At 41.7% G+C, this 72,089-nt stretch overlaps 1 protein-coding gene across 2 annotated transcripts; it reads left to right on the top strand.

Moving 5' to 3' along the window:
• The first annotated feature begins 23,530 nt into the window (after positions 1-23,530).
• Positions 23,531-67,517, top strand: LOC124047548 (ras-related protein Ral-B-like). 2 transcript variants are annotated; one of them, XM_046367869.1, is made up of 7 exons: positions 23,531-23,678; positions 51,665-51,771; positions 51,978-52,133; positions 65,049-65,223; positions 65,570-65,778; positions 66,120-66,297; positions 66,482-67,517. In XM_046367869.1, exons 4-7 carry the CDS (start codon positions 65,110-65,112, stop codon positions 66,605-66,607), a joined length of 627 nt encoding a protein of 208 aa, XP_046223825.1. In that variant the 5' UTR covers positions 23,531-23,678; positions 51,665-51,771; positions 51,978-52,133; positions 65,049-65,109; the 3' UTR covers positions 66,608-67,517. The 2 variants fall into 2 exon arrangements, with proteins under 2 accessions (XP_046223825.1, XP_046223818.1); XM_046367862.1 differs by lacking the exons at positions 51,665-51,771; positions 51,978-52,133.
• Positions 67,518-72,089: the final 4,572 nt, after the last annotated feature.

Below are 72,089 nucleotides of genomic sequence, written 5' to 3'. Positions count from 1 at the left end.
TAAGACTACCGTGTACCGCAATGCTAAGCAGTCATAGATACATTGACATTGAATGTACCTCCGAGAGCAACTTCAGCTCCTCACCAAAAACCATCCAGATGACATGGATAAAACCCTACCTGATAGGCCACCATTAAGTGTTCCTGAAGCTCCTCAGGCGTTACCTCACAGCTACAGTCCAACTCTGTCCAGTCATTGTGCACTACAGACACACACACAGCGGTTAGGGCCATACTTACAGTCCTAATGCGTAATAACATCACTGTATAACATTCTTATAATAACATGATTGAATCACAGTCTGCATGGCTGACATAAACAGATTGTAGCAGACCATTTCAAGACTAACAGAGTTATGCTCCCTCCAGATCTGAGATAACTATAGTTTTAACTATGCTTATGGAAAGGAACTATTTGTTCTGGGGAAACTATTTGAATTACAGTCCTCAGAAAGCAACTTTTATATCTGAACATTCTGTAAATGTCCATTCTCCTGAATGTCCATTGCCCTAGATGTACATAATCAAGTCAAACTAAGTAAACCAATCATATCTTCTACAGATAAGTATAAATACATGTATTTCCTCAAAGTCCTATGTAACAACTATGTTGCTATTGTAACAATCAAAGTTACTACTTATGTGTCGGAAGTTGATGTCAAGTGTTACTGCATTACCTTGTGTCTTACTTATTACAAAAATATATGGCTTCATTTTGAAGCTGCGAAAGTGGTCTACTCCAATGTTGAGATGAGTCCATGTCCCTTGTATTTAATTCTAGCTATAGGCTATATTAAGATAAATATCTCAGAGCCCTCCAAACCATGTGCTTATGATCATATATTGAGAATTGAACTAAAATGTTTCTATTTTCAAATAACTTGCATATATATTGAAATATCTTAAAATATTATTTGGTTTTCTGAAAGATATTCAAAATACTTTTAAAAAATTACATTTTGTCTGAGACTGGTATTTGAATGTCAATGAAAATTGTTGCATTTTATTTAAAACTCTATAGAAACTATATTCGACTACCTTGAGTATTTGAAAAGTTGCTATTTTCAAATAAACAGCAAAATACAAGTATTTTCTGCCCAGGTCTGGCTCCCTCTGCTCAGAGACCAACGATGCTCCCTCCACTCCAATCAACTCTTCAATCAACTCTTAATTTCCACATAAATGTACATATTTTACATTTTATTTTTGTCTTTATAGTGTATAATATGTATAATGTCATTCAGCTTTCAGCTGTCGATGTGTACAAGCTCAAATTAACCTTACACAATATATACATACATACACATACGATGCCACCTTTTCAACAAGTCAGTTTCTCAAATTTCTGCCATGCTAGAGCTTCTACGATAAACTGTAAGTGCTGTTATTGTGAAGTGGAGACATATAGGAGCAACAAAGGCTCAGCCGCAAAGTGGTAGGCCACACAAGCTCACAGAATGAGACCGCTGAGTGCTAACGAGCGCAGCGCATAAAAATGATCTGTTCTCCATTGCAACACTCACTAGCAACGTCAGCACAATAACTCTTTGTCGGGAACTTCATGAAATGGGTTTGTGTGTGGCCACACACAAGCCTAAGATCACCATGCGCAATGCCATGCATCGGCTGGAGTGGTGTAAAACTCGCCGCCATTGGACTCTGGAGCAGTGGAAATGCGTTCTCTGGAGTGAGGAATCACGCTTCACCATCTTGCAGTCTGACGGAATAAAATCTGGGTTTGGTGGATGTCAGGAGAACGCTACCTGCCCCAATGCATAGTGCCAACTGTAAAGTTTGGTGGATGAGAAATAATGGTCTGGGGCTGTTTTTCATGGTTCGGGCTAGACCCCTTAGTTCCAGTGAAGGGAAATCTTGACGCTGCAACATACAATGACATACTAGACAATTCTGTGCTTCCAACGTTGAGAACGAAATTTGAGAGAAATCAGCATTTTGTGCGTATGGAACATTTCTGGGATCTTTTATTTAAGCTCATAAAAAATGGAACCAACACTTTACATTGCGTTTATACTTTTATTCAGTATATACACTACCGTTAAAACGTTTGGGTTCACTTAGACATAACCTTGTTTTTGAAAGATAAGCACATTTTTTGTCCATTAAAATAACATCAAATTGATCAGAAATACAGTGTAGACATTGTTAGTGTTGTAAATGACTGCACTGGAGCCTCCCACTCCTCTTTCTATTATGGTTTGCGCTGTTCTGTGAAGGGAGAAGTACACAGCACGGGATCTTCCGTTTCTTAGCAATTTCTCGGAACAAGAATATATTGTCTCGTTTCAGAAGAAAGTTCTGTTTCTAAAAATATTTGAGCCTGTAATCGAACCCACTAGTCTAAAGGCCAGTTTTATTGCATCTTTAATCAAAACAGTTTTCAGCTGTGCTAAGATAATAGCAAAAGGGTTATCTAATGATCAATTAGCCTCTTAAAATGATAAACTTGGATTAGCTAACACAACGTGCCTGTTACGGATACAGTTATCCTGTGTGTGTGTATCCTGTGTGTGTTTCTTTTCTCTCCTTCTTCCCTCACAGGTGAAAACCATCACTCCCCAATCAGTCAACCATCAATCATCAATCAGAAGACACACCTCCTCCTATTTCCTGACCTATCACAGTTCCTTCCCCATGGTTTAAAAACCCCATCGTTTGTTCTACAGCTCAGCTCTGCTCAGCTCAATCTCTCTCTCAATCTCTCTCTCTCAATCTCTCTCTCTCAATCTCTCTCTCTCAATCTCTCTCTCTCTCAATCTCTCTCTCTCTCTCTCTCTCTCTCTCTCTCTCAATCTCTCTCTCTCAATCTCTCTCTCTCAATCTCTCTCTCTCAATCTCTCTCTCTCTCAATCTCTCTCTCTCAATCTCTCTCTCCCAATCTCTCTCTCCCAATCTCTCTCTCCCAATCTCTCTCTCCCAATCTCTCTCTCCCAATCTCTCTCTCCCAATCTCTCTGTAAATGCCATGTCTGTAGGTCTCTGTGTTTCTCTCGCTTTGTATCTTAACCTCTTTTTGTTTAAGCACCTCCATAGCACTTTGTCATCACCTGTGAGTATTGTTTTTGTTTATGGTGTTTGTGTTTGATTGCTGGTGGGAAAAGGGGGAAACCAAGACCAGTTGCCCATGGGCATACACTACCCGTAGGTGAACTTTGTTAAATACACTAGGTAGAACTGGGCGGACCACCCACTGTATTTTTGGTTAGTTAGTTAGCTGTTAAAGTAGGCTAGTCTAGCTTAGGGGTGTGTTTTTGTATATTTATTGTTTCTTTCCTTGGGTCCAGCTCAGCCCCTTTTCCTGCTCCCCCCATTACCGTGTGTTTATAAATAAACCTAGAGTTTGACGGTAGATTTCTGTTGTCGTGGTTATTTCGTTCACACTTTTACTTTGTCACAATAATAATTTGCATGAGTTATGTTATGGGTCTCATTACCATCCCCCCTAGACTGTCGGGCCAAAAGGGATTCGTAACATAAGTGGGGGCTCGTCCGGGATCTGTCATAACTGACACCCATGCCGCTCATGTAGATTGTTGTAGTGGTATAGTTCAGTGTTGAGCGTCATAGCTGAAGTAGCATTAGTGTTTGTTATTTTTTTGGCACTTGTGAAGTAGTATAAAATGAATACTTTTGATTTGAGATCCTTTTTGGATAACCCTTCGTGGGAGGTTTTTGACAAATGTCGTAGAGTTGATTTAATGACCTTGGCTGACCATTATTCAGTATCGATTCCGCAGAGTTTAGTTAAGGCGGAGGTGAAACGGCTAGTATTAAATGTATTGTTGGAAGAGCAGGTGCTTGTGTTACCGCTGCCTGAGCCTACTACCACTGTAGGGGATGTTGCTGCTCCTGTAAGACCATTGGTGTCTGATAATGAGGGCGAGGCTAAAACACCAGCCACATTGTCCCGTTTTGATCCACTCTCCCCACTGTCAAATGGTGATGCCAGGAGGGATGTCCGTTTAGCACAGTTCCAACTGGAGGTGGAAGAGAGCCCAAATTAGGCAAGAGACTCTCCATTTGGAGATGTGTAAAATAGAGGCAGAAAAAGAACGAGAACAACGGCATTTGGCGATGTGTAAAATTGAGGCAGACAGAGAACAAAGGCAGTTGGAGTTCAAAATGCGCCAGATGGAACTGGAGGCAGAGACAGCGAGGTTAGCCTCCGGTCCTACTGTGCCTGTTTGTGAGCCGTCCTCACCTGCTGTGTCCTCAAACACGTTTGACATTAGTAGGCAGATTGCCTTAGTACCTTTGTTCAGAGTCAGAGGTTGACTCCTATTTTTGTGTATTTGAGCGTATAGCCGTAGCATTGAAATGGCCTGAAGAGGTATGGTGCCTATTACTTCAGTGTAAATTAACTGGTAAAGCGGAAAGAGGTTTTGTCAGCGTTACCTCTGGAGGACAGTTTGAATTACGAAGTGGTCAAAGCTACTGTTCTTCGTGCCTATGAGCTTGTGCCTGAGGCATACCGACAGAGATTTAGGTCTCATAGAAAGTCTTCTAGTAAGACTTATGTGGAATTTGCTAGAGACAAGGGAAATCTGTTTGATAAATGGCATGCTGCTAGTAAGGTAACTGATTTAAACTCTCTCCGGGAGTTAATCTTGTTGGAAGAGTTTAAAAATTGCTTACCCAAACGCATTGTAGTTTACCTAAACGAACAGAAAGTATCCTGTCTGGCAGAAGCGTCTGTGTTGGCAGACGAGTTTGTCTTGACGCACAAGAGTGTGTTTTCGGCTCAAACCGAGAGTAGAGCCACTGAGTTTCCTACCTTTAGCCCTAGTCGGCCAGCAGTAGTATATCAAGCACGCCAGAAGAATGAGCGTCCCTGTTTCTATTGTCATAAAGTAGAACATATGATTAATGATTGCTTCCTGCTTAAACGCAAACAAGGGATGCCTCTTCGTGCCAAGCCACCAACAGGTGTTGCTCTAATTCATACGGTTAAGAGGTCGGCAACAAAACAGGTGCCTCAGGGTAACTGTAGTTTGAAAGTCTCAGTCCCCGACCGCCGTTATGAACCATTCATTTCCGAGGGGTTTGTGTCCCTAACGAATGACGAAGCGTCTCAGCGACCGGTTAAAATCCTTAGAGATACTGGTGCGGCGCAGTCGTTTATATTGTCTGATGTGTTGCCCTTATCTGACGATACATACTGTGGTTCCAGTGTGTTAGTGCAGGGTATTGAAATGGGTTTTGTCCCAGTGCCATTGCACTTTGTGAAAGTACACTCTGAGTTAATCAGTGGAATATTCAGAGTGGGGGTACGTCCTATGTTGCCAGTGAAAGGTGTGACCTTTATAATGGGTAACGATATTGCCGGAGGAAAGGTAGTACCCGTATTGGAAGTATTGGATAAAAGTGACCACTCTCTCTAATGAGCTGGCACAGAGTTATCCACATGTGTTCCCCGCTTGTGCTGTCACTCGTGCTCAGGCACGACAAGAGGGTGACTAGATAGATTTGTCGAACACTGTTCTGTTCAAAGAGGTTGATCAAGAGGATGGATTGTGTGATACCTCTGAGAAGCTGATCACCTCTGACAAACAGCCCAGGAAAGAAGCAAAGAACGTTGAACTTATTGCTGATGCAATACAGTTACCAGTCACTCGTGAGCAGCTGATTGCTAACCAAAAGGTTGACAACAAGCTTGCTAAATGTTTTTCTAGTGTTGTCTCATTGGAAGATGTGAAGAAGAAGAACGTGGCTTACTTCATTGATGGTAATCTCCTCATGCGTAAATGGAAATCCCATGTTGACGCGGATGGAGATTGGAATGCTGTTTACCAAATAGTGATTCCTACAGCCTTTCGACAAAATGTGTTATCCCTTGCTCATGATCACCAGTGGTCTGGTCATTTAGGAATCACAAAAACTTATGATCGGATCCTTTGACATTTCTTTTGGCCGGGTTTAAAACAAGATGTGGCTCAGTTCTGTCGGACATGCCACACATGTCAGATAACAGGAAAACCAAATCAGGTTATTCCTCCCGCTCCTCTTTGTCCCATACCTGTCATAGGTGAACCATTCGAGCATGTGGTGGTTGATTGTGTCGGACCGTTACCGAAGACAAAATCGGGTAACCAGTTTTTGTTGAGATAATGTGTTGGCAGATGCTTTGTCTCGTGTGTGAAAATGATTGTTGTATGTTTTGCAAGGTTGTTGCTTTGTGAGTATTCACTGAAATACTGTAGTCGCAACCCATAGGGTTGCTCTTTTAAGGGTGGGAGTGTTACGGATACAGTTATCCTGTGTGTGTATCCTGTGTTTCTTTTCTCTCCTTCTTCCCTCACAGGTGAAAACCATCACTCCCCAATCAGTCAACAATCAATCATCAATCAGAAGACACACCTCCTCCTATTTCCTGACCTATCACAGTTCCTTCCCCATGGTTTAAAAACCCCATCGTTTGTTCTACAGCTCAGCTCTGCAATCTCTAGCTCAATCTCTAGCTCAATCTCTAGCTCAATCTCTCGCTCAATCTCTCTGTAAATGCCATGTCTGTAGGTCTCTGTGTTTCTCTCGCTTTGTATCTTAACCTCTCTTTTGTTTAAGCACCTCCATAGCACTTTGTCATCACCTGTGAGTATTGTTTTTGTTTATGGTGTTTGTGTTTGATTGCTGGTGGGAAAAGGGGGAAACCAAGACCAGTCGCCCATGGGCATACACTACCCGTAGGTGAACTTTGTTAAATACACTAGGTAGAACTGGGCGGACCACCCACTGTATTTTTGGTTAGTTAGTTAGCTGTTAAAGTAGGCTAGTCTAGCTTAGGGGTGTGTTTTTGTATATTTATTGTTTCTTTCCTTGGGTCCAGCTCAGCCCCTTTTCCTGCTCCCCCCATTACCGTGTGTTTATAAATAAACCTGGAGTTTGACGGTAGATTTCTGTTGTCGTGGTTATTTCGTTCACACTTTTACTTTGTCACAATAATAATTTGCATGAGTTATGTTACGGGTCTCATTACCATCCCCCCTAGACTGTCGGGCCAAAAGGGATTCGTAACAGTGCCATTGGAACACAGGATGGTTGCTGAAAATGGGCCTCCTATGTAGAAATTCCATAAATAACTAATTAGCATAACGCAACGGACATAAGAAAAATTGTCCTATTCATGAAAATCACAAGTGAAATATATTGGAACAGTTTAGCCTTTTGTTAATCACCCTGTCATCTCAGATTTCCAAAATATGCTTTACAGCCAAAGCTAGACAAGCATTTGTGTAAGTTTATCATAGCCTAGCATAGCATTATGCCCTACTAGCAGCAGGCAACATTTTCACGAAAATAAGAAAAGCAATCAAATTAAATAATTTACCTTTGAAGAACTTTGGATGGTTTCACTCACGAGACTCCCAGTTAGATAGCAAATGTTCCTTTTTTCCCCAAAAGAAGTTTGGCTGAGAAATCGACCGGAAAATGCGGTCACTACAATGCCAAACTTTTTTCCAAATTAGCTCCATAATATCGACAAACATGGCAAACGTTGTTTAGAATCAATCCTCAAGGTGTTTTTCACAAATATATTCGATAATATATCCACCGGGACAATTGGTTTCTCATTAGAAGCGATTGGAATAATGGCTGCCTCTGTACTTTACGCAAGATTTTCTGCGGGAGCCATCATGTGACCACTTGCTCAATGTAGTCCCTTACGGCTATTCTTCAACATAAATGTGTAAAAATATGACACAATGCTGTAGACATCTTGGGGAATACGTAGAAAGCGTAAGCTCATTCACATTCACAGCCATATAAGGAGTCATTGGCATGCAGTGCTTTCAAAATATGGGGCATTTCCTGATTGGATTTTTATCTGGTTTTCGCCTGTAACATCAGTTCTGTAATACTCAGACAATATATTTGCAGTTTTGGAAACTTTAGAGTTTTTTCTATTCAAAGCTGTCAATTATATGCATAGTCTAGCATCTTGTCGTGACAAAATATTCCGTTTTAAAACGGGAACGTTTTTTATCCAAAAATGAAATTACCACCCCCAGAGTTTCAAGAGGTTAACAGTTGTTGGAAAAATTACTTGTGTCATGCACAAAGTAGATGTCCTAACCGACTTGTCAAAACTATAGTTCGTTAACAAGAAATCTGTGCTGGTTGAAAAATGATTTTTAACAGACAGATTATTTCACTTATAATTCATTGTGTCATCATTCAAATGGGTCAAGTTTACAAAACCTAAGTTTACTTTGCCTTTAAACAGCTTAGAAAATTATGTCATGGCTTATTAAGCTTCTGATAGGCTAATTGACATCATTTGAGTCAATTAGAAGTGTACCGGTGGATGTATTTCAAGGCCTACCTTCAAACTCTGTGCTTGACATTATGGGGAAATCAAAATAAATCAGCCAAGGCCTCAGAAAATAATTGTAGACCACAAGTCCACAATTTACAAATGCCTGAAGTTACCGTGTTCATCTGGACAAACAATAGTACGCAAGTATAAACACCATGGGACAATGCTGCTGACATACCGCTCAGAATGGAGAAGCGTTCTGTCTCCTAAAGATAAAAGTACTTTGGTGCGAAAAGTGCAAATCAATCCCAGAACAGCAAAGGACCTTGTGAAGCTGCTGGAGGAAACAGGTACAAAAGTATCTATATACACAGTAAAACAAGTCCTATATCAACATAACCTGAAAGGCAGCTCAGCAGCTACTGCTCCAAAACTGCCATAAAAAAAGACTATGGTTTGCAACTGCACATGGGGACAAAGAACATACTTTTTGGAGAAATGTCGTCTGGTCTGATGAAACAAGAATAGAACTGTTTGGCCACAATGACCATTGTTATGTTGAGGGAAAAGGGGGAGGCTTGCAAGCCGAAAAACACCATCCCAACTGTGAAGCACAAGGGTGGCAGCATCATGTTGTGGGGGTGATTTGCTGCAGGAGGGTCTGGTGCACTTCACAGAATAGATGGCATCTTGAGAAAGGAAAATGATGTGGATATATTGAAGCAACATCTCAAGACATCTGTCAGGAAGTTGAAGCTTGGTCGCAAATGAGTCTTCCAAATGGACAATGACCCCAAGCATACTTCCAAAGTTGTGGCAAAATGGCTTAAGGACAACAAAGTTAAGGTATTGGAGTGACCATCACAAAGCCCTGATCTCCATCCTATAGAAAATTTGTGAGCAGAACTGAAAAAGCGTGAGCGAGCAAGGAGGCCTACAAAACTGACTCAGTTACACCATCTCTGTCAGGAGGAATGGGCCAAAATTCACCCAACTTATTGTGGGAAGCTTGTGGAAGGCTACCCGAAACCATTTGACCAAGTTAAACAATTTAAAGGCGATGCTACCAAATACTAATTGAGTGTATGGTAACTTCTGACCCACTGGGAATGTGATGAAAGAAGTAAAAGCTGAAATAAATCATTCTCTCTAGTGTTATTCTAGTGGTGATCCTAAATGACCTAAGACAGGGAATGGATTAAATGTCAGAAATTGTAAAAACTGAGTTTAAATGTATTTGGCTAAGGTGTATGTAAACTTCTGACTTCAACTGTATGCTGAGCACTTGTTGGCTGCTTTTCCTTCACTCTGCAATCCAACTCATTCCAACCATCTCAATTGTGTTGAGGTCGGGTGATTGTGGAGGCCTGGTCATCTGATGCAGCACTCCATCACTCTCCTTGGTCAAATAAATAGCCCTTACACCACCTTGAGGTGTGTTTTGGGTCATTGTCCTGTTGAAAAACAAATGATAGTTCCATTACGCGCAAACCAGATGGGATGGCATATTGCTGTAGAATGCTGTGGTAGCCATGCTGGTTAAGTGTGCCTTGAATTCTAGATACATAACAGACAGTGTGACCAGCAAAGCACACCCACACCAATAGATTCCCTCCTTTATGCTTCATGGTGGGAATCACACATGCAGAGATCATCCGTTCACCTAGTCTGAGTCTCAGAAAGTTAAGGGGGTTGAAACCAAAAATCTCATATTTGGACTCATCCGACAAAAGGACAGATTTCCACTGGTCTAATTTGCTCTTGTTGCTTGGCCCAAGCAAGTCTCTTCTTATTATTGGTGTCCTTTAGTAGTGTTTTCTTTGCAGCAATCGACCATGAAGGCTTGATTCACACAGTTTCCTCTTGACAGCTGATGTTGAGATCCGTCTGTTACTTGAACTCTGTGAAGCATTTATTTGGTCTGCAGATAATTGCCGATTTCTGAGGCTGGTAACTCTAATTAACTTATCCTCTGCAGCAGATTTAACTCTGGGTCTTCTTGACCTGTGGCGGTCCTCATGAGAGCCAGTTTCTTCATAGCACTTGATGGTTTTTGCGACTGCACTTCAAGAAAGTTCTTGACTGAGGTGGCAGATGGTCTCCTGAGGGATCTCCTCCCAGACCTGAACTAAAGCATCTGCCAACTCCTGGACAGTCTGTGGTGCAACGTGGCATTGGTGGATGGAGCGAGAGATGATGTCCCAGATGTGCTCAATTGGATTCGGGTCTGGGGAACGGGCGGGCCAGTCCATAGCATCAATGCCTTCCTCTTGCAGGAACTGCTGACACACTCCAGCCACATGAGGTCTAGCATTGTCTGCGCATTATGCCCTGAATATATTCTACCATGCCCAGAAACCTGCTCCTCTTATTCTCTGACCCCAACGCTCTAGGCGACCAGTTTTGATAGCCTTTAACCGCACCCTCATACTACTCCTTCTCTGTTCCGCGGGTGATGTGGAGGTAAACCCAGGCCCTGCATGTCCCCAGGCACCCTCATTTGTTGACTTCTGTGATCGAAAAAACCTTGGTTTCATGCATGTCAACATCAGAAGCCTCCTCCCTAAGTTTGTTTTACTCACTGCTTTAGCACACTCTGCTAACCCTGATGTCCTTGCCATGTCTGAATCCTGGCTCAGGAAGGCCATCATAAATTCAGAGATTTTCATACCCAACTATAACATCTTCCGTCAAGATAGAACTGCCAAAGGGGGAGGAGTTGCAGTCTACTGCAGAGATAGCCTGCCTGCACCCGCATGCCCGACTAGCATCACCACACTGGATGGTTCTGACCTTGAATATGTGGACACCTATAAGTACCTAGGTGTCTGGCTAGACTGCAAACTCTCCTTCCAGACCCATATCAAACATCTCCAATCGAAAATCAAATCAAGAGTCGGCTTTCTATTCCGCAACAAAGCCTCCTTCACTCACGCTGCCAAGCTTACCCTAGTAAAACTGACTATCCTACCGATCCTCGACTTCGGCGATGTCATCTACAAAATTGCTTCCAACACTCTACTCAGCAAACTGGATGCAGTTTATCACAGTGCCATCCGTTGTCACTAAAGCACCTTGTACTACCCACCACTGCGACTTGTATGCTCTAGTCGGCTGGTCCTCGCTACATATTCATCGCCAGACCCACTGGCTCCAGGTCATCTACAAGTCCATGCTAGGTAAAGCTCCACCTTATCTCAGTTCACTGGTCACGATGGCAACACCCATCCGTAGCACGCGCTCCAGCAGGTGTATCTCACTGATCATCCATAAAGCCAACACCTCATTCGGCCGCCTTTCGTTCCAGTACTCTGCTGCCTGTGACTGGAACGAATTGCAAAAATCGCTGAAGTTGGAGACTTTTATCTCCCTCACCAACTTCAAACATCAGCTATCTGAGCAGCTAACCGATCGCTGCAGCTGTACATAATATTTTGGTAAATAGCCCACCCATTTTCAACTACCTCATCCCCACAGTTTTTATTTATTTACTTTTTTTATTTTTTTATTTACTTTTCTGCTCTTTTGCACACCAATATCTCTACCTGTACATGATCATCTGATCATTTATCACTCCAGTGTTAATCTGCAATATTGTAATTATTCGCCTACCTCCTCATGCCTTTTGCACACATTGTGTATAGACTCCCCTTTTTTCTACTGTGTTATTGTCTTGTTAATTGTTTACTCCATGTGTAACTCTGTGTTGTCTGTTCACACTGCTATGCTTTATCTTGGCCAGGTCGCAGTTGCAAATGAGAACTTGTTCTCAACTAGCCTACCTGGTTAAATAAAGGTGAAATAAAAAATAAATAAAAAATTGTCTTGCATTAGGAGGAACCCAGGGCCAACCGCACCAGCATATGGTCTCAGGATCTCATCTCGGTACATAATGGCAGTCAGGCTACCTCCGGCGAGCACATGGAAGGCTGTGCGGCCCCCCAAAGAAATGCCACCCCACACCATGACTGACCCACCGCCAAACCGGTCATGCTGGAGGATGTTGCAGGCAGCAGAACGTTCTCCACGGCGTCTCCAGACTCTGTCACGTCTGTCACATGTGCTCAGTGTGAACCTGCTTTCATCTGTGAAGAGCACATGGCGCCAGTGGCGAATTTGCCAATCTTGGTGTTCTCTGGCAAATGCCAAACGTCCTGCACAGTGTTGGGCTGTAAGCACAACCTCCACTTGTGGACGTCGGGCCCTCATACCACCCTCATGGAGTCTTTTTCTGACCGTTTGAGCAGACATATGCACATTTGTGGCCTGCTGGAGGTCATTTTGCAGGGCTCTGGCAGTGCTCCTCCTGCTCCTCCTTGCACAAAGGCGGAGGTAGCGGTCCTGCTGTTGGGTTGTTGCCCTCCTACGGCTTCCTCCACGTCTCCTGGTGTACTGGCCTGTCTCCTAGTAGCGCCTCCATGCTCTGGACACTACGCTGACAGACACAGCAAACCTTCTTGCCACAGCTCGCATTGATGTGCCATCCTGGATGAGCTGCACTACCTGAGCCACTTGTGTGGGTTGTAGACTCCGTCTCATGCTACCACTAGAGTGAAAGCACCGCCAGCATTCAAAAGTGACGAAAACATCAGCCAGGAAGCATAGGAACTGAGAAGTGGTCTGTGGTCACCACCTGCAGAACCACTCCTTTATAGGGGGTGTCTTGCTAATTGCCTATAATTTCCACCTGTTGTCTATTCCATTTGCACAACAGCATGTGGAATTTATTGTCAATCAGTGTTGCTTCCTAAGTGGACAGTTTGATTTCATTTTTTAAAATTAAAAAAGTCGACGATAAACTTTCACAAAACACTTCGAAATACTTTTGTAATGCAACTTTAGGTATTAGCAAACGTTAATAAGCGATCAAATTAATCACGAGACGAAGTGTTTTCTATAGGGGTCCGTCTGGAAATAATGTCTGTGTATTTCTCAACCAAAATATCCGGTCGGAGACCTGAAGAAAAAGCCTGTCTCTTGTTCATTTGACCAAGAAACAAAGAATTGGCAAATGACAAGACTGTTGACATCGTGTGGAAGCTGTAGGTACTGAACCTCAGCCCTATTTAATGTCGTTCGCCCATAACAATGGTTTGAAGCAGCGGATGGATATATTTTTCCACTTTCAGTGATCAGATTTTCCTGCACTTTTCGATGAAACACACGTTCTGTTATAGTCACAGCCGTGATTTAACCAGTTTTATAAACGTCTGAGTGTTTTCTATCCACACATACTAATCATATGCATATACTATATTCCTGGCCTGAGTAACAGGGCGCTGAAATGTTGCGCGATTTTTAACAGAATGTTCGAAAAAGTAGGGGGTAGGAGTAACAGGTTAAGTACTGCAGTGCATCTCCTCCTCATGGACTGCATCAGATTTTCCAGTTCTTTCTGTGAGATTTTACCCCACTTTTCAACCAAGGCACCTGCAAGTTCCCGGACATTTCTGGGGGGAATAGCCCTCACCCGCCGATCCAACAGGTCCCAGACATGCTCAATGGGATTGAAATCTGACACTGACATTCCTGTGTTGCAGGAAATCACGCTGAGAACGAGCAGTATGGCTGGTGGCATTGTCATGCTGGAGGGTCATGTCATGATGAGTCTGCAGGAAGGGTACAACATGAGGGAGGAGGATGTCTTCCCTGTAACGCACAGCGTTGAGATTGCCTGCAATGACAACAAGCCCAGTCCAATGACGCTGTGACACACCAGCACCAGACCATGACAGACCCTCCACCTCCAAATCGATCCCACTCCAGAGTACAGGCCTTGGTGTAACGTTCATTCCTTCGACGATAAATGAGAATCTGAGCATCACCCCTGTTGAGACAAAACTGCAACTCATCATTGAAGAGCACTTTTTGCCAGTCCTGTCTGGTCAAGCGACGGTGGGTTTGTGCCCATAGGCAACATTGTTGCCGGTGATGTCTGGTGAGGACCTGCCTTACAACAGGCCTACAAGCCCTCAGTCCAGCCTCTCTCAGCCTATTGCGGACAGTTTTAGCACTGATGGAGGGATTGTGCGTTCCTGGTGTAACTCGGGCAGTTATTGTTGCCATCCTGTACCTGTCACGCAGGTGTGATGTACCGATCCTGTGCAGGTGTTGTTACACATGGTCTGCCACTGCGAGGATGATCAGCTGTCCGTCCTGTCTCCCTGTCTTAGGCGTCTCACAGCATAGACATTGCTATTTATTGCCCTGGCCACATCTGCAGTCCTCATGCCTTCTTGCAGCATGGCTAAGGCACTTTCACAGAGATGAGCAGGGACCCTGGGCATCTTTCTTTTGGTGTTTTTTTTAGAGTCAGTAGGAAGCATACAGTAGGAATACATATATACAGTGAGCAGAACAAGTATTTGAAACACTGCCGATTTCGCAGGTTTTCCTACATACAAAGCATGGAGAGGTCTGTAATTTTTAATCATAGGTACACTTCAACTGTGACAGACGGAATCTAAAACAAAAATCCAGAAAATCACATCGTATGATTTTTTAAGTAATTAATTTGCATTTTATTGCATGACATAAGTATTTGATCACCTACCAACCAGTAAGAATTCCGACTCTCACAGACCTGTTAGTTTTTCTTTAAGAAGCCCTCCTGTTCTCCACTCATTAGCTGTATTAACTGCACCTGTTTGAACTTGTTACCTTTATAAAAGAAACCTGTCCACACACTCAATAAAACAGACTCCAACCTCTCCACAATGGCCAAGACCAGAGAGCTGTGTAAGGACATCAGGGTTAAATTGTAGACCTGCAAAAGGCTGGGATGGGCTACAGGACAATAGACAAGCAGCTTGGTGAGAAGGAAACAACTGTTGGCGCAATTATTAGAAAATGGAAGAAAGTCAAGATGACGGTCAATCACCCTCGGTCTGGGGCTCCATGCAAGATCTCACCTCGTGGGGCATCAATGATCATGAGGAAGGTGAGGGATCAGCCCAGAACTACACGGCAGGACCTGGTCAATGACCTGAAGAGAGCTGGGACCACAGTCTCAAAGAAAACCATTAGTAACACACTACGCCGTCATGGATTAGACTCCTGCAGCGCACGGAAGGTCCCCCTGCTCAAGCCAGCGCATGTCCAGGCCCGCCTAAAGTTTGCCAATGACCATCTGGATGATCCAGAGGAGGAATGGGAGAAGGTCATGTGGTCTGATGAGACAAAAATTGAGCTTTTTGGTCTAAACTCCACTCGCCGTGTTTGGAGGAAAAAGAAGGATGAGTACAACCCCAAGAACACCATCCCAACCGTGAAGCATAGAGGTGGAAACATCATTCTTTGGGGATGCTTTTCTGCAAAGGGGACAGGATGACTGCACCGTATTGAGGGGAGGATGGATGGGGCCATGTATCGCGAAATCTTGGCCATCAACCTCCTTCCCTCAGTAAGTGCATTGAAGATGGGTTGTGGCTGGGTCTTCCAGCATGACAACGACCCACAACACACAGCCAGGGCAACTAAGGAGTGGCTCCGTAAGAAGCATCTCAAGGTCCTGGAGTGGCCTAGCCAGTCTCCAGACCTGAACCCAATAGGAAATCTTTGGAGGGAGCTGAAAGTCCGCATTGCCCAGCGACAGCCCCAAAACCTGAAGGATCTGGAGAAGGTCTGTATGGAGGAGTGGGCCAAAATCCTTGCTGGTTTCTTTACCAAATATTAAGTTCTGCTTTTCTGATGTATCGAATACTTATGTTATGCAATAAAATGCAAATGAATTACTTAAAAATCATACAATGTGATTTTCTGGATTTTTGTTTTACGGTAGACGGTAATTGCCGGCAGAGTTCAAATATTAATTTAATAATTTTCATTTTGCTGTAGCATTGTTTTCTTCCCGATGTTGATTTCCACGGTTTGTTTACTAAAATCACCATAGCAATGCATACCGTCTAAATGCAGCACTACAGATTAAACATTATTAAAGGAGGCCTAGGTAATTTATTTTTTCTCAATTATGCTTTAAGATACAAATGTCAAAATGTCAACAATCCTTCCTCCAATGGACCCTTCTATGGATAACATTTCGCGACAATCTACAAATCATGGTCCTCTTTGGTTCTAGTTTAGTGAGGAATCACCCTTCAGAACTCTAAGGGAAAAAGCAAAGCTTTTTTAGTATGACTTCTTTCTATCTTCTCACCTTCAGAGCACCTTTGGTTTCTTTATTATGAGACTGGTAATATGAGTAAATACTTCTGTAACACCATTTAGGCAACAGGTTTTGTCCTGCCTTGATAAACTGATGTGTTCTAAGAAAGAAAGTAAACAGAGAAATGTCATCTTGAATGGACAATTTTGATAACTGCAACTAGAATAATTGCACATATACAGAATATACTGTGTGTGTATATATATATATATATATACAGTACCAGTCAAAAGTTTGGACACACTCATTCAAGGGTTTTTCTTTATTTTTACTATTTTAAACATTGTAGAATAATAGTGAAGACATCAAAACTATGAAATAACACATGGAATCATGTAGTAACCAAAAAAGTGTTAAAATAAATCCAAATATATTTTTAGATTCTTTTGCCTTGATGACAGCTTTTCACACTCTTGGCATTCTCTCAACCAGCTTCACCTGGAATGCTTTCCAGCAGTCTTGAAGAAGTTCCCACATATGCAGAGCACTTGCTGGCTGCTTTTCCTTCACTCTGCGGTCCAACTCATTTCAAACCATCTCAATCGGGTTGAGGTCTGGCGATTGTGGAGGCCAGATCATCTGATGCAGCACTCCTTTCACTCTCCTTCTTGGTCAAATAGCCCTTACACAGCCTGGAGGTGTGTTGGGTCATTGTCCTGTTCAAAAACAAATCATAGTCCCACTAAGCACAAACCAGATGGGATGGTGTATCGCTGCAGAATGCTTTGGTGGCCAAGCAGGTTAAGTGTGCCTTCAATTCTAAATAAATCCCTGACTGTCACCAGCAAAGCACCCCCACACCATCACACCTCCTCCAATGCTTCACGGTGGGAACCACAAGCATTAAGAAAAATCATCCGTTCATCTACTCTGCGTCTCACAAAGAGAATCAAAAATCTCACATTTGGACTCATCAGACCAAAGGTCAGATTTCCACCGGTCTAATGTCCATTGCTCGTGTTTCTTGGCCCAAGCAAGTCATATTGGTGTCCTTTAGTAGTGGTTTCTTTACAGCAATTTTGACCACGAAGGCCCGATTCACGCATACCTTTTAATACCTTTTATTTAACTAGGCAAGTCAGTTAAAGAACACATTCTTATTTTCAATGACTGCCTAGGAACTGTGGATTAACTGCCTTGTTCAGGGGCGGGACCGACAGATTTTCACCTTGTCAGCTCAGGGGTTTCAATCTTGCAACCCCACAGTTAACTAGTTCAACGCTCCAACCATTGCATTCCACGAGTAGCCTGCCTGTTACACGAATGCAGTAGAAGCCAAGATAAATTGCTAGCTAGTATTAAACTTATCTTATAAAAAACATTCAATCATAATCACTAGTTATAACTACTAATCCAGTTTAGCAGGCAATATTAACCAGGTGAAATTGTATAATTTCTCTGGCGTTCATTGCATGCAGAGTCAGGGTATATGCAACAGTTTGGGCTGCCTGGCTCATTGCGAACTAATTTGCCAGAATTTTACGTAATTATGACATACATTGAAGGTTGTGCAATGTAACAAGAATATTTAGACATAGGGATGCCACCCGTTATATAAAATACCGAACTGTTCCGTATTTCACTTAAATAATAAACGTTTTGTTTTCTAAATGATAGTTTCCGGAATCGATCATATTAATGACCAAAGGCTCGTATTTGTGTGTTATTATGTTATAATTAAGTCTGATTGGATAGAGCAGTCTGAATGAGCAGCAGCAGGTCCGTAATCATTCATTCAAACAGCACTTTCGTGCATTTTGCCAGAAGCTCTTCGCAAGCACAGCTCTGTTTATGACTTCAAGCTTATCAGCCTAATGGCTGGTGTAACCAATGTGAAATGGCTAGCTAGTTAGCTGGGTGTGCGCTAATACTGTTTCAAACTTCACTCGCTTTTAGATTTGGAGTAGTTATTCCCCTAGCGCTGCAAGGGCCACGGTTTTTGTGGAGCGATGGGTAACGATGCTTCGAGTGTGGCTGTTGTCGATGTGTTCCTGGTTCGAGCCCAGGTAGGGGCGAGGAGGGGGACGGAGGCTATACTGTTACACTGGCAATACTATAGTGCCTATAAGAACATCCAATAGTCAAAGGTATATGAAATACAAATGGTATAGAGAGAAATAGTCCTATAAATACTATATTAACTACAACCTAAAACCCCTTACCTTGGAATATTGAAGTCTCATGTTAAAAGGAAGCACCAGCTGTTCTCATGTTCTGAGCAAGGAACTTAAAATTTAGCTTTTTTACATGGCACATATTTTACATGGCACACATTTTACATGGCACACATTTTTACAAGGCACATATTACTTTCTTCTCCAACACTTTGTTTTTGCATTATTTAAACCAAATTAAACATGTTTCATTATTTATTTGAGGCTAAATATATTTTATTTATGTTTTATATTAAGTTAAAATAAGAGTTAATTCAGTATTGTTGTAATTGTCATTATTACAAATAAAAAATTGTTCAAAAAAAAAAATCGGCCGATTAATCGGTATCGGCCTTTTGGACCTCAAATCATCGGTATCGGTGTTGAAAAATCATAATCGGTCGACCTCTAGTTGAGATGTGTCTGTTACTTGAACTCTGAAGCATTGGCTGCAATTTCTGAGGCTGGTAACACTAATGAACTTATTCTCTGCAGCAGAGGTAACTTCTTTTGCTGTGGCAATCCTCATGAGAGCCAGTTACATCATAGCGCTTGATGGTTTTTGCGACTGCACTTGAAGAAACTTTCAAAGTTCTGTTTTTTCTCTTTGCTTGTTTGAGCTGTTCTTGCCATAATATGGACTTCGACTTTTACCAGTGGTAGAAAAAGTACCCAATTGTCATACTTGAGTAAAAGTAAAGATATCTTAATAGAAAATGACTAAAGTGAAAGGGAAAGTCACCCAGTAAAATACTAGTTGAGTATTTTACTGGGTGAGTCAATGTAATTGCTAAAATATACTTAAGTATCAAAAGTAAAAGTATGAATAATAAACAATTCCTTATATTAAGGAAACCAGACGGAACAATTTTCTCGTTTAATTTTTTTTACGGATAGCCAGTGGCACACTCCAACACTCAGACATAATTTACAAACAAGGCATTTATGTTTAGTGAGTCCGCATGACCAGGGATGTTCTCTTGATAAATGTGTGAATTTAATCATTTTCTGTCCTGCTAAGCATTCAGAATGTAACAAGTACTTTTGGGTGTCAGGGAAATTTATGGAGTAAAAAGTACATTATTTTCTTTAGGATTGCAGTGAATTAAAAGTAAAAGTATAAATAGTAAAGTAAAGTACAGATGCCCCAAAATATTACTTAAGTAGTACTTTGAAGTATTCTTACTTACTTACTTACTGACTACCAAATAGGGCTGTCTTCTGTATACCACACCTACCTTGTCACAACACAACTGATTGGCTCAAACACATTAAGAAGGAAAGGAATTCCACAAATTAACTTTTAACAAGGCACACCTGTTAATTGAAATGCATTCCACGTGACTACCTCGTGAAGCTAGTTGAAAGAATGCCAAGAGTGTGCAAAGCAGTTATCAAGGCAAAGGGAGGCTACTTTGAAGAATCTAAATGTAAAATATATTTTGATTTGTTTCACACTTTTCTGGTTACTACATGATTTTATATGTGTTATTTCATCATTTTTATGTATTCACTATTATTCTACAATGTAGAAAATAGTAAAAATAAAGAAAAACCCTTAAATTATGAGGTGTGTCCAAACTTTTGATGGGTACTATATATATATATACATATATATATAAATATATATATAAATATATATATAATATAATTTATATATATATAAATGATCATATTCATTACATAGATATGAAGCTGATTATATTGAGATGCATAAACACATCCCAATGCCTGTGTGAAGGCTTGCCCTTTACAAAAAAGGATATGGATATTTACACTGAACAAAAATATAAACGCAACATGCAACAATTTCAAAGTTGTTACAGTTCATATAAGGAAATCAGTCAATTTGAATAAACCCATTAGGACCTAATCTATGGATTTCACATGACTGGGAATACAGATATGCATCTGTTGGTCACAGATACCTTTTTTTATTTTTAAGTAGGGGCGTAAATCAGAAAACCAGTCAGTATCTGATGTGACCACTACTTGCCTTATGCAATGCGACATCTCCCTCGCATAGAGTTGATCAGACTGTTGATTTTGGCCTCTGGAATGTTGTCCCACTCCTCTTCAATGGCTGTGTGATGTTGCTGGATATTGTCGGGAACTGGAACACGCTGTAGTCTGGCGAGTTTGCAGGCCATGGAAGAACTGGGACATTTTCAGCTTCCAGGAATTGTGTATAGAGCCTTGCGACATGGGGGCTGTGCATTAACATGTTGAAACACGAGGTGATGGCGGCAGATGAATAGCATGACTATCGGTCTCTGGATCTCGTCAAGGTATCTGTTAATTGACATTGGCATCAATAAAATGCAATTGTGTTCGTTCTACGTAGTTTATGCCTGAGCGTACCATTACCCCACCACCATGGGGCACTCTGACCAAAAGGACATGGCAAAATGTTCAACCGTTTAAGGTTTAAGACTTGCTGCCACTCCAATCTGTCCAGCTTACATGGTGAACTACAATCACATAGGAGTTAAATTGGTGCGGCATTCTCACTCACGAGTGCAACAAATATAGCCTCTTACAAGGCAGGCCTCAAAATATGTTAATGTGACAGAAACAACACTACCATGCACACAGTAGTGGTCAAAAGGTTTTTGGCACTCCAACAATATGGTACGGTACTGTATTTTGTAGGTTTGAATTATTGTACAATTTGAAATACAGCAATTACTTTCCCCAGCCCACAACATTTTCACACAATGCACCAGAATTTACAGTATGCTGCAGTAAAATGTTTCAGAGTATTTCATAGTTGATAATACCCAAAATGACTATATAATTGACATGTTTTCCAATTCAGTGTACATTTCCCTACTACATCAGTACTATAACCTAGTCAGTAAAATCTCAAGATGAAGGTTAGGCTACTTACTGTACAAAACTACTTTGCCAACAGGCTACTATACTACATTATAGTTAAGTGCATTTTACCGAAGTGAAACACAAAAGTGACTGAAGTTGAGCAACAGTGTGAGTCCCAGAAACGTTTCACAGTTCAAGATGAGATCAAGAGATGATTTGCATTGCCTGCTCATTACATTGCAATCATTTTCGCCTTATAATGTCGTCATATATTATGATTTTAAACTAGTTAACTAAACAACACAATTGCAATAGCCTAATAAAAACATATTCGATTTTATTTTAGGCTACATTTGACATAGCCTAGGCTACTGGAATGTCTGCTTCCAACTCACACTCTCAAACACGTAGATCCCCTGAACGCAGCACACTTACTGCATCGTTGAATATCCTATACATTGATACTTTAGTTTTAAATTACATATTAGAGAGCATACTTACGGATTTGATACTTGATATCCCATCTGTTCCTCTTCGTTAGGTTTTGCTGCTCTTCTGTGATCATCCAGGCTTTTAGAACATTTCAGAAGGAGGGGCATGTTGTAGTTTGAGCAGAAAGGGTGGGTGTCTCAATTGAATATGAGAAACCATTGCCCAACACTAAAAAGCATGTGATAGCCTACAATTTACCATTGCATATAGTCAAATGGAAATGTTGCCTGTAAGTGTAATTCACTTTATTTCTATATAGGCTATAGTAAAAATATGTCCAAGACATAAATGGAAAAAGACAACATAGGCTTTTAGCCAATCCATTTGGACTTTAAACACTGTGAATAGCGTGATTATTTACGATACTGAAATATTCCATTCAACATCGTCCTTGACACTATAAATATAACTGTATGACAATTATGCTACTCTGATTCATCCTCCTTATCAAATCACCAAATCACCATTCAATCCAATTTCAGTCGAATATCTTCTGTCATTGTAAAACTATCAAAAATCTTATCTATCATCTCCATAATTTGAATTCAAATCAAATTTGATTAGTCACATGCGCAGAATACAATAGTGAAAGCCCCTAACCAACAATGCAGTTTATTTTTCTCCTATATTTTGTGTAAATATGCCAATTAGAGACAAAGAGATGCTTAATGCAATGTTAAATAATTATAACACATTATTTTCTTGGAGGGATAGAGTGTGATAATTTATTTGTATTATTCCCCATAATAGGTAACGGCATTTTTGTCTAAATTCCTTTGACATGTCAGTCTATTCTACTCTATTCTATTCAAAGATTCTATTCTAATATTCTATTCTAAGATTCGATCCTATTCTATTCTTATCAACAGGTGGCACTATAATACAAACGTATAGGCCTAGGCCAGGGCTCTCCAACTCTCCTTCAAAACCTAAAGGAGGGTAGCTCTCCAGAAACAGGGTTGGAGAGGCCTTGCCTAGACTATCTCAGCAGAGACATCCTACACATCTTATTCAATCATCTACCATATGTAATCCATAAAGAAAGACAGACAAAATATAACCGATAATTTATGAACACACAAAATATGTGCAGAATTAGTTATACACACACAAAAGATAACTAATATCAATATTCACACAACAGAGTGCTGTGTGCCTATTCAAATGCTTTCAAACACAACCCTCACTTCCATAAAATAGATAGATTGGTGAAATGAGAGATTTAACCCATAGCCTTGACCCATCCATGTCACGCCCGATCAGAGATAACCGTACGTCAAGTAATTAGGGAAGGGAGGATGATTTGATTGGATTTTGATTTGATTTATCCAACTGTATTGAAACGGGCCGATTTATAGAACTCCAGCGCCTGAGAGCTGGTTTCCAGTTACCACAGCCACAAAATTGGATATGTGGTAAAAATTCTAGAAAACTAAAATTAAGTTTTTGATCTCAATTTAAGGTTAGGGTTAGGCTTAAGTTTAGCAGTGTAGTTAAGGTTAGGGTTAGGTTTAAAATCACATTTTAAGAAGATAAATTGTGAATATAGGCAGGGTTTATTACTTTGTGACTGTGGTAACTACTGACGACGATAGGCTCTCTACATCATATCCTGTCGGGTTTCTTCCTCCGTGCACGTCCGGAAGGTGGGGTTTTGTGTTGTAGCGGACAGTTATTCATTCTGTGTTAAATCAGTGGTACTTAGCAGCCCTATGCCTCGGTATGCACCATTAACGCGCTTATCAAGATAGCAGCAAGAAAGGGGAGAGGCCTGCTTTGGTAAGCTTTCATAAATATCTCATATATATATATATATATTTATTACAGAATATTTATTTAGACATAGGCTTTGACCGTTACTTCTCCGTGCTTACAGTGTGAGAGGGAAGGAAGGAAGATCTGCCTAGATTGAAATCTGCAAATATTTTGATTTACGGACTATATAATACATGTCCGTATTTGTGACTGCTCTTTGAAACGAAGAAAATACAATTATTAAAAATAGTGGTAGGGCCTTTCCCAGTTGCACTGATCCAACTGAAAGCACACTCCTCGAGGCAGGCGGTAACGGATATGTGGCACGAGTATAATAGACGTCATTTGGAGACAGTCAGTATGTCCTTGTATTTTGATACATTGTTGCAGTTGGCGGTATTATGGACTAAAGCGAACAATATTGCTATCATTTTGCTCTTGTAACAAGGCCTAAAAAACGATCATTGATGGGTAGGCTACTCTATCACTGCACCATTTTCTTATGTTTATTGTTTGCTCTGGTAGTCAGCTGTTTTAATAAACTCAACTAACAAATCATATTAATCATAGTCTACAACTGTTATGTTGATTGATGCTTTCCCAGTGACGCTCTCAGTGGCCAATACAGCCTTCATCCTGTAGAGGTCACTGATATTTTTTCCTTTAAATAGCCTACGTTAACAGATGCAGTAGGCCTATTAACTCGGCTACACATTAGATACAGTAACAGTGTGTTAGGCAATTCTTCCTCTGATGACTTCCCCAGATAGAATGTTTCATTCATCTCTCCTAGGGTCTACCATGGATGATTTTAACAGACCATGCTATAGGTAAACACTGGTAACATTTATTTAGGAATACTCTGACTGCATCTACCCGAGAATCTGTAGAAGTGGACACGTCACAGCTTGTTCCTTATTTGCCTTATGCACGTAAACACTGTGCTGCCGACATGGTTTGTATCATGCATACGTTGATTTTACCCATGTCTAATGAGGTGGACACTCCCAAGGTAGCTCACACGCTTGTGTGTTTCGTGAAATCTGACCAGTCAGCAAAACTCTATTTTGCTCATCTTGTCTGTACGTTAGGGCACACCTAATATTCATGGCTTCTTGGCTCTCTGAAAAGGAATGATGTGTACTGCCTGGTCAAAATATGTCACCAAGCCAACAGAGCAAGGCTTCTTAGGCCCTTTAAGTAATGACATTTTAAGTTGGTACTGAAACCGATGCAGAGTATTTATGGTCCTAATGGTTAATTATGTTAGCAATCATCTTAACAATCATGTCATGTAACCTTTAGGAAGTTTAGAAATTACTTAAATATTGCTTTTTTGTTGTGTTTTGATCAGTTATTTTGTGGCTTGCTGTTACTGTTATTGCTAGGGTTGGGTGTATGTAAGTATGTAACCTTCACATGTGCCTTTATCACATGACATGACAGTCTGAGGGGCCGTATGGTGTGGAACATCACACCAGGGTGTGAGAGGGGCAGGCACACACACACACACACACACACACACACACACACACACACACACACACACACACACACACACACACACACACACACACACACACACACACACACACACACACACACACACACACACACACACACACACACACACACACACACACACACACACACACACTGTGATATGGTAATATAAGACACTGAGCTGTGTAGTTGGAACATTCCCTATGAAGCTCTCTGTTGCTCAAAGTGGAGAAAGTCCTAGTTTAATTTGGTCCCTGAAGGAATACAGCCTGGAAAAGACCCAGACATGTCCCTGAAGGAATACAGCCTGGAAAAGACCCAGACATGTCCCTGAAGGAATACAGCCTGGAAAAGACCCAGACATGTCCTAGAAGGAATACAGCCTGGAAAAGACCCAGACATGTCCCTGAAGGAATACAGCCTGGAAAAGACTCAGACATGTCCCTGAAGGAATACAGCCTGGAAAAGACACAGACATGTCCCTGAAGGAATACAGCCTGGAAAAGACCCAGACATGTCCCTGAAGGAATACAGCCTGGAAAAGACCCAGACATGTCCCTGAAGGAATACAGCCTGGAAAAGACCCAGACATGTCCCTGAAGGAATACAGCCTGGAAAAGACCCAGACATGTCCCTGAAGGAATACAGCCTGGAAAAGACCCAGACATGTCCCTGAAGGAATACAGCCTGGAAAAGACACAGACATGTCCCTGAAGGAATACAGCCTGGAAAAGACACAGACATGTCCCTGAAGGAATACAGCCTGGAAAAGACACAGACACCTTCGGAGAAGGTAACCCGAAATGGTCCTGTGATAATTGTTTGTGTTTCTGCTGGTCAGAGGGAGCAGGCGCTCTGCGCCAAACGAATGGGGACGGGATGTGACTTGTTTTGCTCTCAAGAAAAGGGCGTCATTTAAAGGAGGGATTACTGGGGTAGCGGTAAATGTGAAAGCTGACCAACTGAAGGGGAAGATTCCCTGTGTTTGTGATGCTCGTCGTTTGGTGCGACGCAGACAGGGTGTCGTGAGCGGTGAAACAGAAGAGTCAATGTCTGTTCTTTTGAGTTTTGATGTTGGTTCTTTGCCTGACAAAGGGATGTTATGCTATTTCACCTATCCTGTACGAGCTTTTGTGCCGAACACATTGTTGTTACAGGTGTCAAGCTCATGTGGATGTGACAGCAGTCTGTAGGAGGGAGGTTCCTAGATGTGAAAAGATAAATAATAATACATCAATATTGATCACAAGTATAAGGGAGTTATACTCCAGTCTAGTTGGTGGTGGTAATGCAACATTTAATTTATCGGATGCCAACCACCGTTAAACCTCATTGAAGAAGAAGAAGATCTTAAGTTTGAACACACAGTTTTGTAGCTTCAATGAGGATAACAGAGTTCCTCAAGAGCCTATGCAAATCTCAAATATGGAATATTTACCACTATTACTGTATGTAATCAGCAATATTATTATTTTATGAGAATTTGTAATATGCATAAATATTCAAGGAACATTTTTAGTTAGCAGTGTACAAACTTAACATGATGAACGGGAATTGCATTAATGCTAATGGGTGAACAAAAATAATTACCTCAAAGCCACGCCTCCAATAAGCCACACCGCAAATATGATAGGCTGCCACTTCTACAATATATTATTACAAAGGTAAAACATTTAATCCCTCCAATCACAAAAAGCTTCCGTCTATGAATCTTTACACAGGTGTTCCTCAAATACCTTTTTCAGAGGGGTTCCTTGAGGAACCTTCTCAACTGGAAAGGTTCCGCTGGTGTGGAAACCCAAAAGGTTCTTATAGGCACCTCCTTTGGGCTCCTGAGTAATGCAGTGGTCTAAGACACTGCATCTCAGTGCAAGAGGTGTCACTGCAGTACCTGGTTCAAATCCAGGCTGCATCACATCCGGCCTTGATTGGGAGTCCCATAGGGTGGCACACAATCGGCCCATTGTTGTCCAGGTTTGGCTGGGGTAGGCTGTCATTGTAAATAAGAATGTGTTCTTAATTGACTTGTCTAGAAAAAATACTAATACTAATAATAGTGTAGGAAATAATCATTACAAAATCAAGGAAATGAAAGGAATCACAATTAAATGAATGAAATAAGAAGTGTATCTGGCTAGATATTGCATATGTAAAGAGGCCTACACTGAACGTACATTCAACAATTTTGCCAAATGCACGCTCCCTCAAAACTTGAGACATCTGTGGCATTGTGTTGTGTGACAAAATTGCACATTTTAGTGACCTTTTATTGTCCCCAGCAGAAGGTGCACCTGTGTAATGATCATGTTTAATCAGCAACTTGATATGCCACACCTGTCAGGTGGATGGATTATCTTGGCAAAGGAGAAATGCTCACTAACTGGGGATGTAAACAAATTTGTGCACAACATTTGAGAGAAATAAGCTTTTTATGCATATGGAACATTTCTGGGATCTTTTATTTCAGCTCATGAAACATGGAATCAATACTTTATAAGGTTGCATTCTGAGCATTCATCTGTCTTTGAAGGCGGAGTGTAGAGGCTGCACTATCAGATCCTCATTTAGGTCCTCTTAACAAGATGACACATATTTTTACAGCAGTGTCGTGTCTAGTCTTTATTCACATATTTTGGAGTAACTTCAGACAACCAGTCTGACAAGGCATTCAGATTCTCACAGCTGGAGTGTTCGTGCTAGGTTTGTTTGTACCTATCTGAATAAACAGTTAAAGGGTTATGAATGTCTTATGACAAGGATTGTGAATTGGTAATTTTACCTTTATTTAACTAGGCACATCAGTTAAGAACAAATTCTTATTTTCAATGATGGCCTAGGAACAGTGGGTTAACTGCCTGTTCAGCTCGGGGATTTGAACTTGCAACCTTTCGGTTACTAGTTCAACACTCTAACCACTAGGCTACCCTGCCGTAATGGCCTTGGGTATGGCATGGTTGTCAGAAAGGAATTACTTTTTCAGAAGAGAAACTGTCAAGAATTCGGACTTGACATTCTGCTGCTGTTCTATCCCAGAGAAGCCGCTCTATTTCGCTGACTGCTTGTGAAGGACTGGCTCTATCTCTGTTTTTAAGAAGTGGAGAAAGGTCCTGAGAATGGGACTCAACTGGCCCTGAATTCCTTCTCTCCCCCCGGAACCCCAGGCACTAACTCAGTTACTGTCTCCGAGCTACTCGAGGCTCTTTCATTTAGAATGTTACTTTCTAATGTAATCCCTATGGTTACTTTCTGTTAAAGCAGAAAGAATATGAGGACTATTATCTGATATACAAGTAGCAGGAGAGTCAAAACGATAGGTTTCCTCCAGGGTCCAGGGTGCTTTCTTTCCAGTTTATCCTAACCAAGGTTCAGTTAGCTCCGATTCTAGACCAGGAGACCAGGAACCTCATGGTAAGCCATCTAAGGTCCTAGAGACCTTAGCTGGCTTACTCTGGCCTGTTTTCTAAAAAGTCATTCAGAATGTAATGTCAGAGTTAGAAGACCATCTGCTAATGGTCTTGGCATTGAAGGTTGGGTTATACTGGCACCAATATACAGGTATTTTATGACATCTTGGGATGAGCTCCATTTTTCAGAGACTGATTCAGAAATAGACCAATCATTATGCCATCTACTGCTCTGGTGGGAGGGAATGCTGTATATTCTCTCTGCAGGAGTGTCAGCTCCTATCAGTGACCTGGTGATTAATGCCCTATTGGCTGCCCCTTGTGCCTACTGGAGAGATAGGGGTCCTGTGGGTACCATCTACCCACAGGACCCCTATCAGTAATATTTGAGATTCAAAATACATTAGCTGTGCTCCATTGGACTTGAGCTTGGTGAAATGTAACCAAACCCCGCCCGCTTGGTCTTCCAGGTAGACTAAATGCAAACACTCAGTGTTTTTAATGATTTCAAATATAAATTGACCCCAGGTCTGGGTCTTAGTTGGTACTAGAGGTTGACCGATTATGATTTTTCAATACCGAAACCGATTATAGTAGACCAAAAAAAGGTGATACCGATTAATCTGCCAATTTAATTTTTGTATTTATTTATGTGTAATAATGACAATTACAACAATACTGAATTAATACTTTTATTTTAACTTGATATAACACATCAGTAAAATCAATTTAGCCTCAAATAAATAATGAAACATGTTTAAATAATGCAAAACCAAAGTGTTGGGGAAGAAAGTAAAAGTGCAATATGTGCCATGTAAGAAAGCTAACGTTTAAGTTCCTTGCTCAGAACATGAGAACATATGAAAGCTGGTGCTTCTTTTTAACATGAGTCTTCAATATTCCCAGGTAAGAAGTTTTAGGTTGTAGTTATTATGGGAATTATAGGACTATTTCCCTCTATACCATTTCTATTTCATATACCTTTGACTATTGGATGTTATTATAGGCACTTTAGTATTGCCAGTGTAACAGTACAGCTTCCGTCCCTCTCCTCACTCCTACCTGGGCTCGAACCAGGAACATAATGACCACAGCCACCCTCGAAGCATCGCTACCCATGCCGAGCAAGGGGAACAACTACTCCAAGTCTCAGAGCGAGTGACGTTTGAAACGCTATTAGTGCGCACCCCGCTAACTCGCTAGCCATTTCACATCACATCGTTAAATCAGCCTAATCTCGGGAGTTGATATGCTTGAAGTCATAAACAGCAGAGCTGTTGGCAAAACGCCCAAAAGTGCTGTTTGAATGAATGCTTATGAGCCTGCTGGTGCCTACCATCGCTCAGTCAGACTGCTCTATCAAATCATAGACTTTAATTATAACATAATTACACACAGAAATGTGAGCCTTAGGTCATTAATATGGTAGAATCCGGAAATTATCATCTCGAAAACAAGAGGTTTATTCTTTCAGTGAAATATGGAACCGTTCCATATTTTATCTAACAGGTGGCATCCATAAGTCTAAATATTCCTGTTACATTGCACAAGCTTCAATGTTATGTCATAATTACGTAAAATTCTGGCAAATTATTTCACAATGAGCCAGGCGGCCCAGAATGGTTGCATATACCCTGACTCTGCGTGCAATGAACCGCAAGAGAAGTGACAATTTCACCTGGTTAATATTGCCTGCTAACCTGGATTTCTTTTAAATATGCAGGTTTAAAAATATATACTTCTGTGTATTGATTTTAAGAAAGGCATTGGTGTTCATGGTTAGGTACACGTTGGAGCAACGACAGTCCTTTTTCGCGAATGTGCACTGCATCGATTATATGCAACGCAGGACACGCTAGATACACTAGTAATATCATCAACCATGTGTAGTTATAACTAGTGATTATGATTGATTAAGTTTAATGCTAGCTAGCAACTTACCTATGGTTCTTACTGCATTCGTGTAACAGGCAGTCTCCTCTTGAGACAGGTGGTTAGAACTTTGGACTAGTTAACCGTAAGGTTGCAAGATTGAATCCCTGAGCTGACAAGGTAAAAATCTGTCGTTCTGCCCCTGAACAAGGCAGTTAACCCACTGTTCCTAGGCCGTCATTGAAAATAAGAATGTGTTCTTAACTGACTTGCCTAGTTAAATAAAGATTAAATAGAGGTGTACATTTTTATTTATTTAAATCGTCGTCCAAAATTACAGATTTGCGATTGTTATGAAAACTTGAAATCGGCCATTCCGATTAATCGGTCATCCTCTAATACATATTATGTCTCTCTCTCTCACTGAAGCTGGGGATGTATTCACAAAATGCTTGTTTTCTTACTGCTTGTCCCAGCAAGCCCTAGGAGGTGGCTGGTCCCCCTGAGCCAGTGCTCCTAACACAGAACGTTAGGTTTAAGCATAAGCTCACTACCATAAAAACAGGCTTGGACAAGAATCAGTCGTGTCCTCCTTAGGCCTAAATGGTATGGAATCCAATGTTTGGAGTCTGTGTTTAACCTTTTTGTGATTATTTTCATTTTATCACCAAGCAAAATGACTAAAAAGTAAAAAGGGCTGTAGGTCAGTACAGAACCATCGTTCTTTACCATGCTACATTGTAATTTCTCAATGAACAACAATGTCCTATGGTCTCATAGCCTAGGCCCACCTTTACATTTTAGTCATTTAGCTGATGCTGTTATCCAGAATGACATATGGTAGTGAGTGCATACATTTCCAGCATGGGAATTGAACCCACAACCCTGGTGTTGCAAGCACTATGCTCTACTAAGTGAGCCACGCGGGAGCCATTCCTCTGTCCTCTGCCATCAGTCTGTCCCTGACTGTGTGCTTTGTTGAGGTAGGCCTCAATCACATTTATATGTTAGACTGTCTCTCTTTGTGCCTGCTTTGTATGTAGTGTCTCTGTGCTTGCCTGTGCTCTATTGAGGTAGTTGGCCTGAATCCCATTTGACTGACTCTGGCTGTGTATCAATGTCTCTGTGCCTGCTTGTGCCGGGGGACGCTGCTCGAGTGCCTCTCAGGCTGATTACAGTACATGCCACTGCAGATGTGTGACATTCTCCCGGTCATGTCGAGCGCCAGCAGCCCCTCTCTCTATCATGGAAATGGAACTGTGGTTTATGGTGCCAGAGCTGCACTAGCAGCGTGTTATAAAGCAGTAGTGGGAGACAGACAGACAGACAGACAGACAGACAGACAGACAGACAGACAGACAGACAGACAGACAGACAGACAGACAGACAGACAGACAGACAGACAGACAGACAGACAGACAGACAGACAGACAGACAGACAGACAGACAGACAGACAGACAGACAGACAGAGCCACGGGTCTGGAGTCTGCTCAGTACTATGAGAGCCCAGACAGAGAGACAGGGGTCTGGAGTCTGCTCATTGCTATGTGAGTCCAGACAGAGAGACAGGGGTCTGCAGTCTGATCAGTGCTATGAGAGTCCAGACAGAGAGACAGGGGTCTGGAGTCTGCTCATTGCTATGAGAGTCCAGACAGAGAGACAGGGGTCTGGAGTCTGCTCATTGCTATGTGAGTCCAGACAGAGAGACAGGGGGAGTCTGCTCATTGAGTCTGCTCATTGAGGGTCCAGACAGAGAGACAGGGGTCTGGATCTGTGAGTCCAGACAGAGAGACAGGGGTCTGGAGTCTGCTCATTGCTATGTGAGTCCAGACAGAGAGACAGGGGTCTGGAGTCTGATCAGTGCTATGAGAGCCCCGGCTGTGTCAGTGGGATGTGGGGCTGATATGTCTGTTTCCATCACCATTGCTCTCACTGGGAAGGTTTGATTTCAAGCCACTATGGCCACATAGCATCTGAGTGAGTAGGATGTGTGGGATAGATTTGAGTGTCACAATCAGATGTGGTCATAAAAGGATGCTTCCCATGTAGATCTTGTAGCACCATAAGGAAATGTAACTTTGTATGTCCTCAGACTTCTTAGGACCTATGAGATAGTCATGTATAACTTACACTACTAACATAATTATTTATATGTTAAAGTATTCTTGTAATAAGATTTAATAATGGGAAAGACATCCAGCGCCTTGAACGTACGTCTTGGGGAGCATAAATTCACTTTTAGATGTCAAGATATCACCCGTCGCCAGTTGCGAGACACTTTATAGAACAAAATCATTCTATTAATTAATTGCGCTGCGTCAGGATCAAAAAAGTTCAACCACCACGTAGAGGCCATGTGGATATACACTACCATTCAAAAGATTGGGGTCCCTTAGAAATGTCCTTGTTTTTAAAAGAAAAGCATTTTTTTTGTCCATTTTTAAAATAACATCAAATTGATCCGAAATATAGTATAGACATTTGTAAATGTCTATTATTATAATCAATTGTAAATGACTATTGTAGCTGGAAACGGCAGATTTTTTATGGAATATCTACGTAGGCGTACAGAGGCCCATTATCAGCAACCATCACTCCTGTGTTCCAATGGCACATTGTGTTGGCTAATCCAAGTTTATAATTTTAAAAAGCTTATTGATCATTAGAAAACCCATTTGCAATAATGTTAGCACAGCTGAAAACTGTTGTTCTGATTAAAGAAGCAATACAACTGTGTCACGGCCTTTGAAAGAACTGGACCAAGGTACATCGTGGTGAGCGTACATATTCCTTAATTTCATATGACGCAGACAAAAACAATAAACAATCCAAAAACCAACCGTGAAGCTTAAGGCTATAGTGCCAACAAACAAAGACAACATCCCACTCGGTAGTTAAAGTCTTGTCTCATCGCTGCAACTCCCTTATGGACTCGGGAGAGGCAAAGGCCGAGAGCCGTGCGTCCTCCGAAACATGATCTAGCCAAGCCGCACTGCTTCTTGACACAATGCCCACTTAACTCGGAAGCCAGCCGCACCAATGTGTCGGAGGAAACACTGTACACCTGGCGACCGTGTCAACGTGCACTGCGCCCGGCCCGCCACAGGAGTCACTAGTGCATGATGGGACAAGGACATCCCTGCCGACCAAACCATCCCCTAACTCGGGCGATGCTGGGCCAATTTTGCGCCGCCCCATGGGTCTCCTGGTCAGGGCCTGGACTCAAACTCAGAATCGCTAGTGGCACAGCTAGCATTGTGATGCATTGCCTTAGACCCTTGTGCCCCTCGGGATGCCCCTGTGACCCCAAGCCTTTGAACGGTAGTGTATACATTGAATTCTGTATCTCCAGTGTTTAAACAAAGAATTCGATTTCACCTCCTTCCTATAAGCCACGTTTAGATTGTTATACAAGAACACTGTCCATATCAGATTTAGCATATTGTTTATGAGTTGGCCCCACATGTTTCTGAACGTCTTCTCCCACCACAAAGGACAGCAATTCACATGAATTGATGTGATGTATTTAGGTGAGCGGACACCTGGGGCGATTGATTTGCTCCCATATCCTATAATTCTATCTTTTTGTGACTAATTTGTATTCAGGTAGTCCCTGATTTGCAGATGAGTGGCAACCCGGATTAGATGCACTTTCTGCTCATCTGTTATTCTTTAAAAATGCTGTTTAGAATGAAAGAAAATTGTACTTACACACTGAAGGCAGTAAAGCCAAAATGTCTGTGTACGCTTTCCTCAATACAGTAAAAAATGTAAAACATTGATTAATGAAGCTTAATGCAACATTTGAGTGTGAACCCATTGCACCTCTTCGTTTGTCAGATGTGATTGTTGCCATCACTCTGATTTATTTGGTTTGTGTGTTGGATTGGGCCAACAGATTGGGTGTACAGATTAGTCCTACAACTGTTAGCAGATTAGAGCCATGACTGAGTGTTGGCCTCATGAGAACACTCAGGATGCAGTTTCTTTGTTGGAAATCATGGAGAGGGAGCTGTAAATGTGTACAAGAGCTCAAGAAATGTATCCTGGCTCTCTATTGAAAGGAAAGAGAGAGTGCTAATTGAATACATCCGGACGGACGTCAGTATTTGAGTGTTCATTTTTGGAGAGTAAAAATTGTAGGCCTATTTTAACAATGAAAAAGATTTCTCAATTCAACTATGTTTACCTACAAGGATATACCAATTCTTAATTTAATTAAACAAACTTTTGATGTAGTTTTTATAACGGTGCGTGGAGCTACGGCTGTGCATTAAGCCCTATTGTTTATTCCCCAGTTCAAATAGCAAAATCAGTTCTATCATAGCGGAAATCAGACATTTCTTTTGCTGTTACTGTTGGCTAAATGACCAGAGAAAAGCAAGCAGCGTGTCCGATGTTTACCTCTGCCATGTGGATTTGTGTCATTCTGATTAGCCAAGAGTTTAAGCACAATTTTTTTGTTGTTGGGGGAAATTTGAAAAAAAAAGTACTATTATTCGAATGGTAAAATAATTTCAAATGCCCATCCCTACTTAGGAGTATGAGTGTGTGGGACAGTATTTTGGGATAGGGTGGGGGTGAGTGTTCGGGAATGTAGGAGGGTGTTAGTCATTGGGAGGTTCCTTGTATCCCCTCTATTAGTAACTCCCTTAATCATTTCCAGATGACTCAGATGAGCCATTTCTCTAATACTGGCCCCCAGCTGAAAGACTACTCTCCCTGATGTCATCACATGGTGTTTTTGCTCTATATATTCCAGAACTTTGTGCATTTACTATATCTTCCTCTAAGACAGGGGTGGGCAATTCTAGTCCTTGAGGGCCTGATTGGTGTCACAGTTTTGCCTCAGCCCCAGCTAACACACGTGACTCTAATAATCACCTAATCATGATATTCAGTTTTGAATGCAGTTTGATGAATCAGCTGTGTTTGCTAGGGATGGAGAAAAAGTGTGACACCATTCAGGCCCTGGAGGACTGGAGTTGCTCACCACTGCTCTAAGATATATATGTGCAAGTGTGTTAGATCAGCCCTTATCTATTCCCTCAATTTAAATACGAGGGAAGGCACTTCACAAGTCAATGTATGAATGAAGTGAATTAGGGGGGTTAAGAATTCGGAAGTGTGAATCTACTATTAAGCGACTAGGGTGGTTGGCTCAGGCTTGAAAGAGAGACAGAGTTTAGCATCCTGCTGCCAAAATTAGTCAAAGAGTCCTTTGTGTGTCCCTCTGCTGGAGATGGTTAGTATGCATTGTGGGGTGTCGGGCAGCTGAGATTGGGGAGCTGCCTTATATCACAAACTAGCTACAGAATCTGTATTTTAACTGAATGAACCTTACGTACTGTTTCAAACATGATCTTTAAAGAAAGTAAACGTTGACAAATGTGCAATTAAAGTCAAAGTAAAACCTGTTTCTTTCCTACATTATTAATACCTACTCCAGGATCATAAACAAGGGATGTATCCCAATAATAGTTTATCTTCTCCTTAGGCTTAACCCCATTTAGTCCACTGGTCGATTTCTTTGGTCGATGGGCTGTTGGTCGACCAGGATTTTGCATGAAAGCGGAAAAAAATGTCATGCTCTGATTCTGTCGAAACGTCATAAAATTACCCGATTACTTCTTATCCGTTGCAAAAATAGTTGTGTTTGTCTGTCCGAAACTCACTGATGCAGGAAACTATGAGGTCCAAGAATATTTTACATCATGTTGTAAGTTAGCTAGCATGAGCAGGCTGGACCAAGTTAATAGTTGATACAATGTTTCAAGTTCCTTGCAGACAGACTATGCATAGCCAATGTGATTTAAAGGATATATATTTTTATCAGGATATTTTCTACCTGTGGGCTGCAATGTTTTATTTGTTGGCTTTATGTAGGCTATATTTACATATTGGCAATGGCAATAGAAGTTACTTTTAGATTTGTATAATTTTCATTTAGATATAAGTTTTATTAACCACATGACATTGAGATATGAAGACTATTATAAATTAAACTTAACTTCCACGAAAATATACATATGAAAATCTTGGCACTCCAAATGGAAAAAATGTTACCAACCTACTGTGTAACGTACTACCGTTAACTTCAGGAGCTTAACTAGGCTAGCAGCAGAGGGCAGTGGGGAGGAGTGTCACAGGTTCTTTTCTTCTGGTTAGGCTATATGATCTCTGGCTTCCTCTTTTTAGGAGAGCCCTACTTCTCCTGATGTGTGCACTAATCCACTACTTTATACAAATCTAAAAGCATGGACATTTCCACCATATTTCTTATACCAGTCATTCCCATTCAAATCAGGGAAGTGTACACTTTGCAAGGAAGGGGAGATAATTGGGGAAAAAGCCAGAGTCTCTCTGTACAGGGTGCTGCTTAGGTAACACCTGCCTTGTGACTTCAACTGTAGTCAACTTTGACTACAATCAATGCAACACTAGTCCATAAGCTATCTACGATACTTATTGTAGAGAAAGACTAGAAGGGAACTTCCTGCTTGTACCATTCACTGTGTTGAAATAGGACAAAAGAGAACAAGAAACTCTCTCATCAGTGAGGTATCATGGTTGACAGTCCTGTGCCCCTAGTACATGGTATACTGAACAGGTGATGAGGAACCGGCTAGTCCTGGTACTGTTCTGGAATGATGTGAGCAAACCCAGAGCAAATGCATACTGTAGCTTGGAGTGAGAGTCAGGGTTTTCAGAAAGGGAAGAGAGGCCTCCTAGCTGGGGGATGTTTTCTGGGCCTGTAATTCCCCACTAGATTTTTCAGGAAGTCCCCAACTGGCCTCTGAGGTGAAGGCAGGGAGAGTCATCTGGTTTCCTGTAGATTCCTTACTCATATCTAGAACAGAAATATATCTCTCTCATATTTATATAACTGGAATCTAGCCAGCCTACTGCATTCTGAACTCTTTACCAGAGCTGATGTTGAAATCGAACATCAGTTACAGTATGCTAACAAACTGGTCCCACCACGGCTCATGTTCTGAAACTCAGCAGGTTTTATAGCTTCAACTCATTTTTATGTTAAAGGAAGGAAGGACGGACTGACCCAACATTTGTTGACGACATCATAGCCTCACATTAATATGTATCACCATTTTATATAGGGCTTTATTTTTCGGCTGGCGTTGAGCCAGCACAATTGTCAAATGCATGCTAGTTGGCAATTTCGACCTGTTAAAGCTGATGTTGTGCCAAAAATCTCCCCCTGACAGAATTCCCCCACCCCCTATCGTGTGAACGCGCACACACTCAATTCTTCATTGCTGCGACTTGCTTGCTAGTTGAGCTTTATGACCACGTTAGGCTGCATTTAATTTTTTATATTTTTTATCTCGGTTTGATCGCAGGGGAGGCACTACTAATGTCTGCAGTTTTCGGTTTGGCTATTTGTTTCAAGTGTATTAGGCTATAAATAAATCTCTTTGACAAAATTTGTCATCTTTCAATCAATCAATCACATTTATTTATAAAGTCCTTCTTACATCAGCTGATGTCACAAAGTGCTGTACAGAAACCCAGCCTAAAACCTCAAACAGCAAGCAATGTAGGTGGGCACGGTGGGTAGGAACAACTCCCTAGAAAGGCCAGAGCCTAGGAAGAAACCTAGATGAACCAGGCTATGAGGGGTGGCCAGTCCTCTTGCCACAGAAAGTATTTGACTCTAGCCACAAAATTAAGGAAATTAGAAGGGGGGGGGGATTTCGGCAAGACCCTCCCCCTCTAATTTCCTTAATTTTGTGGCTTGAGTCAAATACTCTCTATGCAACATACTTCACGCCAGGATAGGCAACCTACCTTAATATTGTGTGTGTGTGTGTGTTATATTAAACATAGGAGGGAGTAAAATGTAGGCAAGCAATTAACATTAAACAACTACTAGTCGAATAAGACATGGGAGAGATGACGGATTTTATATTTATTTCTAGACTAATATTTTATATTTATTTATAGACTAAGATATTTATTTTTAGACTAATACACTTGAAACAAATAGCCAAACCGAAAACTGCAGACATTACTAGTGCCTCCCATGCAAACCGACATAAAAAATGACCCCGTTCTCTTCTATTTTCAAACCCAAGCACCAGGACTGGTAATATACCTGTCTTATATGAACTCGCTTGCACGGAGGTGGGAGGAGTGGCAATATCTCAGGTGTTTCCTTAAACGTGCTCTAAGGTGCCAATTTCAGTCTGCACTGGTGGGGATGTTTTGAGACCAACCGAAAACTGGTCTTAGTGGTAATGCGTTGGTTATTGCATGGAGTTTTTTTCCACAGAAGTGCAGCCTATCCAGCCATGATGCACAAAAAGCACAAGAGTGTTTTTTGTGCCCGTAAACCTCGTATTTAGAAACATAAAAAACAAATAGCCTCCTCTCTCAGTGAAGGCAGTTTTTTCGTCCCTGCCCAATGCATTTGCTAAGTAGTTAAGACTATCAATAAAGGGTTTGACTCCTAAGACTGCTTTGAAAATAAGCTTAATTAAAAGATCAAGTTTGGCAACAGCAAAACAGTGAGTAGACATCACCGTTTTATCTATGTAGGCAAGTACATTATTTTAGCCAGCTCCTGTTATTATTTTGGATGTGCGTTTTAAACATTTAAAAAAAGATACATGAAGGCTATGGAACGAGAGATTGGATAATCCGGTGATGCTCATATTTAAAAACATTTAAATTATTTTCCTTTAACAATTGCTTGTTTTCTGTTTGTTTGATCAGAAAACAAGCCCTTACAGTAGCCTATAACAAAAGCTGGTTCAACAGCAATGTGTCTGGTGTCTTTCTTATCCGAGACATGCATTACCCAAGTATCCTATCCATAAAATATTTCTAAATGGTCTACTCATGAGGCTTTTGCATTATTCCCAATTCATATAGACCTACCTGCAGAACATACTCCATTGGGCTTGTACCCATCCCCATTTCTCAAGAGAGACTCTTGTCCGGTTAATATTCATTAAAGCCAGTTACACCAATTTTGACTGTCAACACTCCAAACATATGGAGCAAACACTGGATGTTATTTATATTCATTTTTTACAGTTGCTATCACTTGTTACTACAGTTTATTAAGTAACATAAAATACTGTATCAGTCCACAATGGACTAGGACGAGAATATTCTGTTCCCCCAGCTGAATTAGAGTTAATCCACAGAATTTGAGACAACTCGTGCAGTATTAAGCCATGGAATGCCTTGATTGGTCAGTAAGTGTCCAAGCCCTTGTCACACCTAAAACTTGATTATTCATCAAAAACCCACAATTTCGCGCCACCACCAGCTATTGTGCTCATAATAACGGCTGTGAAAATAGCTAAAATAATTTCTGACACACCCCCGGACCTATAGTGCTACTGTCAGGGCTTAGATTTACAATCGGGTTTCTTTTGTTAAAATATAATACTTAAGGTTGTATTCGGTTGACTGCTGTTTATTTTGGATCAAATACCACAGTAGCATTAGCGCCACTTACTAGGCTGAACTATGAGTCATGAGTGCAGTAACCAGTAAACAGCATGGTGCCTGTTGCCTGACTTTACCCTCACCAATCTAACTTGTCATGTCTCCAGCAGCAGTCACCTGCTCTGCTCCTCCTCTTCCTGCACTCATTCCCCTCCCCCGTGTCCTGGGCTGAGCTCGTGTCCTGACATGTGCCTTGATCGGCCCCAGCCCTCCCACTTATCTCCTCTCTGCTATGGAGAGGGTGTGAGGTCACCCTGGTCAAGGACCTCTCACCCAACCATGCACAGATCCAGAGATAAGCATTTAGTAGTGGTAGTATTGGTGTCTCTGATGGGTCATTGGCATGGTTTGCTAACTACCTCTCTCAAAGAGTGCAGTGTATAAAGTCAGAACATCTGCTATCTCAGCCACTGCCTGTCACCATGGGAGTACCCCAAGGCTCGATCCTAGGCCGCACACTCCTCTCAACTTACATCAACAACATAGCTCAGGCAGTAGGAAGCTCTCTCATTCATTTATATGCAGATGATAGTCTTCTACTTAGCTGGCCCCTCCCTGGATTTTGTGTTAAATGCTTTACGACAAAGCTTTCTTAGTGTCCAACAAGCTTCCTCTACCCTTAACCTTGTTCTGAACACCTCAGCACATATCAAAGCTGCAGGCTAAAGTTAAATCTAGACTTGGTTTCTTCTTTTGTAATCGCTCCTCTTTCACCCCAGCTGCCAAACTAACCCTGATTCAGATTACCATCATACCCATGCTAGATTACGGAGACATAATTTATAGATCGGCAGGTAAGGGTGCTCTCGAGCGACTAGATGTTCTTTACCATTCAGCCATTAGAAATGCCACTACTGCTCCTTATAGGACACCTCACTGCACTCTATACTCCTCTGTAAACTGGTCATCTCTGTATACCAGTTGCAAGACCCACTTTTTGATGCTTATTTATAAAATCCTCTTAGGACTCACTCCCACCTATCTGAGATATCTACTGCAGCCCTCATCCTCCACATACAACACCCGTTCTGCCAGTCACATTCTGTTAAAGGTCCCCAACGCACACACATTCCTGGGTCGCTCGTCTTTTCAGTTCACTGCAGCTAGCGACTGGAACGAGCTGTAACAAACACTCAAACTGGACAGTTTTATCTCTTCAATCAAAGACCCAATCATGGACACACTTACTGACACTTGTGGCTGCTTTAAGTGATGTATTGTTGTCTCTACCTTCTTGCTTTTTGTGCTGTTGACTGTGCCTAATAATGTTTGTACCATGTTTTGTGCTGCTATCACATGTATTTGCAAATTATGGTGGAAAATAAGTATTTGGTCAACAACAAAAGTTTATCTCAATACCATGTTATATACCCTTTGTTGTCAATGACAGAGGTCAAACGTTTTCTGTAAGTCTTCACAAGGTTTTCACACACTGTTGCTGGTATCCTCTAGAGCTGTGATGTTTTGGGGCTGTTGCTGGGCAACACGGTCTTTCAACTCCCTCCAAAGATTTTCTATGGGTTGAGATCTGGAGACTGGCTAGGCCACTCCAGGACCTTGAAATGCTTCTTGCGAAGCCACTCCTTCGTTGCCCAGGCAGTGTGTTTGGGATCATTGTCATGCTGAAAGACCCAGCCACGTTTGATCTTCAATGCCCTTGCTGATGGAAGGAGGTTTTCACTCAAAATCTCACAATACATGGCCCCATTCATTCTATTTCTTTACATGGATCAGTCGTTCTGGTCCCTTTGCAGAAAAACAGCCCCAAAGCATGATGTTTCCACCCCCACGCTTCACAGTAGGTATGGTGTTCTTTGGATGCAACTCAGCATTCTTTGTCCTCCAAACACGACGAGATGAGTTTTTACCAAAAGGTTCTATTTTGGTTTCATCTGACCATATGACATTCTCCCAATCTTCTTCTGTATCATCCAAATGCTCACTAGAAAACTTCAGATGGGCCTGGACATGTACTGGCTTAAGCAGGAGGACACGTCTGGCACTGCAGGATTTGAGTCCCTGGCGGCGTAGTGTGTTACTGATGGCAGGCTTTGTTACTTTGGTCCCAGCTCTCTGCAGGTCATTCACTAGGTCCCCCGTGTGGTTCTGGGATTTTTGCTCACGGTTCTTGTGATAATTTTTGACCCCACAGGGTGAGATCTTGCGTGGAGCCCCAGATTGAGGGAGATAATCAGTGATCTTGTATGTCTTCCATTTCCTAATAATTGCTCCCACGGTTGACTTCTTCAAACCAAGCCGCTTACCTATTGCAGATTCAGTCTTCCCAACCTGGTGCAGCTCTTTGGTCTTGGCCATAGTGGAGTTTGGAGTGTGACTGTTTGAGGTTGTGGACAGGTGTCTTTTATACTGATAACAAGTTCAAACAGGTGCCATTAATACAGGTAACGAGTGGAGGACAGAGGAGCCTCTTAAAGAAGAAGTTACAGGTCTGTGAGAGCCAGAAATCTTGCTTTTTTGTAGGTGACCAAATACTTATTTCCCACCATAATTTGCAAATAAATTCATAAAAAATCCTACAGTGTGATTTTCTGGATTTTTTTCCCTCATTTTGTCTGTCATAGTTGAAGTGTACCTATGATGAAAATTACAGGCCTCTCTCATCTTTTTAAATGGGAGAACTTGCACAATTGGTGGCTGACTAAATACTTTTTTGCCCCACTGTATCTCTTTATGTAATGTTGTGTAGTCTCTCTTGTCATGATGTGTGGTTTGTCCTATATTTATATATATTTATTTTTAATCACAGGCCCGTCCCCGCAGGAGGAGTTATTTTCCCTTTTGGTAGGCCGCCACTGTAAATAAGAATTTGTTCTTAACTCACTTGCCAAGTTAAATATATGTTACATAAAAAAATAAAAATAGTGTACAGTGTAGTACACATGCAAATGAATGCTGACTGAGACATATTTTATACGCTGATATTACTCTGCATATTACACTAATAAATAGGCCTACAGGGACTGGCTGTGGACGACTATGGCTAAGCTTGGGATTTTTACATATTTCACTTATTTATTCACTTTCTGATTGATTAAAAAGAACTTTGCCTTGGCAGGCTTGATTAATAACGACTTTCCCCATTGTGAGGTGTGTCGTCGACTGACATGACTGTAAATCCTGTGTACATTAGTCTGTAGGCCCATCTTGACTCAATATATCAGATTCATTAATCATCACCCTGCTTTGAATGTATGAAACCCCTGTCGCTGTTAAAGAGTGAACATGTGTGTCTTACTGTCTGGTAGGCTATTCCAGGTGTCAGGGAGGAAGACCGTGTAGTAGAGAACATGGGCTACCTGGCTCTTCTATGCTACTATATCACTGTGCTATCTGTTGTATGTATGTGATGTGGAAGGGGGGAAGGCAGTGGGGAACATTGGCTGCCTGGCCCTGCGCTAGGCTGTGATGTATGGGCTCACTGTATCATCTGTGTAGACAACATGGGCTTTCCTCTAACTACTATATGGACTCACTGTTTCATCTAGGGCAGTGGTTCCCAAACTTGTAAGTGCTGTACCCCTTCAAACATTCAACCTCCAGCTGTGTACCCCCTCTAGCACCAGGGTCAGCGCACTCTCAAATGCTGTTTTTTTGCCATCATTGTAAGCCTGCCACACACACACTATACAGTACATTTATTAAACAGTGTGAGTTTTTGTCACAAACCAACTCGTGGGAAGTGACAAAGAGCTCTTATAGGACCAGGGCACAAATAATAATAATCAATCATTTTGCTATTTTATTTTGCCATCTTACATATAGAACTTTATTTGTTCATCAAATGCGGCAGGGTAGCCTAGTGGTTAGAGCATTGGACTAGTAACCGGAAGGTTGCGAGTTCAAACCCCTGAGCTGACAAGGTACAAATCTGTTGTTCTGCCCCTGAACAGGCAGTTAACCCACTGTTCCTAGGCCGTCATTGAAAATAAGAATGTGTTCTTAACTGACTTGCCTGGTTAAATAAAGGTAAAATTAAAAATTGTGAATAACTCACCACAAGTTAATGAGAAAGGTGTGCTTGAAAGGATGCACATAACTCTGCAGTTTTGGGTTGTATTGGAGAGAATCTCAGTCTTGAATAATGTTCCACACAGTCTGCTTTTATTTAGTTTTAATGCTAGTGAGGGCCGAGAATCCACTCTCACATATGTATGTGTTTACAAAGAGAATCAGTGTCTTAACAGCGCGATTTGCCAAAGCGGGATACTCTGAGCACAGCCCAATCCAGAAATCTAGCAGTGGCTTCTGATTAAATTCCATTTTCACAGAACCGCTTGTTGCAATTTTGATGAGGCTCTCTTGTTCAGATATCGGTAAGTGGACTGGAGGCAGGGCATAAAAGGGATAACGTATCCAGTTGTTTGTGTCAACCGTTTCGGGAAAGTACCTGCGTAATTGTGCACCCAACTCACTCAGGTGCTTCACTATTTCACATTTGACATTGTCTGTAAACTTGTTCATTTGCACAGACAAAAATTATACAATGATGGAAAGACCTGTGTAGTGTTCTTGTTAATGCAGACAGAGAAGAGCTCCAACTTCTTAATAATAGCCTCAATTTTGTCCAGCCCATTGAATATAATTGCAGAGAGTCCCTGTAATCCTAGATTCATATCATTCAGGTGAGGAAAAAACATTACTCAGATACAACAGTCGTGTGAGAAACTCGTCATCATGCAAGCAGTCGGACAAGTTGTCACGGAATTCTAGGAGTGGTGGGTGTAGAGCCAGGCACAGAGAAATTACACAGAAGAAAACCAACTTCACCACTGACAGTAGAAATAAACCCGCACAAAAGCAGCCGGGCACTGGAAGTTTAAATAGAACATTGATGAGCCAAAATAAGCAACAGGTGAAAACAATCAAGACAAAACTAACAGAAAAGAAAAAGGGATCGGTAGCAGCTAGAAGACCGGTGTTGACGACTGCCGAGCGCCGCCCGAACAGGGAGAGGAGCCACCTTCGGCGGAATTCGTGACACAAGTGAAACTCATAGAATTCACTGACTTGTATGCGAAGCAGTAATTGTTTCAAAACATCTCCCGCCATGTCACTGATGCATTGTGAAACAGTCTAGTTTGATGAAGACATCTGTATAGTTTTTTGGGCCTTTTCCCCCATCATTTTCCCAGCCATATCCGGCAGCAGGAAAAATTAAGTCCTTCCCAATAGTATGGGGTTTGCCTGTCCTAGCCACTCAGAAGCTCACCATATAAGACTCTTCTAGCCCCTTATTATTAATGATATCTGTTGCTTTTATACATGTTTTAGTACTCGAAAGTCATCTTCATTCTCGCTCCAAAAACTTCCGTGGCTTATATTTCAAATTGGCAGGTTTTGTTTCTAAATGTCTGTGCAAGAGTGACGGTTTCATCATGTTGTGAGATAGTACTTTTGCACAGACAGTGGTTACTCCTTTAAAAGTTGTGTCATGCTGCAGTACACCTTGCGGGCTGCTGCAGCAGCATTCTGAGGCACTTTATCTAATTGTCAGCCAATAATTCTGTTAATGTGAGTTAGAGCTAGTTTGACCACCAGAGGGCATCTTTGAGAAGCATTTGATAGACTTCCATATTGGCATTACAAGATAATTTTAAAACCTTTTTTGTAATAACATAGTATATGGGATTGATTTTAAGAAATTTAGCTTGATTAATATTATGGTGTTTCTATTCCGAGAAAAACAAAACCCTCCGGGTTTCCGTTAGGATGTAATGGATAATATGACCCTGTACAGTGTGACAGTCAAGAGTAGGCTACAGCATAAGAAGATTGGGGGATTCTAAATGGTTTGCCTTCATTAGACAACTTTGTTCCAATATTTCTGTAAATCAGTGATATTTACTCCCATAGTAATTTCCTATGGATCCATGACTAAATCAACATCTGCATTTTGAAAGAGTATTTTCATCATTACTTTATTAACGAAAGCATAACGATGCTAGTGAAGAAATACAGTACTGTGCAGTATATGCTTTTACTTTGGATAAAAAAGCATTTAACGCATTTTGCATATTTGTTTATTAGGCTACTGTGTAGCATAGTACAGTACTGGGTTGGCATAGTACAGTACTGGGCTATTTGGCTAAATAATCCCTGTGTCGTGCGGGCAGGGCACGCGGAACACCGTGATTCAATTCTCAGACGGGGTGGAAGGTCCTTGTAAATAAGAATATGTTCTTAACTGACTTGCCTAGATCAATTCAATCCGGCGTGCCTGCGCTCATAAATTCAGAGCATTGTCAGCCGGTCACGGGTGCACCTCAGCCACGCTCAAGGTACTAAATGATATCATAACCGCCATCGATAAAAGACAGTACTGTGCAGCCGTCTTCATCGACCTTGCCAAGACTTTCGACTCTGTCAATCACCATATTCTTATCGGCAGACTCAGTAGCCTCGGTTTTTCGGATGACTGCCTTGCCTGGTTCACCAACTACTTTGCAGACAGAGTTGAGTGTGTCAAATCGGAGGGCATGCTGTCCGGTCCTCTGGCAGTCTCTATGGGGGTGCCACAGGGTTCAATCCTCGGGCCGACTCTTTTCTCTGTATATATCAATGATGTTGCTCTTGCTGCGGGCGATTCCCTGATCCACCTCTACGCAGACGACACCATTCTATATACATCCGGCCCATCCTTGGACACTGTGCTATCTAACCTCCAAACGAGCTTCAATGCCATACAACACTCCTTCCGTGGCCTCCAACTGCTCTTAAACGCTAGTAAAACCAAATGCATGCTGCCTGCACCCGCACGCCTGACCAGCATCACCACCCTGGATGGTTCCGACCTTGAATATGTGGACATCTATAAGTACCTAGGTGTCTAGCTAGACTGTAAACTCTCCTTCCAGACTCATATCAAACATCTCCAATCGAAAAGCAAATCTAGAGTCGGCTTTCTATTCCGCAACAAAGCCTCCTTCACTCACGCCGCCAAACTTACCCTAATAAAACTGACTATCCTACCGATCCTCGACTTCGGCGATGTCATCTACAAAATTGCTTCAAACACTCTACTCAGCAAACTGGATGCAGCTTATCACAGTGCCATCCGTTTTGTCACTAAAGCACCTTATACCACCCACCACTGCGACCTGTATGCTCTAGTCGGCTGGCCCTCGCTACATATTCGTCGCCAGACCCACTGGCTCCAGGTCATCTACAAGTCCATGCTAGGTAAAGCTCCGCCTTATCTCAGTTCACTGGTCACGATGGCAACACCTATCCGTAGCACGCGCTCCAGCAGGTGTATCTCACTGATCATCCCTAAAGCCAACACCTCATTTGGCCGCCTGTGACTGGAACGAATTGCAAAAATCGCTGAAGTTGGAGACTTTTATCTCTCTTATCAACTTCAAACATCTGCTATCTGAGCAGCTAACCGATCGCTGCAGCTGTACATAGTCTATCGGTAAATAGCCCACCCATTTTTACCTACCTCATCCCCATACTGTTTTTATTTATTTACTTTTCTGCTCTTTTGCACACCAATATCTCTACCTGTACATGACCATCTGATCATTTATCACTCCAGTGCTAATCTGAGAAATTGTAATTATTCCCCTACCTCCTCATGCCTTTTGCACACAATGTACATAGACTCCCCTTTTTTTCTACTGTGTTATTGACTTGTTAATTGTTCAAATCAAATCAAATTTTATTTGTCACATACACATGGTTAGCAGATGTTAGCGCGAGTGTAGCGAAATGCTTGTGCTTCTAGTTCCGGCAATGCAGTAATAACCAACAAGTAATCTAGCTAACAATTCCAAAACTACTACCTTATAGACACAAGTGTAAGGGGATAAATAATATGTACATAAAGATATATGAATGAGTGATGGTACAGAGCGGCAAGATACAGTAGATGGTATTGAGTGCAGCATATACATATAAGATGAGTATGTAAACAAAGTGGCATAGTTAAAGTGACTAGTGATACATGTATTACATAAGGATGCAGTAGATGATATAGAGTACAGTATATACGTATACATATGAGATGAATAATGTAGGGTATGTAAACATTATATTAGGTAGCATTGTTTAAAGTGGCTAGTGATATATTTTACATAATTTCCCATCAATTCCCATTATTAAAGTGGCTGGAGTTGAGTCAGTGTGGTGGCAGCAGCCACTCAATGTTAGTGGTGGCTGTTTAACAGTCTGATGGCCTTAAGATAGAAGCTGTTTTTCAGTCTCTCGGTCCCAGCTTTGATGCATCTGTACTGACCTCGCCTTCTGGATGATAGCGGGGTGAACAGGCAGTGGCTCGCGTGGTTTCTGTCCTTGATGATCTTTATGGCCTTCCTGTGACATCGGGTGGTGTAGGTGTCCTGGAGGGCAGGTAGTTTGCCCCCGGTGATGCGTTGTGCAGACCTCACTACCCTCTGGAGAGCCTTACGGTTGTGCGCGGAGCAGTTGCCGTACCAGGCGGTGATACAGACCGACAGGATGCTCTCGATTGTGCATCTGTAGAAGTTTGTGAGTGCTTTTGGCGACAAGCCAAATTTCTTCAGCCTCCTGAGTTTGAAGAGGCGCTGCTGCGCCTTCTTCACGACGCTGTCTGTTTGGGTGGACCAATTCAGTTTGTCTGTGATGTGTACGCCGAGGAACTTTAAACTTACTACCCTCTCCACTACTGTTCCATTGATGTGGATAGGGGGGTGCTCCCTCTGCTGTTTCCTGAAGTCCACAATCATCTCCTTAGTTTGTTTACTCCATGTGTAACTCTGTGTTGTCTGTTCACACTGCTATGCTTTATCTTGGCCAGGTCGCAGTTGCAAATGAGAACTTGTTCTCAACTAGCCAACCTGGTTATTAAATAAAGGTGAAATAAATAAATAAAAAAGATTGTTTCGCTCTTGGAGTGCACACTGGATGTTCGAGCCGAGGAGTAGTGTTGATTTGAACATTCTGGCCTTACAACTGCAGTCAAGCACCCAAGCTAACGTTGGCTTGCTAGCTACTTCCAGACATAAATGAGACCACTCTGACCATTTTACTCGCGTTAGCACAGCTGGTTAGGCAGTTTTCGTGTTCACCAGAGTGTTTGTGACGTTTACTGACACCGGCCATATTCAACAGGTGTTGAGTGTTCATAAATGAATTATTCTGCTCTCTGGTACACTCAGAGGAGAGTGCTCTGAAATTGGAGTACATAGCCAGAGCAGATTTACGAAAGCACCCCAATGTCCATTGAGAACGCCTAACGACTATACCATTTAGCTAAGCTAAGAATGACGGGAATAATCCTATAGTTAATATACTGTCAAGTTTGATGCATAACTACTAACGTTAGGTAGATGGCTAACATACTGCTGTAATGATATGCTACGTGGTTCGTAAGGACAACATAGCTAACATTATCAGCCAATATAACGTGTAAGGTAATTTGTTTGAAAAGTCATTACTTTATTACATTGAGCAGCAAGCTTCCGCGAGGACGCACTCTATCAACTCTGCGGCTTGAGCATGCTTTTGGTGCACAGTCGATAGCACGCTGGACTTCGTGCAAGAAGGTTGAGGGTTTGAAACCTGCTCCCTACTTGTTTCATTTCAAGTCATGCACAACTATCAGTTTATTATTTGGTTTATATTTCCAATTAATTGTCAGTTAGAGACACAGTAGTGCATTGGGACCCAAAAGCATCATCAGTGCTCTAACTCCCCCTTGGACGTTAGGGCAAATCTGGTCTGTGATAGGAGAGGGGTTTTTCAACTAGCTCGGCTATTTAGTAAGGTTGAATAGTCTATTGTTTAGCTATTAGCCCCCCTCCCCAACTTGCAACAAATTGTTGTTACTCCCATCTTGTCCTTGCCCTCTTCCACGTGTCATTCTCCGCCAGAGTGGCTCGCTTGTGCCTGTGCTGACAGGATATGGCAGCATCTTCGGTTGCTAAATTGTCAAATTAAACTCCAATTTAATTTCGCTATAAACCATTTTCCATTTTTGCCATTTTTTGAGTGTTGGTTTGGCTACAACCAATACTATTCAGCCTTTCTTACCAACACATAGGAAGTCATAGCGGACACCTATGAAGGACTGTGTGATGATGGCATCTCAGGTAAGCAGCACTAGGCGTTCTTCTGTCCAACTTCTACATAGCTAGTAGTTAGCTCTTACGATTCAGTGTCGTTTCATAACATTCTACTATATTACATACATACATACATACATACATACATACATACATACATACATACATACATACATACATACATACATACATACATACATACATACATACATACACACACACACACACACACACACACACACACACACACACACACACACACACACACACACACACACACACACACACACACACACACACACACACACACACACACACACACACACACACACACACATACATACATACATACATACATACCGTAGAATGATAAATCATGCAATTATTATTCTCAAGCTATCCAAAAACATTTTAGCTAAGAATGCCTGTTCTCGCCATTTTCAGTTGAATTCATCTAACTTTCTTGCAACTCATAAGCAGGCTATGTCCTATTTTGTTTCATAGTCGATATATAATCATATTTCATGACAGTGTAACGGTTAGCTTTTATTACAGAAGAATGAAAGAACACAATATGTCTGTCAGGGAATCCTATTCTGATATGTCAGATGAAGAGTTAGACCAGAAAGGCAGGGACATTAAGGCATAGATACCCCATGGGGGCTTTAGAATGGTCAAAGGAAGTCTCCAAGCCATGGGCCATTGTGTACAATGGCGGAGAGTTAGGGAGTCTCTGCAGCGTGTAGATGGCGCAGGTATCACTGCCAGGATGATCCAGCTTCGTTGCATTGCTCGGCAATGATGCTCTTTTCCTGCTCCCTCGTCCACATTGGTACAAATCATAAATTGATAAGGTACTAAGATGTATAATGTCTCCATAAAATCTAAGAAGTTAGTTATTTAGACTTTTTTATTCGGACTTATTTGTAGACAAATTTTTAATGATGTACTGGAGTTGATCTACATCAACTAGTAATACATAAAAGGGACGGCAGGGTAGCCTAGTGTTTAGAGCGTTGGACTAGTAATCGGAAGGTGGCAAGTTCAAACCCCCGCGCTGACAAGGTACAAATCTGTCGTTCTGCCCCTGAACAGGCAGTTAACCCACTGATCCTAGGCTGTCATTGAAAATAAGAATTTGTTCTTAACTGACTTGCCTTGTTAAAAAATAATAATAATAATAATAATGAAGCAGGTTAAACATTTCACTTTTAATTCCAATGCTTTTTCTTCAAGATACAACATTGTCATCTTTGGCGGTTATTATTTTGTATGCATATTGCATATTTCCGATCACCTAATGAACAACCACAATACCAGTCTGGTGTTTAGCGTAGGCTAACTCTTGTATAGATGTTCTATCTGGACACTGCGGCCAATAACAAAGCAGCAACTGCTTTTGGATCCTTTATGGATGGAGTCGGCAGCAATGGATGGCCTTCAAGGTAAATATTGCTATAGTAGAATGAAAAAAATAATTACTTGTATTGTGTTCTTCTAACATCTTGTGAGGAGTTACTTTCTGTATAGAAACCCTTGACATCTTCCTCATCAAACCTCGTAAGACGTCTTTCTGTGCTGTGTTGACGTATCCTGAAAATGACATCCGCTGCTTTAGACTGAACAGTCATATCTCAGTTATTGTTTTCATATCCACAAAAAATAAGCTATTTTCTTTACTTTCAGAGTGAGAGCTGATCAAGGAGTCAAAAATGTAGATATTGCCAGATGTTCTCTGTCCGAGGAACAGGCTGTGGAAGCTTTATTGCTGCCAAAAGTGTCCATAACCAGAGGTAATTAAACTGTTCTGTGTTCTTCTCTGCCTGTCTTGTTGTACATGGAACCTGTCTCACATGCATTCATTAAAAAACTCTTAAGATGCCAGCTGCTAATTTTAAGATTTACACCACATAAACATTATTGTCCCTGGACTATCAAGCCCCTGTTGCTGCCAAATTTATCGTCACTAATGCAGATTTGTTTCTCTTGAGCATTTCAGATTCAGCAGGCGGAGGACCTGCTTTATTGGGAGGATAATCTGGAATCTGGTAACAGTGACAATGGGGTCATTGTTCCTGACATCCCATGCCCCCTGTCTACTGAGAATCTTGCTGTGCTGCAACGTCAAGTGAACCCTACCACTGACACTTTTTAGGTGCAGTCCTCCCACACTATGTAGGATATTGTTTTAGCCCCAGTGCCACTTGATAATGGCAAACATTTGTATTTTTTTGGAGGAGGGTGAAAGGATAGCAGGCCTAGCTGTCAAAGCGAGAGAGTAGACTATTCTAGATAGAGCAGGTACTTTTGTGTATTCTATTTCTTGTGAGGTTTTCTGTCCTCAGATACAGAGAGCTGTGAAAGCTTGTCTGCAGATGAAGAGGTCCTAAAATCAGTGGTTCTCAGTCCTGGTCCTGGGGACTGGACCTGTTTTTGCCTTAGCTCTGATTCAAACGATTAACTCATCATCAAGCTTCAAGTGATATTTATGTATTTGTGACACTATCCTTGATATGATTCTGCTATTGTCACATGTTACACATGCATCTATCTATCCAATGGTATCATGATTTGTTATAAGTGATATTATACTTATGTTATACAGGAAGTATTATTAAAGAGATGCTTTACAGATCACCAACCATTTCGAATCCCACCGTACATTTTCCTATATGCAATATGGTTTCCGAGCTGGTCATGGGTGCACCCCAGCCACGCTCAAGGTCCTAAACGATATCATAACTGCCATCGACAAAAGACAATATTGTGCAGCCTTATGCATCAACCTGGCCAAGGCTTTCAACTCACCACATTCTTATCAGCAGACTCAACAGCCTTGGTTTCTGAAATGACTGCCTCGCCTGGTTCACCAACTTCTTCTCAGATAGAGTTCTATGTGTCAAATCTGTCCCTTGTTTGGACACTGTGTTAACTAACCTCCAGACGAGCTTCAATGCCATCCATACAACTCTCCTTCCGTGGCCTCCAACTGCTCTTAAATGCAAGTAAAACTAAATGCATGCTCTTCAACCCGATCATTGCACGCACCTGCCCGCCCGCCGAGCATCACTACTCTGAATGGTTCTGACTTAGAATATGTGGACAACTACAAATACCTAGGTGTCTAGCTAGACGGTAAACTCTCCTTCCAGACTCATATTAAGAAACTCCAATCCTAAATTAAATCTAGAATTGGTTTCCTATTTCACAATAAAGCATCCTTCACTCATGCTGCCAGACATACCCTCGTAAAACTGACTATCCTACTGATCCTTGACTTCGGCGATGTCATTTACAAAATAGCTTTCAACACTCTACTCAGCAAATTGGATGCAGTCTATCACAGTGCCATCTGTTTTGTCACCAAAGCCCCATATACTACCCACCACTGTGACCTGTATTCTTTCGTTGGCTGGCCCTCGCTTCATATTCGTCGCCAAACCCATCGGCTCCAGGTCATCTATAAGTCTTTGGTAGGTAAAGCCCCACCTTATCTCAGCTCACTGGTTACCATAGCAGCACCCACCAGTAGCACGCGCTCCAGCATGTGTATTTCACTGGTCATCCCCAAAGACAATTTCTCTTTTGGCCGCCTTTCCTTCCAGTTCTCTGCTGCCAATGACTGGAACGAATTGCAAAAATCACTGAAGCTGGAGACGCATATCTCCCTCACTCACTTTAAGCATCAGCTATCAGAGCAGCTTACAGATCATTGCACCTGTAAATAGCCCATCTGTAAATAGCTCATCCAACTACCTTATCCCCATATTGTTATTTTTATTTTTTGCTCCTTTGCATTACAGTATCTCTACTTGCATATTCATCTTCTGCACATCTATCACTACAGTGTTTATTTGCTAAATTGTAATTATTTTGCCACTTCTGCCTATTTATGGCCTTACCTCCCTAATCTTAATTAATTTGCACACACTGTATATAGACATTTCTATTGTGGTATTGACTGTACGTTTAATTTATTCCATGTGTAACTCTGTGTTGTTGTTTGTCTTGCACTGCTTTGCATTATCTTGGCCAGGTTGCAGTTGTAAATGAGAACTTGTTCTCTACTGGCCAACCTGGTGAAAAAAAAGACTAAATAAAAAACATTGAAATACAGATAGAGATGTAGTAGTCCCAGAGTTAATGATCCAAGGTCAGTTTTGCATTTCACCTCCTGATGATTATGATGACTGACCGTGTTAGAATAATTAAAAAATATATTTTTATCATGCGCTCTATCTCTATCCATCTGTCTCTCGTCTACAGGTATGTTTTGATGTGAGAGAGGAAGCCAGTTCCGTCATCGCCACCTCACCCACTCTTAAGATTCGGTCCGACTGGGAGCCCAAGGCTGATTAGGAGACACCGCTAGAGACACTATGGAATTGTGATGAACTGAGAGAATATTAGGGTAGCACTGTAATTCATTAATCATATGCTGTCTTTCCTGCTTCTCTGTTTTACCTCTTTCCTTTTTTGTCTTCTACACCCCTCTCCCCACCTTTCTTCCTCTTTAAAAAAAAAAATAATGCACACCATATGTGCATTGAAGTACAGATTAAACTTGTATTTAGAATTTTACAATTATAATATTTATAATGCATGTATTATGTATTTATAACACCTGGATAATGAACTTTCAATAAAGCATTTCACATTCTCCACTGGTTGAAATGAAGTATCTCATTAGAATACTACACCTATTCTGTGTCCTTAGATTAATGCAGGATTACATCAGTCTTACAAATTACAATGTGGAATCATTGATTCCCAGGGGCAGGAGTGGTAAACACTGTTGAATTGTATAACTGTAATACATACATGTAGACACAGCATCATTCAAAGAATGTAGTTTGATACACCTGGTATTGGATATGACTGAAAAAAGATTCATACCTGAACCGCACCTTTATTTGCCAAAGAAGAGTACATGATCAGTGAATATATTTTATGTACAGGCTACAATGTGTGGATCTCCTGTGTGGTAATAACTACAATACATGAATATAGGACTTGCATCCTTGGCACAATAAAGTTATTATAATCTACTCAATCCATAGGCTTCATTAATGTCATTCAGATTTTAAGTCGATACAACAACTATGATAGCTGAGGTTCATAGATAGGTTCTGAACTAATATTCATACCAACATTTTTAGGGTCCATACACAGATCGGATACCTACTGTAGCTAGCTACACATACATAGGCATACAGTTATTTTTATTCTCCACTACACAATAAGCAAATAGTTAGCTAGCTATGTTACTTCAGCTGCATTGCATGGCAAATGTAAGCAAGGCATGCTAACACAATTGTACAGTAAATGCTTTAGCTAGCTAGAATCTTTTCATCCACTGTTTCAGAAGAGGACAGCCTGGTTTGCTGTTTTTCTCAGGAGTCCCTAAAACATTAAACAACATGAATTACAAATTCCTTATTAATGTCATAACACCAGCTATCTAGCTAATGTTAGCTAGTCAGCTAACTTGCTAAATAGCGGTTTTTGTAAATTAACTTTATGACTAAAACATATGCACAATTGTTTATCTCTACATTAACTAACATATTCCTCTCAATTGTAAATGTTTTGCTTGACTCATATTGACGTTATAACTGCTTACATTTGCTTCCACTGTAATGTTTTGTCAGCCATCTTTGCTGAAGAAAGTTGCCAGGGACTGGTTTCCCGCGTCAAATTCGTCATTGTTCGTCAACCACTCGATATGATTGGTTATATAAAAACCTTGGGACTCAAATGCATAATGAGTGCTCTAACTCCCCCTTCTGGTGGTCTGGAGCAATGAAGCTGTGACGCTGGGTACTTCTAAGTCCCGTGGTGTAAGCTCGCAACTTTTAAAGGAGGAACCACTGAAAAACACACTGGCTGAGGAAAGGCACTACCAATATAAGTAAACCCCAAATCAATGTAGTTCTCATCATATTTGCGCCTCGTCGACGGTCCATTGTCCCTGCCTGTTGTTTGGTGCTTTCCTGGGTAAGGGGTGAGCTAGGTGAGTTAACAACAAATGTAGAATTACTGATGCTAGCATTGGATGTGCTCATGGAAGCAGAACAACTTGTGTCGTTGACAGGTGCCAGTGTAGTACTGCTGGACACTAGATGGTTTAGTTTTATCTTCGGCAGTGAAACGAGAATACTAATACAAAAAAAAAATGTGAATCACATTTTTATTTGGCGTATCCCTGATGGCATTGCGCATACCCCAGTTTGGGTATACCTGGTCTAGGGAATCCAAATGAATTCCTCTCGCCTGGCTGTACGCTCCGGTCATTTATATTTCCACAGCCTCTAGCTGCCAGACACAGACGGACCATTCAGATAGGCCTAGTACATCCTTACAGCCCTGTACTGTACTAGGCTGTATATATAGGTCAAGTAGAAGGCAGTGATTTCTGCTGAGGCCTGGCACGAGGGGCCACCCTCCATTTAAACTTAGCTGAGACTGTCACTGTCTGGCCATGAAGTTAAAGGACACGAAGAAGGGATCCCATGACTCGATACAGGGTTTGTTCTTCAATGAGCCTACAATGACATTATCTGTAATGATATTGTTAAGGTATTGTAATGTAGATTAGGCAGTAGCATTGTATTGGTATAACATTTTAAACTGAGACCTAACTGAAAGTGAATGAGTGATAAACTAGGTTGAGTTGTAGTGTAGCAGGTCTGCTTCTCTTGCCCTGTCTCATTGTGTGTTGGATGGAAGTTAGTAACACATGTACCTCCTGTTTAAAAGTGCTGAGTTCTGCAGTCAGTCAGAAGGGCCTGATGACTGCTGCCAGCCGGTGTGTCCTTCCTGTCAGTTCAGGGCTGCCTCTGTCAGTCGGCCTCCATGTTGCCATGGTTACTAGAAACAAAGACAGGAAGTTACACGGGGGTAAAATAAGTTACATCCCGTAAATATAATAATGGCACAGTAGGAGATGGTTGCAGCTTTACGGTCTCCTAACCAACTGTGCTATTGTGTGTTTTTTTGCGTTATTTGTAACTTATTTTCTACATGTTTCTGCCACCGTCTCTTATGAACAAAAATAGCTTCTAGATATCAGGACAGTGATTACTCACCTCATACTGGAATAATATTTTTTCTTTAACAAGTTGGATGTGATGGATTTACTTCAGACACCCGAAAAGGCCCAAATCCCTGTGATTCAGATGAGATTGAGATATCGGGGACGCACTTCGGGGTGCCTTGTAAGGATCTGATGGCGAGTGGGTAATCTGCCTCTACCATCAGTACTATTAGCCAACGTACAATCATTGGATAACAAAATAGACACACTACAATCACAAATATCCTACCAACAGGACATTAAAAACTGTAATACCTTATGTTTCACATAGTCGTGGCTGAACGACAACATCAATAACATACAGCTGGTGGGTTTTACGCTGCATCGGCAAGATGGAACAGCCGGCTCCGGTATGGCAAGGGGTGGTGGTCTGTGTATATTTGTAAACAGCTGGTGCATGAAATCTAATAGTCAGGAAGTCTTAAGGTTTTGCTCGCCTGAGATAGAGTATCTCATGATAAGCTGTAGACCACACTATTTACCAAGCAAGTTATCTATATTCTTCGTAGCTGTCTATTTACCACCACAAACCGATGCTGGCACTAAGACCGCACTCAATGAGCTGTATACGGCTATAAGCAAACAGGAAAACGCTCATCCAGAGGTGGCGTTCCTAGTGGCCCGGGACTTGAATGCAGGGAAACTCATCCGTTTTACCTCATTTCTACCAGCATGTTAAATGTGTAACCAGAGGGGAAAAAAACTCTAGACCACCTTTACTCCACGCACAGTACAAAGCTCTCCATTTAGCAAATCTGACCATATTTCTATCCTCCTGATTCCTGCTTACAAGTTTAAAACTCAAGAAGGAAACACCAGTGAAATGGTCAGATGACACAGATGATAAGATACAGGACTGTTTTGCTAGCACAGACTGGAATATGTTCCGGGATTCTTCCGCTGGCATTGAGGAGTACACCACATCAGTCACTGGCATCATCAATAAGTGCATTGATGACTTCGTCCCAACAGTTCTGTACGTACACACTACAACCAGTCAAATAAAACTTGATTTGAAAATAACTCTACTTCTGCCCTAGCCCCCGAGTCAGTGGAGTTTTACCTTGACATTAGGCCTACATGTCCCAGCAGTATAGGCTAGGCCCAGCAGCAATACATCTGCTCTAATCAATTTATTATGGAGCCTGTGTGTGTCAGTGTTTCTCATGTATCACGTTGGCAATAATCAACTAACCTAATGGAGTTATTAGTTTTCTACTGTAGATAAATTATGCAAGTGTGCATAATCAATATACGCAATAGTAATGAAACATTTGTTTTGTGTAATTTACTCCATTTGGATTTAAAATTCTCTATCCCGGATCCCATTAATTTGACTTGCAGCTAGTCAAACAGTAATATGCACAGTTTAGTGAAATAGTGTTTGTGTTTGTTTATGTTGCGCTGACATGTTTGTTGGAGACATTCACATGAACCTGGGAAAGATGTGACTGAAATCCCCTGAGGCAGGACAGAGAAGAGAGGGAAAGAGAGGGGGGGGGGTGGGGAGGGGTAAAGTGAGTTGCTTGACATGCAGAGGCTTCGGAAATAGACGTAAGACTGGCTTAATGCTCTGCCTTAACAGGGACAGTTGTTTCTTATCTCTGTGTGCTGACTGTATGACAAATTGATTCCTGTTGTTCTTTTCTTCTGTCTGTCTGTCATGTGCTGGTAGTGTGCTCAGTTTTTGAATGGAAATGTCTGTCTTTAGGGCTCAGACACACCAATAGCATATGCTGGCCAAGAGTACTTTGCACCTCTGAACATAATTTGCGAACCGAGTGGACACCGATTTTACATGTGGACTCATGTTTGGCAGTCAGCCAACAAGTCTGCAGCGGGTGGTCCCTAAACACAGAGCGCTGAACAATCGGCAGAAGAACGCTAGATCCACATTCGGTGCGATGTGTGTGAGCCTTTACTCAGAAACCAAGCTGAAGTAGCAAAGTGTCATGTCAAGCCTCCACATTGCCCATAAGCACTCAATTACGTTGCGCCAGATGTCATGCATTTCAATTGGGGACGTCCACAATCGAGTGGAATTGCAATGCCCCCTTGCATTTGAAGGATCCGTTGCGAGACGGACTCCATATATTTCAACAAAAAAAAAACTTTACGTTGTCTTCAGTCCAGCCAGAGTCTGTCGAAGAACAGGAAGTTACCAAACCACAGAAGAAGATTTAAATGTGGTTTTCGGTGAAGGCTTAACTTCTTATGGCTGCAGGGGCAGTATTGAGAAGCTTGGATGAAAGGTGCCCAGAGTAAACGGCCTTCTCCTCAGTCCCAGTTGCTAATATATGCATATTATTATTAGACAGAAAACACTCTGAAGTTTCTAAAACTGTTTGAATGATGTCTGTGAGTATAACAGAACTCATATGGCAGGCAAAAACCGGAGAAGAAATCCAAACAGGAAGTGGGAAATCTGAGGTTGTTCGATTTTCAATCCAGCCCCTATTGAATACACAGTGGGATATTGGTTATGTTGCACTTCCTAAGGCTTCCAATAGATGTCGACCGTCTTTAGAAACTTGAATGAGGCTTCTACTGTATTGTGGGGCCGGATGAGAGCTCTTTGAGTCAGTGGTCTGGCAGAGAGCCAAGTCCTGGTCATGCGCATTTCACATGATAGCGACCTGCGTTCCATGGCATTTCTACAGACAATGGAATTCTCCGGTTGGAACGTTATTGATGATTTATGATAACAACATCCTAAAGATTGATTCCATACTTAGTTTGACAAGTTTCTTCGACCTGTAATATAACTTTTTGAAGTTTTCATCCGACGTTCGGCTGGACATGCACGAGCATTTGGATTTGTGTACTAAACGTGCTAACAAAAGTAGCTACTTGGACATAAATAATGGACATTATCGAACAAGGATTCTTGGGAGTGCATTCTGATGAAGATCATCAAAGGTAAGGGAATATTTATAATGTTATTTCTGATTTCTGTTGACTCCAACATGGCTGATAATTTTTTTTCTCAGATTATTGCATGGTTTGCTTTTTCCGTAAAGTTTTTTTGAAATCTGACACAGCAGTTGCATTATCTCTATTTCCATGTCTAACAATTGTATTTATCAACATTTATAATGAGTGTTTCTGTAAAGTGATGTGGCTCTCTGCAATATCATTGGATGTTTTTGGAACTAGTGAACGTAACACGCCAATGTATACTGAGATTTTTTTCCGGACACTGATTAACAACAAGATTACCTTTAAAACGGTATAAAACACATGTATGTTTGAGGAATTTAATTATGAGATGTCTGTTGTTTTGAATTTGGCACCCTGCACTTTCACTGGCTATTGTCATATCGATCCCGTTAATGGGATTGCAGCCCTAAGAAGTTTTAATGGGATAGCTAGCATCTTGTTAATAATTACCCATTGCTACAAGTGAGTACTATATTAATAGTAGTATTAAATAATACACTTTGGCTGCTAAGCCACTTATATTATGACTGTTGCCTCACTTTTCTTTCTCCCTAATATCCAATTGGTAGTCTTGTCCCATCGTTGCAACTCCTGTACGGACTCGGGAGAGGCTAAGGTTGAGAACCATGCGTCCTCTGAATCACGACTCTGCCAAGCTGCGCTGCTTCTTGACATACTGCTCGCTTAACCCGGAAGCCAGCCGTACCAATGTGTCAGAGGAAACACTGTGCAACTGGCGACCGAAGTTAGCTTGCAGGCACCCTGCCCGCCACAAGGAGTCGCTCGAGCGCGATGGGACAAGGACATCCAGGCCGGCCAAACCTTCCCCTAACCTGGACGACACTGGGCCAATTGTGCGCTGCCTCATGGGTCTCCCGGTCATGGCTGGATGCGACACAGCCTGGGATCGATCCCAGGGCTGTAGGGACGCTTCAAGCACTGTGATGCAGTGCCTTAGACCTCTGCGCCACTCAGGAGGCCGTGATGTTTGTTTTTGATGATAATTATTAGATATAGGTCGTTAGCTACAGTGGTATCTTCAACCTAGGCTAGCTTTTAGGTAGCTAGCTGCTCTGCAGTGCAAGCTAGCTTGACTTGCTGTAAAGCTAGAGAAAAAAGTTGAGGAAAAATTAACAAAACATGTTTTATTATCACCTGAAACGATCTATTATATATCATGTCTTGAATAAAAAGGTCGTATTTTGCAATCTCCCAAAATAAATGCGATCTCTGACGGGAGATGGCCTCCATCTTGCTTTACAAACACTACACTTGTCCGTTCAGTAGCGGGGCAAGAATTTGTGATGATGTACGGCCTAATGAAATGAGTCACAATGTAAACCGGGCATCAATTTTACAGCAGTTACAGTTCATGTGTTTACCTGTATACCCAGAACAAAATATTTTGCATAATTGTGTCAGATGTTCGATTAAATTCTTTGGGAAGATGTGTTAGAAAATGTACTAATGAGAATAGTGAAGTCGCCACCCCTCTAAACGGAAAAAGTTCTGCCAGTTTGGGGCAAGTCTATGACAAGTCAATGGGCTAAATGTCCCCTTGAAATTATCAGTGGCAAAATCAGCGTACTGGAACAAAGTTCCTCATTAGTCTTGCATCCCACAGTCGGTCGACAGATGCAACAACCATTTATGTTATGTGCATGTGTCAACAAGACATTACCTGTACTGGGGCGGGGTGGAGGTTGTCATGGTAACCAGCTAAGCTTGGCTGTGGCCATGCCTGGAGGGAGGGAGGGAGGGGTAGAGTGGAGAGAGGAAGATGCGTGTCAGTAGGCTATGCTACACAGAAGCAGGAAGGACAGGGCTTGGTCCCTTCCTTGACAAAGCCTTCACAACAGTGTGAAGGGAGTTGTTACAGTATGTTACAGGACGCAGTTAATTTTCCAGATCCAATTTATCCTCATTACAGTGACTCTGTACATAGCCGCAGGAAGGTTAGGTTTACAGTATATTAGGTTTAAAGGTCTGTGGAATGGTGTGTACAATGTACTACTCAACCTCATTATACACAGGCTACATTGACTAATTTAGCCTACTTGTGGAACAGTGCATACAGTGCAACATGAAATAGATGCATAATACTCGCTATCAAGGCTGACTTCAAATACCAACGTCAATGTAAAAGTAACCAGAGCATAAAACAGCTATGCCAGGTAAATCCTACACATGCATTGAAATAAGGCATACATCAAAAGGAATGACTAAGGCCTACAATTGACAGCGACAAGACAAACAAACTCGACCAAGGAATGAAGACAAATCTACACATTAAGGCCACACCCGTGATTCAGTACCGCTGAATGGACAGCGCCTCTGTACAGGTAGGCATAGTGGAGCTCTGTGGGGTGTGGCTGAATAGACAGTGTCTCTGTCTAGTTCCCAGCAAGAATTAGGCTATTCAGTTTGTGGGCAATTAGACATTTTCTGGGCACAGTTGAGTAGCCTACAATGCTTCATATGAAAATCCTGACTGGACACATATCTTTAGAAATTGTAGGATCAATTGTAAGTTGCAGACCCCCTGCTATATGAAGTCACCCTTGTGGAACGGTGCACACAGTCTACTATGACAGTGTAAATGTCTCGTGCGCTTCCCACCAAAATTGTTGCTCTGCATTCAGAGATGTTCATTATAATGTGTGCACCCAGTTCATTTTTGTATTTTCCTGTCTGCATTATTCACTAGAAAAGGGAAACATTCTGTCAATATTGAACAAAGTGTTTTTGAGAATATTGAAACATTATATAACGGAACAAGGCGGCTCAGAGAATATTGAAACATTTGTATCAACAAGACTGCTCTGAGAATATAGTAGCCAACACAGAGGCAGCTTGTCTCTTTCTGATATTATTGTGTTGCCTACACAGCATCTGGGTGCTCACTATATACAAAAAACAGCCCTACATCCACACTATAGCTAAATTATGTTTAATGACGTTTTGCCAGCAAGATTAATCTGTTAGAATATCTAATTTTAATTCAGGGAGATGGACAAGCGAGACTAAGAGGTGGAAATGCATTATACTAGAGGCAGGCAGGTATAATACAGTGGCAAGAAAAAGTCTGTGAACCCTTTGAAATACCTTGAATTCTGCATAAATTATTCATAAAATCTGGTCTTCATCTAGGTCACAACAATAGACAAACACAGTCTGCTTAAACTAATAACACACAACTGATGATACGTTGTCATGTCTTAAAATGAACACACCGTGTAAACATTCACAGTGCAGGGTGGGAAAAGTATGTGAAACCTTGGATTTCTAACTGGTTCACCCTCCTTTTGGCAACAATAACCTCAACCAAATGTTTTCTGTAGTTGCGGATCAGACCTGCACAACGGCCAGGAGGAATTGTGGACCATTCCTCTTTACAAAACTCATTTCAGTTTCAGTTCATCGATATTCTTGGGATGTCTGGTGTGAACTGCTCTCTTGAGGTCATGCCACAGCATCTCAATGGGGTTGAGGTCAGGACTGACTGGGAGGAAGGAGTCTTATGGCCTGGGGTAGAAGCTGTTTAGAAGCCTCTTGGACCTAGACTTGGCGCTCCGGTACCACTTGCCGTGAGGTAGCAGAGAGAACAGTCTATGACTAGGGTGGCTGGAGTCTAGGATGGCAAGAAGCTTGGCCCCAGTGATGTACTCGGCCGTACGCACTACCCTCTGTAGTGCCTTGTGGCAGAGCAGTTGCCATGGGGGCGGCCCCTCAGGAAGTCCAGGATCCAGTTGGGAGGTGTTTAGTCCCAGGGTCCTTATTGATGAGCTTTGAGGGCACTATGGTGTTGAACGCTGAGCTTTAGTCAATGAATAACATTCTCACATAGGTGTTCCTTTTGTCAAGGTGGGAAAGGACCGTGTGGAATGCAATAGAGATTGCATCATCTGTGGATCTGTTGGGGCTGTATGCAATCCAGGTAATTGTAGGGATGTAGGGATGATGATGTAGGTCTACAGCAAGAAGTTAAAAAAGTTAGGTAACCATTCATTATTTGCAATCTCAATTATCATTCTGTCACTGCATGGCAATGCACATTTGCTATAGCCTAAAATTGTTATTGTCTTTGAAGCCATGATGCTGTAAGAGGGTATGACTCTGTATGAGGGTAGTTGTTGAAACATTTGGAGATTACTTTACAAAAAAGTTGAATCTACTATTTCCATGACTCTTTCTATTGATAACTCCCAGTTTAACACTGCTATAAGAACTTCTGAAACATCTCTCACTGAAGCTCAAAGGCCATGATGGTTAACATATATGGCAGACGATATGTTATGAAACAGCCTTGCCAAGGGATATCAGTTGCCCAGAGCATATTATAATTAAATTGCATAAAAGTGTACCTTCATCACCTCATGTGCACCGCACAACAGAGACATGCCGATAGATATAGAAGGTTATGGACTCGCCGGCTCCCGCTTTCTCTTGTTGTGCTATTTACAAACACGTGACTGGCTCAACTGTTCTGCGGAACAACGGCAAGCTTCATAATGTCAAATAATGTGACAGGTGAAATGAACGTAATCTATTTTCTCTGTTAACGTATTGCTGACTGTGGGTATTAACTTAAAAAATAGCTACGAATATTGACATTTATTGGAGAACTCCAGAGAAATAGTTTTGATGGTATTGAAAAACCATCCTGTGTCTTTTTCCAGATACCACAGTATACGGTATATACAATATACCGCCCAAGCTTTGTAGACTGTTGACTGGGCCTTGTGTGTAGTACTGTGTGTAATATCAGTATTGCTTTTCTGTATCCGGGCAGCAGGGTAGCCTAGTGGTAAGAGCTTTGGACTAGTAACTGAAAGGTTGCAAGTTCAAATCCCTGAGCTGACAAGGTACACATCTGTCATTCTGCCCCTGAATAGGCAGTTAACCCACTGTTCCTAGGCTGTCATTGAAAATAAGAATTTGTTCTTAACTGACTTGCCTAGTAAAATAAAGATAATATAATAAAAAAAGTGTGTTTTACTCACTGTCTACCTGTTGTGCCATCTGTGTCCACAGGTGGTGTCAGTGAGTGTTTTGAGCATAGTGACAGTGTGTGTGTGTGAGACAGAGACCAGTGATGGCTGCCAGTAAGAATAAGACCCAGAGTTCTCTGGCCCTGCACAAGGTCATCATGGTAGGCAGTGGTGGTGTGGGCAAGTCTGCACTCACACTGCAGTTCATGTACGACGAGGTGAGAACACGCACGCACGCACGCACCACGCACGCACGCACACTCTTAGCTCAACTCATTGCATAGCTACAGCAGTATTGACACGGTTCATGCTCATTGTTACATTGTGTTGAACCCTGTTATCCAACTTGACAAGAATTAAATAAAAGTTCACATTACCCAAAGTTAAACTGTTTCCCGTTAAGTACTGTGACACAATGACTGTGTGGTTGAGGTGTTCGTCTTGGTCCTCTGTCCAGTTTGTGGAGGACCACGAGACACCATGGCAGACAGCTACATACTATCTGCCTAACTTAGTCTTGTCTGTTGGAGACATACTGACGGTTCTGTGGTTTCCTCCTCCTAGTTCGTAGAGGACTACGAGCCCACCAAGGCAGACAGCTACAGGAAGAAGGTAGTGCTGGATGGAGAGGAGGTCCAGATCGATATCCTGGACACGGCTGGACAGGAGGACTATGCTGCTATCAGAGACAACTACTTCAGGAGTGGAGAGGGATTCCTGCTAGTCTTCTCCATCACAGAACACGAGTCTTTCACAGCCACAGCAGAGTTCAGGTTGGTGATCCTTCATTAGTTAGCATGTATGGCAGTGATGACAGTCATATGGCGGTGAGTCAGATTGGAGAGTCACAATGATGACAGTAACGATAGAATACCCAAGCCGAGATGTGTGTGTGTGTGTGTGTGTGTGTGTGTGTGTGTGTGTGTGTGTGTGTGTGTGTGTGTGTGTGTGTGTGTGTGTGTGTGTGTGTGTGTGTGTGTGTGTGTGTGTGTGTGTGTGTGTGTGTGTGTGTGTGTGTGTGTGTGTGTGGTGCATGCATCTAGGACCTGTGTACCTTAAATGCTTGTTTGTGGATCTACAATCCTAATAAGTCTTTATAATGTGTGTTTTTTAGAGAGCAGATCCTGCGTGTGAAAGCGGAAGAGGATAAGATTCCTCTGTTGGTGGTGGGGAACAAGTCTGACTTGGAGGACCGCAGACAGGTGTCTGTAGACGAGGCCCGAGCCAAGGCAGAGGAGTGGGGGGTGCAGTACGTGGAGACATCAGCCAAGACGCGAGCCAACGTCGACAAGGTACTGTGTGTGTTTGTGTGTATGGGTGGGTGGGTGTGTTTATAATTACATATTGTAGACAATTCTCTCCTATACATAATTTTCAAGGTGCTCAAGTAATTCAGAAATAGTGGTGGACTATCACTTGTGTAATTGTCTGTTCAGGTAAATGTGTGTGGTAACATGGTTCCTTTTCATTCTCAAGGTATTCTTTGACCTGATGCGGGAGGTGCGGGGAAAGAAGATGTCGGAAAACAAGGACAAAAACGGCAAGGGGAAGCACAAGAATAAGAACAAGAAGAGTTTCAAAGAGCGATGCTGTTTACTCTGAACGCAACATGGACCTTTACAACACAAAACACCACAATCTATCGTTACGCTGAGGAACCAACTTGACCAGAATCACAGTGCATCCATCCTCACGTTGAGTTGAAATATGTGTCTGTTAGTATTGAATCTGGCCATATTTTTAGTGTTGTTTATCAGGTTTGGGGTCAGATCTATTTAAACTGTCAATTCCAGAAGTTAACTAATATTCCAATTGCAATTTTGCTCATTGCTTTTTAAACAGAAAATTGGAATTTGGAATTTCAGTTTACTTGTTGAAGTGAAATGGATTTTTTTTTCCCAACCCAGGTGTTTACCACATTCTCAACCACTGATGTTTATTTTTTAAATGGAAGGTGACCACTGTTCTGTGACTTGGACTGCAATGCATGACCTCTCCCCTGATAACAACAAACCAATTACCAAACTGCCCCAAACACTAACTTCAGTCTGCTTGGATCTTGTTCTGTCTATCAATATGTCTGTCCTTTATGATCAACAGATGGTCATGCCATTTATTTTAGTCTACAACCTGCATGGGGATTTTAATCTAGAATGGGAATGGATCTGTGAATGGGGATAGGTTCAGTCAAGGACAGAAATGTAGTGAAACTCTATTCAATGCTTTTCACTGATGTTTGTTTGTGGTATGGACATCAGACTAAGCTTAGTTTGTTAATGATTTAAAAAAAGAAACATTTACCAGTTAGTAAAAGGGACTAGGACTGAGCGTGTCATTGTTTCCTCTACAATAGGAGAAAGCAATTGTCAATCAAGAAGGCTCATCGTCTTAGGATTCAAAGCACATGTGATATTATTAGGGCCAGTCAGTTTACATTGTCAGGAAAAACTCCTGGCCCTGGTCTAAGTAGGATGGATGTTGAAGTGTGAAGTTGTAACAGTTTACTAACCAGAGATCAGGCCCTACACCCAAACAAGGGCACTGCGTTCATCCACCTCTGGCCTGCTCGCCTCCCTACCACTGAGGAAGTACAGCTCCCGCTCAGCCCAGTCAAAACTGTTCGCTGCCCTGGCCCCCCAATGGTGGAACAAACTCCCTCACGACGCCAGGACAGCGGAGTCAATCACCACCTTCCGGAGACACCTGAAACCCCACCTCTTTAAGGAATACCTAGGATAGGTTAAGTAATCCCTCTCACCCCACCCCCCCTAAGTTTTAGATGCACTATTGTTAAGTGACTGTCCCACTGGATGTCATAAGGTGAATGCACCAATTTGTAAGTCGCTCTGGATAAGAGCGTCTGCTAAATGACTTAAATGTAAAATGTAATGTAAATGTAGATCCTGTGGTAATGGACAGTCAGTGTTTCTGGAGACCCCTACTGGCATTCCTTGGTAAATACAGGAACTGAAAATGGAACTACCCCCACATCCATAAGTCCTTTCGATATGAGTCAGTTGGCACCATAAGTGTTGGCACCATAACTATCAGCCAGTCATCTTCAGTTTTGGGTTATTAATATTTGTACTTATTTTGGGTTTTATTCAAATGCTTTTTTTGTAGAAAGTGCACTACATTGTTGCCAATACCTTAAAAAAATAACTGTTCAGAGTTCCCATGCTAGAGAATGCTAAAGCAGTTGGTGCCATCAACACAAGGATAACATGATATCGCCTACCAACTAATCTCTATATAAATAATGTTTGTTAATTAACTGAGTGAATGTATGTGCATCAGACAACAGTTGATACTTCTGGTTCCTTTGTGTCCGTGTGAATGAAACCTGGGTCATGTTATTTGGCACCAAATGGAAGAAAATTGACTGAAACAGGAAGGGAATTTTTTGTTGTTGCTGAAAAACATTGTGCCCTAATGAACGCCACTCTGGTGAGGGACACAGTTTGTTCGCTGTTATTGTTGGATCAGTCACTCTGTTCTGCCCTACAACAGTAAAGTAATATTTCCAACAACTGTCCTAACTGTTCTGCTCTTTTATAAAAATGTGTGTCCTCTTCTGTTGTTTTAAAGCTAGTCTACTATTGCTAGGTTTTTCACTGTATCTTCTGAACAAAAAATGACTTCAAAATGTTGCCAAATAAATGCTTTTTTCTTTGTAATATTGGCGTGGTCTTCTAAAAGTAAAATTGTCACTATAGTGTGTAAAATGTATTTGATTCAAACAAATGGAAGTAGACAATATTTCCTTTTGATGTACTTTTTTAATGTATATTTGGAAATGAATACTAGTATTCCAGTACTTGATATACCTCTCAACTGTGTTTCTGATTGCATGCATGTGCAGTAGCCTACAGTTACCCTCCTAGTGTAAGTAAAGTAATGGTTTGCATCATGTCGTTATGGACCAGGGAAGCAAAAATACCAGACGGTGTCCTTAGCTCGTCATTTGCTGTTATTTCGATGGATACATGTCACGTGTTATGATGGTGCAAAAAAACAGGGCTCCTTTAGACCTGCAGTCCTGTAGGATTTCACTCCAACCCTGTTCCTTTAGACCTGCAGTCCTGTAGGATTTCACTCCAACCCTGTTCCTTTAGACCTACAGTCCTGTAGGATTTCACTCCAACCCTGTTCCTTTAGACCTGCAGTCCTGTAGGATTTCACTCCAACCCTGTTCCTTTAGACCTGCAGTCCTGTAGGATTTCACTCCAACCGTGTTCCTTTAGACCTACAGTCCTGTAGGATTTCACTCCAACCCTGTTCCTTTAGACCTGCAGTCCTGTAGGATTTCACTCTAACCCTGTTCCTTTAGACCTGCAGTCCTGTAGGATTTTACTCCAACCCTGTTCCTTTAGACCTGCAGTCCTGTAGGATTTCACTCCAACCCTGTTCCTTTAGGCCTGCAGTCCTATAGGATTTCACTCCAACCCTGTTCCTTTAGACCTGCAGTCCTGTAGGATTTCACTCCAACCCTGTTCCTTTAGACCTGCAGTCCTGTAGGATTTCACTCCAACCCTGTTCCTTTAGACCTGCAGTCCTGTAGGATTTCACTCCAACCCTGTTCCTTTAGACCTGCAGTCCTGTAGGATTTCACTCCAACCCTGTTCCTTTAGACCTGCAGTCCTGTAGGATTTCACTCCAACCCTGTTCCTTTAGATCTGCAGTCCTGTAGGATTTCACTCCAACCCTGTTCCTTTAGACCTGCAGTCCTGTAGGATTTCACTCCAACCCTGTTCCTTTAGATCTGCAGTCCTGTAGGATTTCACTCCAACCCTAATCTAGCAAACCTGATTTGAATAATTAGCTGGTTGATAAACTGAACCCGGTTAGTTACAACTGGGGTTAGATTGAAAACCTACAGGAGGGTAGCGCTCCAGGAACGGGGGCCAGAGAGCCCTGGCATGCTCCGGTACTTTGGCGACTAAGTAATTTTTTATCCTCCCACTTTGGGCTGGATGTGTCAATGTGTCCTCTTTTCATACTTGCTTAATTTATGAGCAGAATTACTGTTGTGCCTCAATTAGCCATGGAATCCTTAGTTTGAAAGTGACTGTTTTCCCTACATTTCCCCCCATGGGGAAGCCAACAAGCTCGAGCCAATGAGCTTCAGCCTCTCGCATTTGAGTGACTGCTAGCAAGAGGCCTTCCCAGTGTTACCCAATGAAGTTGTAGGGCGGGCCCAACTGCACAGTGGACAAAGCAGAGAGCCCAATGACATGGTGGACATTTCTGCACATATGTGTACCACTTTTGTCTCGTGATTGCTACTTTCAGAACTACTGACTAAAAAGTATACAAGTGTACCAAATAATATCTTGAAATGCTGAAAATATTGTAGCCATTAAGCATTTATGTTATTATGTTAGTTTATACTTGCTTGTTTCATTACATTCATAAAGCATACAGATGTTACTAAGATATTGTCCAGGAGATTACAGAGAGAGTTATTAAGGCCCTTGGCTTGACAGCTCAATACTCCTAAGACTGCAGGCCACTGCCTTACAGCTCTATATTCATATACTTGCTTGAAATATCAAGCTAGCTATCTAGATTTTGATGGTTATATTGTTAAGATTTTCAGGTGAATTTTTTATTAACCAATACTTATTTTTATTCTGATTTAGTTGGTTTTAGACTGGCACGGGCTGTCTAGCTAGCTAGCTTGCTTATAGATATCAATTTTAATGATTATGTTGGTAAATAAAAGTGCATTCATTTCGGGAGATGTTTTAACAAACATTTAATCAGATACGGTATCTTCTCAATTTTACCAATATTTCGGGACCGTGTGGATCTTTTTTCTTTCTCTTGCCGGCTAGCTAGCTGGTTTGAAAACATGAGTTTTGCTAGCTACATCCGTAATTTCAAACATAATAAATACTGGACTTTGAACCCCAAAACTTCTTAGCTAGACTTTGGTAATTTTCCTAAGCATATCATAAGAATAAAATTGCAACGTACACAGTTTTATTGTTAGTAAGAGAGGAAGAGGTGGTTATATACACACTGAGTATACAAAACATTAAGAACACCTGCTCTTTCCATGACATAGACTTGCAATAGACTTGCTTTCACCATGTGAAAGCTATGATCTTTATTGATGTCTACTACCATTTTTAAGCCTTGAGACAATTGAGACATGGATTGTGTTTGTGTGCCATTCAGAGGGCGAATGGGTAAGACAAAAGACAAGGGCCTTTGAACCGGGTATGATAGTAGGTGCCAGGCACACCAGTTTGAGTGTGTCAAGAACTGCAACGTTGCAAGAATGGCCCACCACCCAAATGAAATCCAGCCAACTTGACACAACTGTGGGAAATATTGGAGTCAACATGGGCCAGCATCCCTGCGGAAAGCTTTCGACACCTTGTAGAGTCCATGACCCGATGGATTGAGGCTGTTCTGGTGGCAAAAGGGGAGTGTGGTGCAACTCAATATTAGGAAGGTGTTCTGAGTTACAGTTCATATAAAGAAATCAGCCAAATTAAATAAATTCATTAGGCCCTAATCTATTGAGTTCACATGATTGGGCAGGGACGCAGCCATGGGTGGGACTGGGAGGGCATAGGCCAACCCACTGGGTAGCCAGGCCCAGCCAATCAGAATGAGTTTTTCCACACAAAGGGCTTTATTACAGACAGAAATGCTCCCCAGTTTCATCAGCTGTCCGGCTGGCTGGTCTCAGACAATCCAGCTGGTGTGAAGGTCCTGAGCTGGTGTGGTTACACATGGTCTGCGGTTGTGAGGCCGGTTGGACGTACTGCCAAATTCTCTAAAATAAAGTTGGAGGCAGGTTATGGTAGGGAAATTAACATTCAATTCTCTGGCAACATCTCTGGTGGACATTCCTGCAGTCAGCATGCCAATTGTACGCTCCCTCAGATCTTGACACATCTGTGGCATTGTGTTGTGAAAAAACTGTGCATTTTATAGTGACCTTTTAATGTCCCCAGCACAAGGTATAATGATCATGCTGTTTAATCAGCTCCTTGATATGCCAAAATGTGAGAGAAATCAGCTTTTTGTGCATATGGAAATTCTGGGATCTTTTATTTCAGTTCATGAA

This window comes from Oncorhynchus gorbuscha, linkage group LG01, assembly GCF_021184085.1.
Source record: "Oncorhynchus gorbuscha isolate QuinsamMale2020 ecotype Even-year linkage group LG01, OgorEven_v1.0, whole genome shotgun sequence".
NCBI classification, from domain to species: domain Eukaryota; kingdom Metazoa; phylum Chordata; class Actinopteri; order Salmoniformes; family Salmonidae; genus Oncorhynchus; species Oncorhynchus gorbuscha.
Note: the sequence above shows the minus strand (reverse complement) of the source record. Positions and strands in the feature narration are given on the sequence as shown.

Coding starts and splice junctions, on each gene's coding strand:
- LOC124047548 (XM_046367862.1), top strand. CDS start 65,110: ATGGCTGCCAGTAAGAATAAGACCCAGAGTTCTCTGGCCCTGCACAAG. Junction 65,224..65,569: donor TGCAGTTCATGTACGACGAG/GTGAGAACACGC, acceptor TCCTCCTCCTAG/TTCGTAGAGGACTACGAGCC. Junction 65,779..66,119: donor ACAGCCACAGCAGAGTTCAG/GTTGGTGATCCT, acceptor TGTGTTTTTTAG/AGAGCAGATCCTGCGTGTGA.